The sequence below is a fragment of the Sus scrofa genome, chromosome 16 (genome assembly GCF_054392235.1).
Source record: "Sus scrofa isolate SSC_HxYL_T2T_F1_AM1 chromosome 16, Sscrofa_HxYL_maternal_Yorkshire_Landrace_v2.0, whole genome shotgun sequence".
Classification (NCBI taxonomy): Eukaryota; Metazoa; Chordata; class Mammalia; order Artiodactyla; family Suidae; genus Sus; species Sus scrofa.
Genome location: NC_139398.1, coordinates 62160653 through 62221600, shown reverse-complemented (window position 1 = coordinate 62221600; position 60948 = coordinate 62160653). Strand labels below are relative to the sequence as shown.

General features: G+C 47.0%; 3 long non-coding RNA genes across 4 annotated transcripts; 2 read left to right on the top strand and 1 right to left on the bottom strand.

Annotated features, from left to right (window-relative positions):
- The first annotated feature begins 2646 nt into the window (after positions 1-2646).
- On the top strand, positions 2647-15073 carry LOC146395610 (uncharacterized). The gene is made up of 3 exons (XR_014831629.1): positions 2647-3083; positions 7622-7711; positions 9684-15073. It is a non-coding gene; the product is annotated as an uncharacterized LOC146395610 (long non-coding RNA).
- A 16670-nt stretch (positions 15074-31743) lies between these two features.
- Positions 31744-38298, top strand: LOC146395609 (uncharacterized). Of its 2 annotated transcripts, XR_014831068.1 has the most exons (3): positions 31744-31877; positions 32437-32646; positions 34272-38298. It is a non-coding gene; the product is annotated as an uncharacterized LOC146395609 (long non-coding RNA). The 2 variants fall into 2 exon arrangements; XR_014831067.1 differs by lacking the exon at positions 31744-31877 and having other exon boundaries at positions 32072-32646.
- On the bottom strand, positions 35301-42771 carry LOC146395608 (uncharacterized). Its single transcript, XR_014831069.1, has 2 exons — positions 37176-42771; positions 35301-36795 (listed from the first exon to the last, which is right to left on the bottom strand). It is a non-coding gene; the product is annotated as an uncharacterized LOC146395608 (long non-coding RNA).
- Between the last annotated feature and the right edge of the window lie 18177 nt (positions 42772-60948).

Below are 60948 nucleotides of genomic sequence, written 5' to 3'. Positions count from 1 at the left end.
GATGGCTGATTGATGAGTTCCATGCATTTATTTGTCTGCTTGTCCTAAACTGACCACTTACTTTAGCAGCTGGGCAGTGATCTCATTTGCAGGGCAACCACAGAAGTTTAAAATACTCCCTTTCCAGTGGATGACCAGTGATCCAGTTCTGTTCAATCTCCTGGGAACATTATGGAATATATATTTTCCATGATGAGAAGGAGGCATGTGACGATAAATCAGCCCCATGCCACTACTCTTCTCTGCCTTCTGTCTTTTTTTTTTTTTTTTTTTTTTGGTCTTTTCGCCTTTTCTAGGGCTGCTCCCATGGCATATGGAAGTTCCCCAGGGGTCGAATTGGAGCTGTAGCCACCGGCCTACGCCAGAGCAACAGCAACACGGGATCTGAGCTACATCTGCAACCTACACCACAGCTCACAGCAACGCCGGATTCTTAACCCACTGAGCAAGGGCAGGGACCGAACCTGCAACCTCATGGTTCCTAGTCAGATTCGTTAACCACTGCACCACGATGGGAACTCCTGCCTTCTGTCTTTGAAGGTGTTCAAGTTAGGCTGTGATGTCTGGTGCGACGACAGCCATCTTGCAACTGTGAGGAGAAGGACAAGAGAACTCAAGGGATATTGATCTAGCTCACTAATGCTGTTAAGCTAATATCCCAATCCTGGGCCACTTACTTTCTGACTTCTATGAGAGACAAATGAGAGAGAAATAAATGTTCTTTTCCTTTGTCCTCACCGGCAGCATATGGATCAAATCTGAGCCGCAGCTTTGACCTAGCCACAGCTGTGGCGATACCAGATCCTTAACCCACTGCAGGGATCGAACTTGCACCACCTCAGAGACAATGCTGGATCTTTAACCTGCTATACCACCGTGGAAACTCCAACAAATAAATGTTCTTAGTACAGGAACCACAGTCAGGGTGTTTTCTGTCACTTCAACTGAAAGCTGCTCAGTGGCCGGACCATCAACTTCCATTTCATCACCTTCAACTTTCGATTAAGCTCAAGTTCTTGCCCATCTTTTCATCTGGTCCATCTCTCTGTGACAGGTCCAAGAAGGGAACAAAAAGAGGTCTGCTGCCCAAGGTTTTCCCCTTATCTAACTTTGTATGATCTTCACAAAAACCTTGTCAGGTAAAAGTGACCCTCACCACTGGCAGGCTCCAGCCAAGCTTTCTTTTTTTCTTGTACCTCAAACATGAGTCCTGCTAGTCTCTGACCCATGACTTTTGTTCCTGCTGTAACTTCTTCCAGTCATATGGCCCCACCCGAGTACAAACAGAATGTCCCTCTATGCCTAAGAAACCAGACAAATGTGTTTGGTGGGTACCCGGGCTGTCTTCTCTGCAGTGGCTCTATACCAGCCCACTTTCACGGCTTGGCCCTCTGTCAAGTGTGGTCTGCTGGGCATGGACAGATCTGTTTTATGGGCATATTTTTGGGTCCCCAGCAGGAGACCACCCTGCCACTCTGTGCCAATGAGGACATGATTTGTCAGTTTCCTCAACAGACGTGGATGGAGGAAGCATGAGGGATCAGGCACTACTCCAGGAAATGAAAACGCAGGTATAGAAGTTGATGTCACCGTGAACAAGGTGCCACTCGTCTGTCCACCCAAACATACATTTCACAAACATTTGTTGAGTAGCCACGCTGTGCCCAGTGATGAAGAGATGGCCCTGGGCTTTGCCACATGGTGATGGATCCACGTGAAGGATCTGATACGCTTGGTCCTCACTTACCAGTGCGACCCTCTGTGAAAAAGTCCCCCTTTGACGTGCAGTTTTCTCATCTGTAAAATGAGGATGATTATATGTCACGATTCAACAGTCTTGCACAGAAGGCACCTACAGTAACAGCACTCTCTTGGGTATTCAGAAACTGAGATTTTCCTTCCCTTTTAAGATCTTGGACTGTCTGCTCTGAATTTCTCATTGTAAAGCCAAAGGGTTTTCCAATAATTGGCGCCAGAAGAGAGGGAGCCAAGCAGGTCAGAATTTATGTCTCCTCACTCAGTTTAATGGAAGAGAAGGAAAATAATGCCTGAATCCTGGAACAAGGACGGATTTAAACAAAATTTTTGATGTTCACATAATTAGCACAGAAGAAAAAAGAATCTGGAGTTCCTGCTGTGGTTCAGCAGGTTAAGAACCTGACTAGTATCCATGAGGATGCGGGTTCGATACCTGGCCTTGCTCAATGGGTTAAGGATCCGGCGTTGCTGCAAGCTGTGGTGTAGGTCGCAGATGTGGCTCGGAGCTGGGGTTGCTGTGGCTGTGGAGGAGGCCGGCAGCTACAGGTTCGCTTGGACGTCTAGCCTGGGAACTTCTGTGTGCCGTGGGTGCAGCCAAAACAAAAAAAAGAAAAAAAGATAATCTCTTCTCTTTATAGTTGACCTTTAGACAAGAGAATTTGGCAAAGAGAAAGAAAGATCCCCACGTATGTGAGCTCCAAGAGCGACGTCTTGGTAATCTGCGATGGTCTCTCTGTATCTACCACAGAAAGCACTAAAAAGCCTGCGGACAGAAAGGAGGGTGGGGGTGGTGGAAGCACGTCCCTCCCTTGGGTGCACGTGGCTTCGTGACTCGCTCATCAGTGAGGAGTTCGTGGCTTCTAACTGAGGGCCACCGGGTCAATATTTTCCTCCCAATCCTCTGATTGGATTGGCATCTGCACACAGCAGACAAATGCTTCTCTCTCTCACCACAACCGCTGTGATCAGCCCTCGGCGGGAAGACCTAGTGCGTAGGAGCTGAAAGGGAGGGAGCGCGTGGGTTCTACTCAGAGAAGCCGGAACAATCAGTGCTGTGTGACAGCCTCAGAATAATGGCAATTGAGACAAAAATAACCCTCACTGAAGAAGACGCTTGCCATTTCAAACGTACATCCACAGCCAGCGTTGTATCTGAATCTCCCTGCAGACCTGTGAGACCATGAGCCACATGTATGGAAAGGGAGACTGGAGCGAAGCGGCTTTCCCAGAGTCACATGCTGAAGATCCAATCAAGGGCTGTGATTCCAAACTCTGGGTTCCAGAGAGGGCCATCTTGGGAGGTGGTAAGCTGTCCGTCAGTAGAGGTATGCAAGGAGAAGCTGAGTATCCTCTTAGCAAGGAGATAGGGGAGGCGATGGGGTGAGAGGCAGGATGTGTGGCCTCTGCTGTCCGCTCTCAGGTTCCGGCTTTCTCATTGTAAGATCGTGCGATGATGCACCGCCAGGTGCGGAAGGGCCCTCTGTTCCTCCACCTCCAGGAGGGAACCAGAATGAGCGCTTGCCCTCTGCCATGCCCTGACTGAGGGGTGCCCGGTTCTTCTCATGGGATGAGAAAGAAGGTCCGAAAGCTAGCCCACGTTTTGGCAGATGAGCCCAAAGCCTTTGAATTTGAACGTCTGAGGGGCTTCACACACATGCCAGAGTTTCAGTCCTGCCCATTCTCCCACCCTTGTGCCCAGGGCAAAGGCCCGGAAGAGATGGCTTTCTTGGTAACCATTGGTGAGGCCACCGTTTGGCTCCCAGTCACAGCTGGCCTCCTGCTGGAGTGTCTTCTGGGTGGGGGAGGAGGAGGAGCAGGAATTGGCCAGGCAGGCAAATGTGAGGAGGGTGTAGATGGCAGGGCGCTGAAGTGCAAGTCCAGAGCCATGGAGCAGGCCCCTCCTGCCTTCGGGTACCATGGCCTTTGTGACATCTCAATGAGGGTCTGCTGGAGTCCCAGCCATGACAGGACTGCACTTTCGCTCAGGCCAGGCCTTTGGCCTTACTCAAATCTGGAGGCTTCAGAGGGCTGTGGGAGTGAATGGATGGTGCGGGGCTCAGGGATATGTTCTGGGGCCACCAGCTTCAGAAGACCCTCTGGGTCCCCTGTCCTAAAGTGCAGGTAGGCGTGTGTTCTAAACATGGAGTCTCAGACAGAGTTCCCGGTTTGGCTCGGCGGGTTAAGAATCTGACTAGTATCTATGAGGATGCGAGTTAGATCCCTGGCCTCGCTCAGTGGGTTAAGGATCTGGCTGAAGTGTAGATCACAGACACAGCTGGGATCTAGCGTTGCTGAGGCTGTGGCGTAGGCTGGTGGCTGCAGCTCTGAATCATTTCCTAGCCTGGGAATTTCAACATGCTGCAGATACAGTCTTGAAAAAAAAAAAAAAAGGCATAACACAGAAAAGAAATGCCTCTGACTTGTTGAGCTCCTACCACAGCTAACACTTGCCTTTCTGGATGTGCCTGAGGAGGTGAGAGGAGGGGGCTCCTCTTTTGAAACTTCTCTGGTCAGCTGCTTTTATGTCAGATAGAGAAGTTTTGTGTCCTGGCTCTGCTGCTTGCTTGCTGGGGGGACTCAGCCACAGCACTCTGCCCTCGGAGAGAGCTTCATTTTCCCCATCGGACTCCAGACACGATGTTTTTGCACCTGAGGATTCATGAAAAGGTGCTTAGCAGAGTGAGAGCTTGGTGGAGGGTAATGGTTACCTCTTATTATTATTGCTGCTGTTCTTTTTATGGGAAGCCTCACTCTGCAGGAAAAGACTGGGAATCATCAGGTTGCCATTTTTTTTTTCTTCTCAGCAAAGTAATGGCATTGACTTCCAATGATCACAGCATGTGGGCTTTTCTGGAAGACATAATAATCTGGGGACATCTATTCAGAGAGCCCTTGGTTCTTTTTTTTGATATTTAGCATTTAATGTGGAGAATATGGGGGGATATTATTCCACAGACCATCATACGTAACAAGTTATACTTAAAAATAAAATATCAGGAGTTCGCATTGTGGCTCAGTGGTAATGAACCTGACTACTATCCATGAGGTTGTGGGTTTTGTCCCTAGCTTCACTCAGCAGGTTAAGGATCCAGTGTTGCTGTGAGCTGTGGCATAGGTAGTAGACATGGCTCAGATCTGGCATTGCTGTGGCTGTGAAGTAGGCTGGCAGCTGCAGCTCTGATTGGATCCCTAGCCTGGGAACTTCCATATGCCACAGGTGGGGCCCTTAAAAATATACCAAAATTTAAAAAAAATGCTATTCAATGTTACTCAGAAGTCACACTTTGGAAATGAAAAAGAAATCTTTTATAATAAGTAATAATAGAAACTATAATAATACATGGTAATTTTTGAATATTTAACACACGCCAGGCACTGTGCTAAGCTTTCTAGCAATCAACTCTTTTCATCTTTTCATTCTTTCTTTTTCCCTCCCTCCCTCCCTTGCCTCCTTCCTTGCTTCCTTCCTTCCTTCCTTTCTTTCTCTTTTTCTTTCTTTCTTGCCTTTTAGGGCCACACCCGCAGCACATGGAGGTTCCCAGGCTAGGGGTTGAATTGGAGCTGTAGCCTCCGGCCTACACCACAGCCACAGTAACTCAGGATCTGAGCCGCGTCTGCAACCTACACCACAGCTCATGGCAACACTGGATCCTTAACCCACTGAGCGAGGCCAGGGATCGAACCTGCAACCTCACAGTTTCTAGTCGGATTCGTTTTTGCTATACCACAACAGGAACTCTGTCTTTTCATCTTTCCAACACTATACACATGTTCTTGTTAACTCCATTTTACAGATGAGGAAACAGAGGCACAGCAAGTTTGGGTGATTTTCTCTAGGACACCAAGAGTATAGCATTAGTATTAGCTACGTATGGCCACAGAGCAAATTCTCCCACAGTTCAGCCCTACAACAAACGTTTGTTATCTCACAGTTTCAGTGGGTCAGGAATCCCGCAGTGGATTAGCTGGGTGGTTCTGGGTCAGAGTCTCTCATGAAGCCGTCATCTAGGTGTCTGCTAATGCTGCAGGCATCTGAAAGCTTGATGGCGAGCAGGACCCACTTGCAGGATGGCTCTGTGTGTGTGTGTGTGTGTGAATGTCTGTAAGCACGTGTGTGCATGTGTGTCTGTGTGTATGCAGTGGGCAGCAGGCATGGGCACTAGATTGTGTGGGGCCTAGAAGGCCCAGGTGAGAAGTTTAAGCTTCAAATTGTGGTGGGTGGAGCGGTATAGAATTGAAGCCAAAAGTGCCAAGACTTTGGAAGGAGCTGCAGCGTGGAGCATGGGGTGGAAGGTGGAGGCTGGCCAGGGGCGAGCACACACCATCCAGGAGACCATGGCCAGGGCTGCGCTCTACAGCGGACCTGGAGGAGAGGAGGGGGAAGGGGACAGTTGCTGGATTTGATGACTGTTTGGCCTTGAGGTCTAGGAAGAGGGGAAGGGCCCATGATGATACCTACTTTGTTTGATGTGGGTATAGATGCCATTGTGGAGAAGAGGACCCTAGAGAAGAAGGGGCTGGATAAGGGAGGACGAGGGGCCCAGTTTTGATCTTCTTGAGTGAAGTGTCTGTGGTTCCCCTGTGGGTGCCTAACTATTTGGGTCTAGAGTCTACAGAGAGGTGAGGGCTGGGGAGCAGAATGTGGACGGTGGCCTGGAGCATAGTGAAAAAAGTGTGGGGAGTTCCCCTCGTGGCGCAGCAGAAATGAATCTGACTAGAAACCATGAGGTTTCGGGTTCGATCCCTGGTCTCGCTCAGTGGGTTAAGGATCTGGCGTTGCTGTGAGCTGTGGTGTACGTCGAAGATGTGGCTTGGATCTGGCATTGCTGTGGCTCTGGCGTAGGCCAGCAGCTGTAGCTCCAATTAGCCCCTTAGCCTGGGAACCTCCATATGCTGAGGATGTGGCCCTGAAAAGACAAAAGACAAAAGACAAAAAAAAACAAAAAACAAAAAACGTGGACTTTGAAGCTATAGCTACACTCCAACTATGAATTCTATCCTCTCTGGGCCTCAGAGTCCTCCACGGTAAGTTGGAGATGAATGTTACACTGAACACGCAAGGCACACAGAGTGTTCTGGCATACAGTGGGCACATAATCAATTCTCAGTCTCCTCCGTATACCAGAAAGCCCAGGGATGATAAGAGGGGTGGGCCTCTGAGGAGAAAGCAAGACTAGATGTGGGCTGATCCCTCCTTAGAGCTAGAATTTGGGTACACCAGATCAGCCCCCCTCCACCGCCTTAAAAAAAAAAAAAAAAACCACAAGGCTTGCTCCCACCAATTCCCAACAACTGGCTCTGAGTCATCGCTGCTGTTGCCTTTGTTTTGACGGGTGCCTGATGCAGCCTGGCTCTGCAATGATGCAGATGCTGATGCTGTTGCTACGCAACCGAGCTCCAGCATAAGTCCTGTGAGGCCTCTTTGCTATTCACCCCTCAACCTGCTGACGGTGGCTCTGCCCTGCAACTGGCTATAAAAATGGGGGGAGGTTCACCTGAAGTCCAGCGGTATGTTAGGGCGGTGGGTGTTGACATACACAATGGGGAGGAAAAGGAGCAACGGTAAGGGCTTCCGTTTACTGAGCGCTTGTCCTGTGCCAACCACTGTCTATGGATCAACTCATTTAATATTTAATAGCAGCCCCGAGGGGCATGTTCTAACTATTTGCATTTTACAGGTGAGAAACCCAGGATTTAGAGAGGAAAGTGCCTTATCCAAATTCACCTACATACTAAGTGGTGAGACTGAACCTGAGACCCCTCTGATTCCAGGGCTCATGAGTGGAAGGGGAATTGGCTTTGATTTCTTGCCTGATTTCAGCACTCCCTGCTTCATCTACTGTCCACCATTCATTCTCTGCAGTGCAACCAGCAATCAGATCGTGTGCTCCTGCTACTGCCCACCCATGCTGCCAATGCCCTCAGGACACTCCTTAAATCGAAGAGCATCGAGGTGTGTGGCCCAAAGCTGCCAAGCCCTCTCTGATGGGATGACATCGCTTCCGCTATTCATGCTTCTTCCTCTCTCCTTTTTTTTTTTTTTTTTGTCTTTTTATCTTTTCTAGGGCCTCTCCCGTTGGCATATGGAGGTTCCCAGGCTAGGTGTCTAATCGGAGCTGTAGCCACCGGCATACACCACAGCCACAGCCATGCGGGATGCATCTGCAACCTACACCGTAGCTCATGGCAAGGCCAGATCCTTAACCCACTGAGCAAGGCCAGGGATCAAACCCGCAACCTCATGGTTCCTAAACAGATTCTTTAACCACTGAGCCACAACGGGCACTCCCCTCTCTTCTTTTTGTATGTACTTCCTTTTCTCTAAGCTTCTGGTGCTCTTGGTTGCCTCAGAACAGGTGACATCCCCCACCTTGACCTTGGGAATTCCTCCTCCTCTGAGTTTCAGCTCAGACACGCCTCCTCTCAGCAGCCTTCCTGGAGGCAGAGTGGGGAGGGGGGCTATTGAGCCCCAGGTCAGCCTGCACCCCCCTCTCTTCCTATTCACATGACTCTCTTCTACTTGGAGTTGAGGGTCCACTTCTCACTCACTCTTCATCTGCCTCAACCCCTGGCCCAGGCCCTGGCACACAGGACAGGCCCAAGAAATATTTTCTGAGTGAATGAATAAATGAATGAATGAACGGCTGAAGGGCGGATGTTTGAATCTGTGAAATATCTTCCTGGGGCCTTGGGTTTTCCATTCATTTGGGAGAAAACAGAGCATTTGCCTTCAGTCAGCTCCTCTTCTGGCCCGGACCTTGTGCTGGGGTGTAGGCCCCATCTGAGGGTGAGCACCCCCACCGAACAAGCAGCCTATTTTGCAGGTGAGGAACTGAGGCTCAGAGCTGTGAAGCCACTTGCTCAAGGCAGCCCAGCTTGTAACTAAGAGGATCTAAGTCCGAGTCTCTCTGGTCCCATAGCTCTGCTGTGAAGTCCCAGGTCTCTCTGAAGAGCATTTAAAGTGAAATGAGGCAGAAAGAAGCACGCTGACATTTTCACAGGTCCACCGCATCTGCAGACACCTTCAATTCAGCGACCTGCAGAAAATGAAAAGCCCAAAGAGAGGGAGGATGTGGAGAAGCGCAGAGAACAGTGAAGTTAGGCAGTTACGGAAAAGCACTGGGAGGGAGCGGCAGTTCTATCCCGCTGAGGTCCCACCCCTCCCTGGGACGCTGCTTCCCCTCCACCTTGCTCAGCGGACCCCCAGACCCCCAACCAGAATGCATGGCTCAGTGAGACATCATGGATCCCGGCCCGCTGCCTTGGCCTCCGCGTCCTCAGCAGCCCAGCTGTCGTCCTGGCCTGGTTCCTCAGGAGCAGGGCAGGGCCTCCCGGGGTTAGAAGGGGTCTTGGCCGATCCTGGGCTGCAGCAGCTCCCCTCGGAGAGAGGGGCAGGAGGTGCCTGGAGCCTGGGGAAGGAGAACAGGGAGCTCTGGGACCACCAGGTGAGGTACAGGGAGGGTAGCAGACACCCAGGGTCAGACCACCAGGATGGCTTGTCCCTCTTTAGGGCAGCATCAGAGGCCACGTTCTCTCTCCATGACTTCCACAAGCTCATTTGATCTTCACAAAGGGAGAAATTATTATCCCCGAGTTAGAGAGAACCTGGAGCCTTGTTTTTGTTTTTGTTTTTGTCTTTTTAGGGCCTCACCCGTGTTGTATGGAGGTTCCCAGGCTAGTGGTCAAGTCAGAGCTGTAGTCACTGGCCTATGCCAGAGCCACAGCAATGCCAGATCTGAGCCACGTCTGTGACCTACACCACAGCTCATGGTGACACCGGATGCTTAACCCACTGATCAAGGCCAGGGATTGAAACTCTGTCCTCATTCATTCACCCAGCGGCTTTTATTGAGCACTAGCTGAGCCCTCTCAACTCCACGAGTCTGCCTCTTAGGCACTGAAGACTGTCCCCCATACTCTTCCAGGCTTCCCATCTCAATAAGCAGCCACCCATCCACCCAAGATGAGAGCAGTTCGCTGTCCTTCTCTTCTACAAACAGTCCATTCACGTCTCCTGCTTCTCTGCTTCTGATATGCTCACTCTCTGGTCCTGATGGCTCTTATCTCCAACCAGGATGACTGCATCAGCTCCTCGATTGGCCTCTACTTCCATCCCTCCCCGTCGTAGATCACAAACTCCATCATGTCCAGCCCCCAAGGGAGATCTTCGGTGGCTGCCTGGAACATTTAGAAGGGCACGCCATGCTTACTGGAACTGTGTGTCTGTGATGGCTGGCCCTCTGCCCTCTTCTCATCACACTCATGCCTGTCTCAGGGCCTTTGTCTTGGTGATTTCCCTGTAACACCTCTATATCTGCACAGCTCGCATTCATGCCTCAGCTCATGTCACTGTCACCTTGAAGGCTTTCTTAGCCTAGTCACTGTCTGTCAAAACACCAGATTTTATTTATTGGTAACATTTAATTTATTGTCTTGTGTTTCCCCCTCCTTACTATGATATAAGCTCTATGAGAGCAGGAATTGCTCTGTTTAAAATACATAGAACAACACCTTGCATGGTGCTTGTAGGGCTGAGGCACTGCACAGCTCTAGATGGCACAATTCACATCAAATCTGTGTGAAGTATGCTCTGGAATAGTGCAGTGCACAATTTGTGAAACTGTACATGCCAACCCGAAATTGCACTAGTGAAGACAGAAATATTTCCTGATCTCACAGACTCTGCACTTTTAATTCAACAATTTGAGGCTTTTATGATAATGCATGCCAGACGCTCCCTGACACTCCACATGTAAGATTCACGTTTTCCCTGACAAAAGCCACCATCTTACAGATTAGGAAATTGAGGCTCAGAGAAATGACATGATCTGCTTTAAGGTCACTCATCTGATAAGGGGAAGAACCAGGACATGACCACACTTCAAGCTGGTGGCAAAGTCCAGATTCTTAGCGATGCACGAGACAGATCCCTGTCCTAACAGAGCTTGCCATCTTCTTGGTGGTGAGTGCCTAATCTCTCTCGTGCAGTTAGCATGTGCTAATCATGCAGTTTATGTGCATTTTTCCCCCATGTTTGAAACCTTACAATGGTGAGGACTAGAGACTCAAAGAGGAAAAGCCTCCCCACCCCCGCCGCCAAGGTCACACCCAGTGAGAGGAAGAGCTTGGAATGGAACCCCAAACTATATGATTTTCTGGTTCTTTCTACTTTGTGACACTGACCAGGAGTGATCATAATTAAATATGGCAGCTGCTGTGATTAAGGAATGAACAGGATGCTGAGGAGTGAAGAGGAAAATGTTTAACTCTGCTGAGAGTGAGATAGGAGTCACTGAAAATGGCCTTGAAACAAGCAAAAAGTTTCTAGACAAGCTGGGGCATTGCAGAGAAAGGGCCTGGGGAATTTAACTCCAGGCTTACAGCTGTCAGTAGAGGTGGCACTGGGATCAGAACATAGACCTCCTGGAGTTCCCTGGTGGCCTAGTGGTTAAGGATCTGGCATTATCACTGCTGTAGCATGGGTTCAATACCTGGCCTGGTGGGGAAAAAAAAAAAAAGTAGACTTCCTGACTCCAAGGCCAGCCCTTTGCTTATCCTAGGACCTCTGAGGCTGTTGACATACATCTCCCTTTCCCACTCCCTTCTCTGCTTTCGCCCCCTAAATGGGAATTGCATTGGACACCAGCTGAAGTAGGAAATGTGGGTGATTTCCCAGCAATCTGAACCTAGCTGAGCTCACCCACACTGAAAATTCCTGGTTCCATTTCTTTCTAGGTGCTTCCATCATCTAAACAGAGGTCTATAAAGGTAACTGTTGGGACTTGAGTGAAAGGAGGCATTTAGATGACTTTGCCTCCAAAGGTTTGCATAACTTGTAAAGATTATGCATACCTTGTAAAGATAACTTGCTGCGAGATTGTTGGCATTGATGCTTTCATGGGATTTCCAATCGTCCCCTCCATGGATGCCCCAGTTGGCTTCCTCCATCCCTCTCAGCAAATGGCACCATCTTCCACCTTTGCTTCTACCAGAGAGCTGGGAGTTCAGCCCCAGTCCCTTTCCTTTAGCACAATCCCCACATCCACCTCATCTCCAAGTTCTGTTAATTCTGTCTCCAATAAATCCCAACCCCATGCATGGCCCTCTTCCCTGCAGGTCTTTCTCTCTAAAGTTCTTCTAGAATGTGATGCTGCCGGTGCAAAGCCAGTTGTTAACCCAGGTGGAGCTGCTATAAGGAAGGCTTGGACTTGAGAAGGAGAGAATCGCTAGGTTCTTCGGGGGCTGGGACAAAAGAGGTGGGATTTGATCTGAGCCTGGAAGCCTGGGTGAGGAAGAGGTCACCAGAATTTTATTTTATTTAGTTTTATTTATTTTTGCCTTTTAGTGCTGTGTCCACAGCATATGGAGGTTCCTGGGTTAGGGGTCTAATCAAAGCTACTGCCGCCAGCCTACGCCAGAGCCAGAGCAACTCCAGCTCTGAGCCACATCTGCGACCTACACCACAGTTCATGGCAACGCCGGATCCTTAACCCACTAAGCGAGGCCTGGGACTGAACCTGCAACCTCATGTTTCCTAGTCTGATTCGTTTCTGCTGCACCACAATGGGAACTCCAAAATCACCAGGATTTTAAAGGAGCCACTGACCGAGGGCCCCAGGATGTTCCAGGACTGGACATCATCTATCCAGACCCTGCTGCTCCTGCTCTGGGCAAGCAGAGAAGGCAGAGCCTGGACAAGGGTCTACAAGTTGGAGGAGGGCATGACGGGTGCTATAATTTCCTCCGTAGAGAGTGGGTGGAATTGTACCTGTCCTGCCAGGCCTGGGGGAGGGTTAAAGAGGGTCATGGCCGCCTGCATCCTGCTGGGGGTGAGGAGAAAAGGGTGACCATGGAGTGAGACCTCAGGATGGGGGCGTGTGCCTAGCAGGTCTTTCCCTGCTGTGGAGGGTGGGCCTGGGAGCAATGACTGCTGGGGTCTGAATCCCCCTCTATCACTCACCCCTGGGTGGCCTCGAATGAATTAGTCACCCTGGTGCTTCTTACCATTTCCCCTATCAAAGCACACACACAAAATGCGCAATTTGTTTGTTGCCCTGGAGAAGACAGATGAGTTTGCTCATGGAAACTCCATGCCCATGGAGTCCATACTTTCTCAGCACATCCCTAACTCAACAGGGAGCCTTGGTGGGAAGGACCTCTGGCTACTCATCGGTGCAATGAAGACGCTGACAAAAATAGCTGTTTCCTCCTAGTGTTGTACTGAGGATCAAAGACAAACATCTGCGTAAGTGCTTCCCACCCGAAGAAGACTTCCATTCACCTTGGTCCTCGTCGGTTCCCTCCCCTTTCCCTGCTGCTGAGATCCAGCCATTCCCTGGCCCTGCTCTGCCTCAGCCGGCTTCTGCTGACCTCCAAGAATGTCCTCACATCAAAGGCCCAGCCCCTCCTTCTCAGGGAATGACAGAACATGACTCCTGGCTTATGCATCCAACCCTGGAGAATCCGATGGATTCTGAGCCCGGCTGACTCCAGGTGCTTCACCAAGTCCTATTTCTGGCCATGCCAAGCCTCTGATCATGGTGGGGGTATGATATGCATTCACACACACACACACACACACACACACACACACACACACACACACACACACTCACACACACACACACACACGCACATGCACATACACAGAGAGGAAAGAGAGTAAGAGAGAGAAATTTGCTAAATGGCAGTTTTTGTACATGATCATTTGATTCTCTCAGTAATCTTGTGGGGTCATTACTATAATATACATTATTTTTGTGGCTGTGGAAGCAGGGGCTGTGATAGAGGAAGGAACTTGCCTGATTTTGCATAGCTGCTAAGAGGCAAAGATGGCTTGCATTCAGATCTATGTGCCTTCTGAGTTGAGTGCCCATCCATCTGTCCCACCAATCCTCCATCCATCCATCCAGCCAGCCAGCCAGCCAGCCAGCTATTCATCTAACACTTACCAACATTTACCAAGATCATTTCAGAGCCTATGAGGCCCTGGTTCAGGGGTCCCTGCCTCTCTTTCCTCTCCTCCACTCTGTCCTCTTCCTTGCTTGGGCTAAAGCCCCCTGGTTCCTTTATAGCTGCTCTAAGAAGCCCATTAATTCTGTCTCGGGGCATCACATTGGCTGTTCTATCTGCCAGCAGCATACTTTGCCTGGCTGGGGCCTTCTCAGATTTTAATTTCTGGCTTAAATGTCCCCTCTCAGAAAGGTACCCCAGGACCCTTTCTAAAACAGAGTCTATCATCCAATCAGGTTAATTGCCTTCCTATCCATTGCCACAGCATAATTACATTTAATAAAGTAATATTTAATGATGACAATAATAGCCAACTCTTACTATTATCATAGAGCTCACTATATATCAGGCACCGTTCTATTACTGCATGTAATAGTATTATATAAAATGTCACACAAGGTTAAAAGATTGTTGTAATCCTGGCCACAACTTGATTATTGTTACCTCTGTTTTACAGATGAGGAAACTGAGGCTCAGAGAAGTTATGTTTATTTATGTATCAGATTATTATCTTTTCTCTAGCTGAACTGTAATCTTCATGACGGCAGAGTCATTGACTGGCCCATAATAGGTGTACATTATGTATTTGTGGAAAGAAAGCGTTCTAGGCTTTGTGTGCAGTGTTGGAGAAGAATGAGTCATGATCAGCCTGTGAAAGGTACCCTTGTGTATAACATATTCATGGAGTTTAGAGGAGGGAAGAAACCAGTGATGCCTGGGAAGGTCCTAGAGGGCATCACAGACAAGACAAAATTTAAGTTGGATTTTTAAAAATCAGTTTTCTTGAGGTGTGATTTATATAAAAATAAATTGCATCCATTTAAAGTATAAAGTTCAATGAGTTTTGACAGATATATGACTGCATGCACTTGGGAAAAAGTGTCACAATCAATAGACATAATTATTTCTAGCATCCCTCAAAGATTCTTCCTTGTCCAGTTCATGCCTCTTTCTCCTGCCCACAGTCTCGGCCACTGTTGATCTGATTTGCATTAATATACATTAATTTGCCTTTCCTAGGAGTCCATATAAATGGACTCCTGTGGAATGCATATGATTACTTTCAGCCAGCATACTGATTTTCTTTCTTTCTTTTTTTAAAAGTATGACTTACATAGTAAAATTTACCCTTTTTAGTATATGGCTCTGCAATAGACGTTTTGATAAAAGTATAGAGCTGTGCAGCCATCATCACATCATCACAATCAAGCTATAGAACAGTTCCGTCATTCATCCCTCAAATTCCCCCAGGCCCTTTGTAGTCAACCCTTCTCCCGCTCTCAGCTCTCAGACCCCGGCTCCTATGGATCTCTTTTCTGTTCCTATAGTTTGTGTTTCCATAATGTCATATAAAGGCAATTATGTAGTACGTAGCTTTTTGAAGCTGGCTTCTTTCATCGCGATGAATTTGAGATTTTTCCATGTTGTGGAATCTTGATCATGTACCAAGAGTTAATTTCTTTTTGTTGCTGAGTGGTGTTCCATCGTAAGGACGTTACCTTAGTTTGTTCTTACATTTACCAGTTGACAAATATTTAGGCTAGTATTTGGATTTTATTGGTTGAGGACAAAGCCACTATAAATGTTTGCATGCATATTTCATTTCATTTGGGTGAATACCTACGGATGGATTTGTTGGGTCCTGTGATGAATGTCCTTGTAACTTAATAAAATAATAATAATAAAAAAAAGAAATTGCCAAACTATTTTTCAAAGTGACAGTACCATTTCACATTCCTACCAGCAATATATGAAAGTTCCAATTGCTCCTCATCCTCATCAACATTTGACGTTGTAAGTTTAAAAATATTTTTTATGTTATCTATACTAATAGGTACAGAGTGGTATCTCAGTGTGGCTTCAATGTGCATTTTCCTAACAACTAATGATGTCAAGCATATCCTCATGTGCTTATTTGACAGTTCATTGGTAAAGAGTCTGTTCAAATGTTCCCCTTATTTTTTCTTGGGTTGTGTGTTTTCTTATTATTGTATCTTGAGTGTTCTTTGTACATTCTGGATACAAGTCCTTTAACAGATATGTGATTTGTAAACATCTTTTACCCAATCTGTGATTGTCTTTTCATTTTTTAAACAGTGTCTTTTAAAGAGCAGGACTTTCTATCTTCAAACATTATATTGTTCAATATTATATTGCTTTTCGTTAAAGACCTTACAATAATACACAGCTAATTCTTCCCACTTGTCTTTTGTGTTACTGCTGTCATACATTTTACTTTTTTTTAGGGCTGTACCCGAGGCATGTGGAAGTTCCCAGGCTAGGGGTCAAATTGGAGCTGTAGCTGCTGGCCTCGCCACAGCCACAGCAATGCCAGATCTGAGCCACATCTGCAACCTATATCACAGCTCACGGCAATGCCAGATCCTTCCTTAATCCACTGAGCAAGGCCAGGGATCAAACCCGCATCCTCATGGATCCTAGTTGTGTTCATTAACTGCTGAGCCACAATGGGAACTCCCCATTTTACTTATTTATATGCTATAAACACAACACATTGCTACTCTTATTGGTCTAAATAGTCAGTTATCATGTGATGCAGTTAAATATAGGAAAAAAAGGACTCTCCTCCATTTTTTCTACTTAGAGTGATTTTCCCTCTCTTTTTTCATTACTTTTTTCCTTTCTTTCCTTCCAACTTGTTTCCTTCCTTCTTTTCATTTGTAGCACCAAGTTTCTCTCTGGCATTAGACGAACATCTAAGATTTCTTGTGCTGCAGGTCTGCTGGCAATGAATTCTCTGAGAAAGTCTTCATTTCTCTTTAACTTTTGAAATGGGCATCAAAATTCCACGGGTATAAAATTCCATGTTGCCAGCATTTTTCTTTCATCACTTTGAAGCTGTCACTCTGTTGTCTTCTGGATTGCATAGTTTCTTATCATATTTGTGGTACTTCTTACCTTTGTTCCTTTGTATGCAATGTATCTTTCTCTCCTCTGGTTACCTTCAAGACATTTTTTCAAGTTTTCAACAACTTGAATATAATATGCCCAGTGTCTGTATACATTGAATTCAGGAAGAGTCTTTAATTTTTCAGATATTTGGATTTTGTCGTTATTTTTGTAAATATGAGAACAATGTTCTTTCCAGATTTCTATATCACAAGCTAAAGCTAGAAGTCCAACATTACCCATCTAGTGTATATTTCATTTTATTTTATTATTATTTTTGCCTTTTATGGCCACGCCAGCAGCATATGGAGGTTCCTGAGCTAGGAGTCAAATCAGAGCTGCAGCTGCTGGCCTACACCACAGCCATGGCAACACTGGATGTGAGCCACATCTGTGACCTACATCGCCGCTTGCGGCAACACCAGATCCTTAACCCACTGAGCGAGGCCAGGGATCCAACCCACATCCTGATGGAGACAAAGTTGGGTTCTTAAAGCTGAGCCAAAATGGGAACTCCCACATAGTGTATTTAAAATTTCATATATTGTATTTTTCAGATCTGGATTTCCCTTTTGGTATACACACACACACATGTACACACCACACGTGTTCTGTTTCTCTGCTGATATTTCCTATCTGTTTACTCATTAGCATATTTCTCTGCCCTCACTGAGCACAATTATAATTTTCTTCTAATGATTCTAACATCAGAGTCATCATAGGTTTTACCACTTTTGACTTTCTTTTCCCTTGCAAATGGGTTGCATTTTCCGAGTTCTTCATATGTCGAGTAATTTTGGATTTTATCCCTAACACTTGTGGAAACTCCTGAGTTCTGGAATATTCCTCCCAAGAATGTTGATGTTTTTGTTTTAGTTAGACAGATTCAAACTGTTGTCTCTGGCTCACCTGTGGGGATTGGTAGGTTAATTTCGTCCTTGCTAGGCTGTTTCAAGTCATCCCCAGGCATGCATGGCCCACGGGGTTGGCCAGACACGTGGACAAAGTTTACATGTAGACCCCGGGGGTCTCCTTCTCTAGCACTCTCCTTCCCTAGAATCCTCCCCTCACTCTTTGGTGGGTTCGATTCTCTTGTCCTTCGGGTCAGAAAGGTGGTGGGCTTTCTATCCCCACTCTGAGAGCACAGTGCATCCTCAGACCAAAGCTGCAAAAATGGGAAACTCACCCTTGCCAGTCCTTTCTCTGTTTTGACTCCCCTCTAAAAGGTGTCTGCTTTTGAGCTGCCTCCAGGGCCTTCAGTGTAGTCCCTTTTTGTATTCTTTGCATGGTTGATGGTGGTAATTTCTGGAAGAATTGATGTCTGCTAGGAGTTAACTCAGTATTCAAAGCAGAATTCTGAGCTGGATTTTAAAGGAAAAAATAGAAGTTCTTTATGTAGAGAGAGTGAGAAAGGGCATCTAAGGCAAAAGGATCAGGGTGTAAAAGAATGAAGGTAGAAAACAACACAATGAGCTCAGGTCTCCCTTCTGATCGCATCCCTTTGAATGAACATACAAGCGAAAAGGCTTGCAAACCGGTATAGCTACAGCTTTTGGCATCCCTACAGCCTGCTTTTCCCCCTAGAGACAGGAATTGAGATAATGAGAGTTTTAAATTCTTCTTCCTGAATATAGACCTAACTCTACCACACATAGTCTCCTGTACACACTCCTTCAACTAGCAGCCTGAAGGGTAATGACACTTTTTGGGCCCACTGCTTCAGATGAGGCTGGGAAACAGCTTTCTGGCATCCAGCTCGTGTCAAAAGGAATATATCATTTCCCAGCTCTTAAAAGTTCCTTGTAGAGTTCTGTGACACGAATTGATCCAGAAACAGACTGACAGCCAGCTCAATGTCAATGATTTAAAAATGTGTCCCTCTTAGAACCTCTCTTTCCCATATCTCTTTCCCCATCCCAACACAGGGCACACACTTCAGAAAAGCACCTGTCACAACAATCAACTCTGTGGGCTGGAACTCTGAGACGTGATGAAAAGCCACTACCTTTCATTCCCAGGGAGCTCAAAAATGTGCCATTGCAGAGTGAAAAACAGAAATAAAAAACAATTCATTTAACCTGACCCCTCTATTTCTGACCTTCGTTAAAATAATCATTGAAGACTACATTTTCAGTGGGCTGAAAATGCTATTACTATTTCTGCTCATTTTTTAAATATCAAGGAATGTGTAACCCTAGGTGGTTGTTTTTAGTTGACACACATCTGCCTGCTGTCTTGGGAAAGTGGGAGATCAGAACGGATTCGTGAAAGATGAATGCAATGTTTTATTTATGGAAGAGTAGGATTCACTAGGAGATGAATGTTTCTGGGTATGTGTGTTAAAGAAAGTTCTTTTCCCTCTTTAACCTCTTCCTGTGACAGCTGGTGCTGTGGCTACAGTGACCCGAGCAGGTTAGAAGCCCTCTCCCCTCCCTTTTACCAGGAGTGCAAGATGGAGCCTCCAGTCCTGGGGTGGGGGCACACACACATCTGCCATTAGGTCCAGGGTGGGGCCAAGAATTGGAGGGATTCCTGCCTGATCCAGGCGCATAGGTCCTGTGTGTCCTTGGGGAGGGAACTGGCCAACAACTCCGCAGGCTTTCCAGGACCTCTGCCAGGGCTCTGGGGAGGCAGAGTGGATAAAACCTAGTTTCTGCCTTGGGGGCACCCTTGGGATCTATGCTGGCTTTGTCCAGTGAGAGGAGGGGTTGTCTTCTGTGGCAGGGATCCTACAAACTGGTCTTTCTACCAAGCTCGGCAATAGGTCACCACCAGCCCTGTCTATTCCCCCACCTCTCCTCCCCCCAGAATCTCCACCTGTCATTGCTATGTGGTCCAGGCAAGTCATTGCACTAGCTGAGCCTCATTTTTCTCATCTGTAAGCGATGGTAAAAATATCTCCTTCATAGGGTTGTTGGAAAAATAAATGAAATAATGTAGGTGAAGTTTCTGGCATGTAGCAGACACTCTCTATACACTTAATTGCTGGATGTCGTCATCATTGCTGCCTTTATCTGGGAAAAAATAGAAGTTTTTATTTTAAAGGCACTTTATCTGCCTTTATCTGCCTTCCATCTGGGAATATCTTTACGTTCAGACTCTGACCTCCACCAGAACGCCACCCGAATCTCTTTCTCCTCTGCGTCCCAGTGCCCAGAGCAGGGGTGGGCAAACTCCAGCCTGTCTCTTGTTTCTGTAAATAAATTTTACTGGAACATAGCCACGGCTCGTTGCCTGGGTATTGTCTACCCAACAATGGCAGCACCGGGAATGTAGTTGTGACAGAAACCACATGGCCCACGAACCTTAAATATTCACAAGCTTGTCATTTACACAAAAGGTTTGCTGACCTCTGGTCCACAACAATGTCGAACACCTAATAGATAGATGCTCATAAATAATTGTTTCAAGAATAAATGAAGGAATGAATGAACGAATGCCATCTAACCATATCGTACAGACTGGGTACCATGGCACGGAGCTAGTTCAACTGGAATTTTCCTTTTGTTGGTTTTTTTTTTTTTTTTGGCAAGTAGATTCTCTTCCTTGAGCTAACTGGTATTTAAAGCTGACACCCTGATTATTAACTTCATGGGAATGTGGCTGTGTGGGTGGTGAAGCCCCAAAGAGAAGAAAATAAGAGGAAGAATAAGCAGGGAAGAGCGAGGAGGAGGCGTGAAAAGGAAAGACACAGAATCTGCCCCCTTCACCTTTTGTGTTGCCACTGCCCTTGCTTAGACCCTGGTTAAACTAAGCTTGGACTGGTGCAATAGCCCAGCCCACAGCCTGGCACATGGGGAGCAGATCTTTGTTGGGTGAATGAATGAGGTGGCTGTGGAGCACTGGAAAGAGCATGGGAGTGGAACACAGAGACCAAGTTTACATTCCAGATTTATCCAGCTCAGTGCCCTCCAAGAGATCTGTTTACTTCTCCGATTCAGTGGGAAAAGAGATCCTGGCTCTGTATCCCTCATAGGAGTACAGGGAGCAACAGATGTCTTGGTGGGCACCAGGAGGAAGAAAACTCCTTTATGGAGCAGCAACTAGGTGCTGGGAGCCAAGGAGGACACTTCATATACTCTCATCAACATTCACAATAAACCAGAGGGGTAGGGATGACCAGCCAGTTTTGCAGATGGGACCATGAAGGCAGGGAACTTAAGCTGATGGTCTTTTCATATCTCTTAGAGGTCTATAATCTGGGCTCCTCCTGAGGAAGAGGAGTGAGGAGCAGTGACTTCCTCAGGTCTGAGAAGAGATCATCTTAGCTGGACAATGCACAAGGGCATATAAAAAGATCTTGACAATTTACTGAGAGTGTGCCCAGGCCATCACGATCATTCAATGCAATAAGATAAAGACATCGAATAGAAATACTGCTACCATTTAGTGAGTGTTTATTCTGTGCCAGGCACAGTGGGACTTGTTTTGACATGCTTGATTTTGCTAACCTCACACGATGGTGTGAGGGAAACCATTTCATGCCCATTCTACAGATGAGGAAACTGAGATCCTGAAATTTTTTTTTTTTTTTTTTTTTTTTTTGTCTTTTTGCTATTTCTTTGGGCCGCTTCTGCGGCATATGGAGGTTCCCAGGCTAGGGGTCCAATCGGAGCTGTAGCCACCGGCCTACGCCAGAGCCACAGCAACGCGGGATCCGAGCCGCGTCTGCAACCTACACCACAGCTCACGGCAACCTCGGATCTTTAACCCACTGAGCAAGGGCAGGGACCGAACCCACAACCTCATGGTTCCTAGTCGGATTCGTTAACCACTGCGCCACAACGGGAACTCTGAGATCCTGAAATATTAAAGTGATTTATCCAAGGTCAAGGCCCAGGAAAGGACTGAGACTGGAACTCTCCTCTAGGTGACTCAAACCACTAAGCCATCTCCCGCTCATTCTGCTGCTTTGTCATTGAGAAAGGGTTTGCTTTGTTTCCCTTCTAGAGAATAGGTCTCCACTCAGTGCTTCGAGGGGAGCATGATATGATAGTAATAATACTGTGCAAGAAGGTTTTCAGTGCTGTTGAGTCCCATGCTACAAACAAAGCCCAAGTGGCTTGATTCTTTGGAAGGAGCTGATAATTAGGTTCTTAGCATTACACACCCTGTTTTCCTAGAGGTAGAAAGGAAAAAAAAAAAGATTTCTTAGGTTGAGGAAGGGTGCTTTTTTTTTTTTTTTTTTTGGGTCTTTTTTGTCCTTTTTAGGGTCACTCCCTCAGCATATGGAGGTTCCCAGGCTAGGGGTCCAATCAGAGCTGTAGCCACTGGCCTACGCCAGAGCCACAGCAAGGCGGGATCCGAGCCGTGTCTGCAACTTACACCACAGCTCACGGCAACGCCGGATCTTTAACCCACTGAGCAAGGCCAGGGATCGAACCCAAACCTCATGGTTCCTAGTCGAATTCGTTTCCACTGCACCAGGACAGGAACTCCGAGGGAGAGTTCTTGACTAATTGTCAGAAATGACTATTTTAACTGAACTGGGGGAAATATGAAATGTGAAAACATGCCTCTGGGGCCTGGAGTACGTGCAATGTATGCCAATGACTCTGCATCTGGAAGGATTTTTACTTTTAATGACTCGATAACTGAAGCACAAAAGGGCTGAGGCAGGGCTTCATTTTAGATTGGATTTCACAGCATAGAGCTGATGCTAAAGGCAAGCGGATGATACTGTGTCTGGAGGCACGTTGGGCTGGGGGTGTGGGTGTGGCTTGCCTGGCACATGCTCCCTCTCATTTGAGAAACAGATCTTCATTTTAGGGGTGTAACCTGAAAACCTAGGTTCACTTCTTGGTGGATGTCAAGCCAAAATACACAATCAAGCCAAAGGTCAGAAGAAGGAAGGATATATTACTTGCAGCAAGTAAGGAGAACACTGGAGATCTTTCTCAAAGCAGTTATCTCCCCCAATAGAAAAATTGGGAGAATTTTAAGCTAAGGGTACATGCATATTCATGGAGGAGCTTGTGCAATGGACAGAGTCCAAACTTTAGTTAATGGAAGTCACAAGGGTCAGAAAAGGTCCTTGTCCTCATCCCTTAAATTCCAGTTGATTTGCTTTCTTTTGTTCCCTTAATATCACTGAGATCTGTTCAAGGGCAAACACTATGGCCAGGCTTGTGTCACAAAATAACTGAGGCCCCAAATGGCTTCTCTTATGTTAAGAAAGCATGCTTTGTTCTCTTTCTCCAGTTTCTTCCTATCCTATCTGGTTACAGGGGCACACGGTTCCCCCACTTGCAGTTTGGGGGCATTAAAAGTAGAACTTGGGCAGAGCCAATCAGCCTTTTGAGCTCTTTTGCTGTTCCAGTGATCTGGGCAAGTGACCTGCCTCAAGAAGCCTCAGCTTCCTAATCTATACAATGGGCACAGAGCTTATACCTGTGTAATGGGATTGCTGTGAGTGTTAAAAAGATAAAACCCTTCAGAGCCCGGCACAGAGTAAATGCTCAGAAATGTTAACTAGCCTCGTGATCAGTACTGCTTGTCATAGTTTGTGCAATTGTAGGTAGAGTCGTTAAACTATGAAGGTGAACACATGCAAGTTTATCACTGATCCCTCTGAGGATTCCACCTGTCAGTGCTTCCTCGCTTGGGGGCTGGGCACACGCCTCAGTTTCCTTGTTTCATCCTCTAGTCTTGATGCCGCACCTTCTTCCGAGCATCTCTATTCCCAGGCTTTCACTAGTTGGATAGAAGGGCCAGTGGCTCTTTCAGCATCCCTTTTCTTGGTGGCTGTCTCAGGGCAGGGCACTCCCCACTTTGGGAGACAAAGTCAGTGCAGCCCAGGCAGCCCAGGGTGCTAAGGGATGTCTGCGGAGACAAAGGTGGTTGACCAGATGTCCTTACAAGCAAAGACTGTATTGAGCTTCTGCTCTGAGCAACAGGCCCAGAGCTGGAAAACCCTCCTTGGGACTTAGCTGGCCTTTCCCCGACCCATCTAGGGCACCTGGGGTTCTCTGATGCTGTCCTCTTGGCTGGGCCCAGCTCCTTCATGTGTAGTTGCTGTTTCAGACATCTTTAGGGTGACCAACTGTCCTGGCTTGCCTGGGACAGGAGGGTTTCTGGGGCTCGAGGGACCTCAATTCTCTTGGCCCTCTTTCTGGTGAGATGCTGACTCTCCTCCCAGATCCCTTCATGCTGTATGTGTGAGGGTCCTCTATCGCCTTCACTTCTTCCCCTTTGTGACCCTGTTCCCTACTCCTCACCTGGGCCTCAGGAAGCCCCATTTCTAAAGGGGTTCAGGGAGCTCCAGTTGTGGCTCAGTGGTAGTGAACCTGAATAGTATCCATGAGGTTGTGGGTTCGATCCCTGGCCTGGAACAGTGGGTTAAGGATCTGGAGTTGCCATGTAGTATAGGTTGCAGATGTGGCTTGGCCCTGGCGTTGCTGCAGCTGGGGTGTAGGCCAGCAGCTGTAGTAGCTCTGATTTGACCCCTAGCCTGAGAACTTCCATGTGCCATGGGTAAGGCCCTAAAAGACAAAACTCATAATAATAATTAATAATAATAATAAAATAAAGAGGGACAGGACCAGAGCCTCTCCTGATATTAGCTCATATCTCCTGAACCTCACTCTGCTCCAGTCCCTTGCATCCTTATCCTCATCCCACCTTGTGAAGAGCAGACTGTCATTGTCATCCTGTAGACGCAAGAAGATACAGAGCTCTAGGAGGTCCACCACCCAGCCAAGGTCGCACAGCAGGTGACTCATGAATTTGGAACCCAAGCGTGTCCTGCTTGCAGTACACATCTATCTGCTTACCTCCGGCTGAGAAGGAATCTTGGGGGCAACAGGAAAAGCTGCTGTGAATCAAGATGCAAGGACCTGTGGCCATGGTGGTTCCTTAGCATTTTCCATTCACTTCTGTTTAGTGTGGCTCCATCATATGTTGAATGAGTCACACTTAATTATTCCCTGATTGTTGTGCCTGACACAATACTGAATATTTCACCTACATCATTTTATTTATGCTTTTTCCCCCCTTTTTGTTTCTGTACTTGTGGCATCTGGCATATTTGATCCCAGGCTAGGGGTCAAATCAGGGCTGTGGCTGTCAGTCTACACCGCAGCTGCAGCAACGCTGGATCTGAGCCACATCAACTACCTACACTGCAGCTTATAGCAATGCTGGATCCTTAACCTATTGAGTGAGGCCAGGGATCAAACCCACATCCTCATGGATACTGAGCCACAACAGGCTCAGGTGTGCTGCTGCTGAACCTGCTGAGCCACCACAGGAACTCTTACTTATGTTTTTTAAAAATCCCCACCACAACCCCAGAAGGGGGCTGTCGAAAGTCAATCCAGGAGTTCCCGTTGTGTTGCAGTGAAAACAAATCCGGCTAGGAACCATGAGGTTGCGGATTCAAACTCTGGCCTTGCTCAATGCGTTAAGGATCCAGCATTGCCGTGAGCTGTGGTGTAGGTCGAAGACATGGCTCGGATCCTGGATCCTGTGTTGCTGTGGTGGCTGTGGCTGTGGCCGGCAGCTGTAGCTCTGATTAGACCCATAGCCTGGGAACCTCCATGTGCCACAGGAGTGGCCCTAAAAAGACAAAAAAAAAGGAGTTCCCGTCGTGGCACAGTGGTTAACGAATCTGACTAGGAACCATGAGGTTACGGGTTCGATCCCTGGCCTTGCTCAGTGGGTTAAGGATCCGGTGCTGCCGTGAGCTGTAGTGTGGGTCACAGACGCAGACGTGGCTGTGGTGTAGGCCGGCGGCTCCAGCTCCGATTCGACCCCTAGCCTGGGAACCTCCATGTGCCATGGCTGTGGCTCTAGAAAAGGCAAAAAGACAAAAAAAAAAAAAAAAAAAAAAAAAGAAAAAAAAGTCAATCTATAGATACAGAAGCAGGCGTCACAAGGCTAAGTGACGGTGCACATGGCACAGCTGGCAGCGGCCAGTGCTGGACTCTGGGCCCAGAGAGTAAAATCTACCTCGATCGGGCATCCAGGGCCGGCAACTATTCCCTTTTAAGTTCTCAAGCAAATTATGAACTTCTCAAGCAGCACACGCTTCTTAGGTTTCTTCATCATCTCCCAGGCTGCTTAGGCCCGGTGCTAAGTGTGAAGTCTGTGCTCGAAATGATCCTTTGCATTGATACTTCCACATGATTGCAAACAAAAACAACGTGTGCCAGGCTCATTTTCTTAGGGGAGGGATTAGTTCCAGGCTTATAAAAGTCCAGAGGGAACAGAAAGGAAGTGGTGGTTGAGGCCTTGGTCTGTGCTGGGCACGTTTGATCATTGTCTCAGATAACAGTCCTGGAACTGCTGGGAGATTGGGGGAGGGGGGCCTTGGGCGTGATTATGGCCTTTTCCTCGATGAGGATACTGAGGCCCAGGAAAGTTAACCCTCATTTCCACAGCTTCACAGGTTGCAAAGGGACCCCTTCTCTGCTCCCTTCCCCCTCTCCAGCTGCAAGGCTGCCTTGCCCAGAGCGCTCCGCTCAGTGCCAGGTGAGTCAGTTAACAAGGTAACTGTCAGTCTCTGTCCTGGGTCAGGGCGGGGGCTGCGTATGGCTGTGTCCTGTGACAAAGTCCTCAACTCCTGCTGGGACACAAAGCATCATGGCTCAGCCTGGCAGAAGCTCTGCTCTTTAAGGCTTTGGGGAAAGCTTGATCGATTGTGGCTTTTTCCTCGAGAAATCAATATTTTTGGTGAAGCAAAACCCTGGGAAAGAAGCTCACTGAGCACTGGGGCTCGGCAGAAAAATTAGAAATTCTCCTTGAGTTTGGTTGTGGAAAGGCGATAGAGAAAATCTTTAGCCTGATGAATCCACAGCCAGGGGATGCATTGGGAATTTATGAGATCAAGCTTGTGGAAAAATGTAAATTCCATGACTGCTCTCCCAGAGGCCAGGAGCAGTGCTGGCTGCAGAGTCGTGACTTGTCCTTGACAGGGGGATTTGAGGATTACATTATTCAGGAAATGGAAACGGCTCAGAGGATGAAAACGCCGGAGGCCTACAAGATAAGGTGATTCAAGATATTTTGAAAACTTCTGGGGAGAGGAAATGGGACTCACACGCCAGGGGGGAGCAGGGCTTCCTGCACTTGCACTTGACCCTGGGAGGTCAAGTAGAAAGGAGGGTCCACAATGGGGATCTTAGTGGGAGAGTTCCAGGCCCTCTGGGGTATAGCTGCTCAGGATGGGCAGAGGAAGCTACCCTTTTTATATTTGCTGTGAGTCCAGTCTCCGGAGTTTGAAATTGACCCCACTTGGGTTTAAAGACCTGTGACTTCCTGAGTTCACCCAATAAACTTATTAAGCGCCTCCCAGGAGTCAGGCTTTCTTCCAGCTGCAGGGGATGGGATGGACAGTGAAGGGGATCGACTCCCCGTTCTCCCTCATGCCAGGGGGAAATAGTTTGATGTGTGAAAATTGTTAGGACATAAAAGGCCAGGAGGTGATGACAAAGGCTGGATGCTCAGAGGTGTCACTTGGCTTCTTGCTTCTCCTTGGGGTGGGGCACTGGTGCACCTTGGCATCCACTTTCTGTGCACTTAAGATGGGATGGACGATCTGGAGTCCCCTGTTGGGCTGGATGAGCCAGGACAGGCTTGGGAGTGATGAGATAAAGTTGGGGAATGTCAGAGAATGTCCCATCGGGGAAGGCAGTCCCAGGAACCAGCCAGCCATCTGAATAAGGGCCAAATTCAAGGGGACTGCTCTTGACGGTGGCTCAGACAGAGAGGTGGAACTAGAAAAAAGGGATTGTGTCTGAAGACAGTGGGCAGGCCTGGAGCATGCAAAGGATGAGTTCAGAGAGTTTCCTGGGCATCTTAAAGCTTCAGATCTATTTTGTAGGTGTACAGGGTCTTTTTCATGGTGTATGATGGAATCATTCCTTTTTTTTCCTCCTGGACAATTTTTATTAAATGCATAAAACTTAAAAAAAATGCATGAATACATTTTCACCAAAAGATTAAAATAATCTAGAAAAATTCAGATCAAAATGAGAACTTTCTCCACACCTCCGCCCCATTCCACTTTCCTCCCCCAAAGCATGCACTGGAAGCAGTCTCACAACCATCTTCAAGACTCTTTTCAAAAAAAAAAAAAAAAAATGGAGTTCCCACTGTGGCATAGCAGAAACAAATCTGACTAGAAACCAGGAGGTTCAATCCCTGGCCTCGCTCAGTGGGTTAAGGATCCGGCATTGCCGTGAGCTGCGGTGTGGGTCGCAGAGGCGGCTCAGATCCTGCGTTGCTGTGGCTGTGGCGTAGGGCGGTAGCTGTAGCTCCGATTCAACCCCTAGCCTGGGAAACTCCATATCTCCATATGCCGACAGTGTGGCCCTAAACAGCAAAAAAAGATTCTTTTCTATGCCTTTACGTTTGAACAGGTACAACTGTATTTGCATCTTACATCAGAAATGGAATTATAGTATGCATATTGTTCCATGACTTACCATTTTGCACTTTACAATATATATTGGAAATCTTTCTATATTGGTAAGTATTTCTCATTATAGTTTAATGATTTTATTCCATAAATTTTTTACTTTCATTCCCCCCCTTTTTTCAACTGAGAATAAAACCTTGTTTACTGAGATGGTCACATGTTATCACAAAATAAATTATTTAATGTATATAGGTTCACTTATATATTTTATATTTTGTTCTATTAAATAGCTCTTTCTGAGCCACTAGACTCACTGTTTTATATATGATAGCTTTATAGTATGGTTTTTTAATATGGTATGGCAAGTTGTGTATCATTGCTCATTTTGAAATTTTCCTAGCAATTTTTTTTCATTTTTATGTCAAGTCCACTCATTAAGGTTCATTTAAATCATTCTCAAATTATGATTGCGATTACCTTGAATTCCCACTCATATTTGCCATGAATCTTTATTCAGGATTTTTCATGGTTGTTAACGTTCATTTCATAATGTTTGATAATTTTCTTCATTTAGGTCTTGTACCGTTCTTATTAGGCTTATTCCTAGCTTTTGTATGCATGTTTGTTTTTTCTTATGAATGAAAATGTCAATTCTATTTTATAATGGATGATTCCATTGTAAAGTAAATTATTATTTTTTAATGTTTTATTTAACTATTTTCCCCTTTGCTGATGTCTTTTATTAGCTGTTATTTTCTTAGCTGGTTTTCTAGGGAGGTAGTACTACTGCCTACGAACAATGACAATTTTCTTTGTTTGAAATTTTATTCCTTTATTTTTTCTTACCTGATTACATTGACAGGACACTGAGTAAAACGTGATAGAGGAGGGTGATATGCAGGGCATCCTAATCTTGTTCAAGCTAAGAGGGAATTCTTGTATATTTCACCAGCACACCTGATGTTTGCTAAATACCAACTCCTAAGGCTTTATTTTTTTTTAAATTTTTTGTCTTTTATCCTTTTAGGGCCACACCCAGACATAGAGGTTCCCAGGCTAGGCGTCTAATCGGAGCTGTAGCCACTGGCCAACACCACAGCCACAGCAAAGCAGGATCAGAGCCGCGTCTGCAACCTACACCACAGCTCACGGCAATGCCTGATCCTTAACCCACTGAGCGAGGCCAGGGATCGAACACAAAACCTCATGAGTCCTAGTCTGATTTGTTTCTGCTGCACCACGATGGGAACTCCCCAACTCTTAAGTTATGACTTTATTTCAGCAGAAATAGCTGCTCAATGTTATCATGTGCTTTTGAAACATATACTGAAAAATCATATATTATTTTATTATCTTATCTGATAAACTGGTGGAATATATTTTTTTTTCTCATTGAAGAGTAAAATAGTCTTTCATTACGGCTTTAATATACCAGTGTATTTGCTTTGCTAATAATTTTTCATCATGTTTATATTTATGTTTTTGAGTGAATAATGGCCTACTATTTCCTTTTTCGTTTTGATGTCAGGGTTTTGCTCAGAGCCTAAGGAACAATGATTTCCACCTTAGTCTATGTCCTAGAATACTTTATATATCATAGATAACATCTACTTTTGAAAATCTGGTGGAACTCACCATAAATCACTTGAGTTTATTTCTTGTTTAAGAAGCATTTCTTTGGTTACCTTTTTAATTTTTTAATTATTAAAAAATTATGCACCCAGAGCATATGGATGTTCCTGGCCCAGGGGTTGAATCTGAGCCACAGCTGCTATCCACACCACAGCTGCAGCAATGTTGGATCCTTAACTCACTGTGCTTGGCTGGGGATTGAACCTGAGACCATGCTGAATCCTTAACCTATTGTGCCTCAGTGGGAACTCCCCTTTGGTTACCTTTTAAATTTCTTCTGTGTTTATTGATCTATTTACATTTTCTACCTTCTTGAATTCATTTTAATTTCTATTTTCCTAAGAAGTTATTCATCTAGATGCTTATATTCATTGAGATCAAGTGGTACCTAATATTTCTAAATGCATTTTACTATCACCCTTACCTATAGTTCCTTCTCTCATTTCCAAAGTTATTTTTTGGAGTTCCCATCGTGGCACAGCGGAAATGAATCTGACTAGGAACCATGAGGTTGCGGGTTCAATCCCTGGCCTTGCTCAGTGGGTTAAGGATCCAGCGTTGTCCTGAACTGTGCTGTAAGTCGAAGATGTGGCTCCGATCCTGCATTACTGTGGCTGTGGCACAGGCCAGCAGCTGTAGCTCTGATTCACCCTAGCCTGGGAATTTCCATATGCCATGCGTGTGGCTATAAAAAGAAAAAAAAAGTTATTTTTTTAATATTTTCTCTTTGATTTTCCTGATAAGGGTATCCAGAAATTTGTCGGTTATATGGGCTTTTTCAAAGGATCATCCTTGGTTTTATTGATCAAATCTACTGATTTTGTTTTGTTTGTATTCTATTTTATCAATTTCTCTTGTCATCCTTCTTAATTAGTTCAGAGAATGAGTTATTTTGTCCTTTTCTGCCTTTTTTTAGAAGCATGCTAAGTCCTTTTCTTGTCAATCTTTGTGGTTTTCTAATAAATGCATTTAAGGACATAGATTTTTCTCTAAGTGGGTGGACTGGCCAGAGATGCTAATGATGCTGCTAACCTTCAAGCTCGCCTGAATGACCATGCTAGGAGCCCACTCATTGGTCCAGATCAGATCAGCCTTGTTTATATCACACAATTCTTGCTCCAGCAACTCTGAAGGGATTTTCAAATTGATAAGTAGCTCATCCTGGCACCTTCTCTTATTGGTTTAGCTTAAAATGAACTTTAATCACATTCACTTGCTCTCTTCTTTCCACTGTCCATATATGTGTGTGGCAGATATAGTCTCTTTCCTCCAAGTATTCACAATCCAGTGGCAGAAAGGGATAGGAATAGGTATTTTCTCCCTCCCTCCCTCCCTTCCTTCCTCTCTCTCTCTTTCTTTCTTTCTCTCTCCCTCTCCCTCCCTCTTTCTCCCCCTCTCTCTCTCTTTCTTCTTTTTTAAGGCATACGGAAGTTCTGAGGCTTGGGGTCAAATCAGAGCTGCAGCTGCCTGCCCATGCCACAGCCACAGCAACACCAAATCTGAGTTACATCTGTTACCTATGCTGCAGCTTGTGGCAATATAGGATCCTTAACCCCGTGAGCGAGACCAGGATTGAACCTGCATTCTCAAAACTGTGTAGGGTTTTTAACCTGCTGAGCCACAACAGGAATGCCTGAGTATGTAATTTCAATCAGTGAAGTAAGTGCTACTAGTCTAAATATCTTAAAGGCTGAGAAGAGGGATGGATTTACTTTTGCATGGAGGTGGACAGGACCAGAAATCGGGGAAGATCTCACAGGACAGATGGCACAGGCTGGTGTTGGATGTTCCATCAGGACTTTATGTGGCTCCTAAGGAAGTCTACTGTCCCAGGCAGAGGAATCAACTAAGCTAAACTAAACAAAATAAATCAACTAAAATAGAGTAAGAAGGAACCAAGAGTGTTTGTTTGGTTAACAGTGTAGGGCTCAGTCTGACGGGCTCCATTCTGGGGGATGATGCTGGAGGCGCAATGCTGGACCCACCACAGGGGACCCTGAGGCTGATGCTAAGGAGCTTGGACTTTGTCCTGTGCTAAGGAGATGTGAGACAATGTGGCTGGACCATGCCTGCATAGACACTGTGGCCTCCGTGAAACTGGGGATGGAGGCTGAGGAGACCAGGACAGAGGAGGCTCAAGTCATCCAGCTGGAAGATGGCATGAGAGTGAATTCCAGTGAATTCCTGGGGCCTGAGCTGCTTCCAGGTTTGTATCAACACACCTGGGGCTGGAAAGTGAAGAAAATCTCTGACATCCCTTCCCTTCTCCCCCAGGTGCCTGGCTCTTAAATCTGGGTGGCACTGACCACACAGGAGCAGTGCTTCCTGGAGAAGAGGCAGGCACATCCCGGGCTGAGCAGGGCTCTGAGAAGGGTTCACCTTGCCTCTCCCCTTATGGGTCTGTAACCCGAGGCAGGCTGTTCATCTTTCTCCACCTCCATTTCCTCACCCCTCAAAGAGGTGGTTGGGCGGGTTTAATGGGATGGAGCCTGTGAAGTCCTATTGTTCTGGGTGTTCTTCAAACAGAAGCCTCTATTTTCCAATTCCTGGACGGGGCACTGAAGTACATTTGATTAGTTTTGTTTTTTCCCTGAGAAAAGAAAAGACGTAGTGGTTTGATGTAATGAAATGGTTTGTATATTTTATCTGAGAGGAAAGAAAAATAAACCCCGCTACAAAAAGAGCTTCTGCCCAGCAGAGCGGCCTCTTAGACGCCGCCGCTGCAGCCTGACATCCTCTCTTTGTTTGCCACCTCCCCCTCACAGCCTAATGACATTCCGGAAGGTGGCAAAGGAGAGCTTCACGTTGCCATGGGAACCGGGTGCCAGCAAGAACTGGAGAATTCGAGCTCTTGAAGACTGTGGATTTATTCCTCCCTTCCTCCCCCCAACCTTTGCTGGTGGCAGAGATTGGGGGTGGGGTGACTGAGATGCTGCTTTAGGTCCCGCCTCGGGGCTCCTTTGGAGGCAAAGAAGGTACCGGGAGGCAGGAGCTATTGTCTGGGAGGACCCGGGGCGGGGGGGGGGGGGGCCCTTCTGGAGCAATCTTTCCCCCTTTTCCTCTGAATCACATCCAAACCCAGATACAAGCAGGCGGTGGGGGAGGAGCGGGGAGAGGGGCAGGAACGGAGAGAGAGGCCGATGCTCCAACACACGCGCACCCAGCCCACTGCTCAGGCTGCGCCCGTTCTGGGCTCTCAGCTCTCTGCGGGGACTTGGTCAGGGGCTAGTCTGAGATGCCACCATCCCCCTCATCTCCACTTATTCTGTCACCACCCGAGCCTCTTCACGGATGACAAAGCCCTTCCAAGTGCATAACTCAGCGGCTCATCACAGATGCATCCCACAAAGGGAGGTGTGGGTCTTGTGCCCATTGCACAGATACCCAGGCAGCGGCTCAGAGGGGGAACCCATAGTCCCTGGGGTCCCTCACTCAGGACCCATCAGTTCCCAGGGAAGAGGGAGGGCTCCCAGGGGAGACTGGGGAAGGGCATGGAGGGTGGTGAGTGGTTAACATGGAGGCCTCCATCGCCGAGCGGTTTAGGAAGAGTGAAGTCACCTCAAGTATCAGACCAAGGGGCCCCAGTGGGAATGAAGTAAAGCCCAGAATCTTTCTCCATCTGAAATGGGCAGCTCTGATTTGCTCTCAGGCTGCCAGTCATGTGCCAGAAAGTCTCCACACCTCACCTGGAACACCCTTACAAAGGCACCTGGGGGGAAGGGACTGCTACCCCTACTTCACTGGGGTCTGTGTCCGTGTCCCCACCCCACACATACTCACACACATACTCACTCACTCACTCACACAGTCCAACCTTGCTTTGTGTTGGGTTTGGCCTGGTCCCACTGGTGCTGGGCACTGAGCCGTCTCCGTCACTCCCGAGGCTGATGTGTGCTCGCACCCTTCCTACACAGCCTCCTTCTCCCTACGCCTCTGGCCCTGACTCCCAGCCCCTCGACAAACTCTTCCTTCCGAAGAAGCTGTCAGTCAGCAAGGCCTCCCTGAAACCTAGCAGGGTCCTGTGGGGTTCCTGGGGCCCAGAGTCTATGTCCCCCATGTTGGAGAAAAGTGACCTTGGCTTAGATCGTCAGTGTCGGAAGGTGAGACACAGGAACCTGGGGGAGAACTCGACAAGGCTCTTTACTTCTGCAGAAGGGTGCGAGTGCTCAAAAAGTGCCCGCAAAGAAGAAAGACACCCCCCCCCCATTTATCCCTAATGCAGGTGCAGGTGGTATATCTGTCCCCTTCCCATTGGTCAGGTCAAGGCGCACCTTCTTCTCTGTTGGCTAATTTGAAACAAATTGTTACTGGGAAAGAAGGGAAAGGGGTGGGTGGGAGGAGGGCGGCTCAGACAAAGCAGGAACCAAGGGAGTAACCAGGATGTCCTTTGATAGGAAAGGCAGACGTTAATTCTCACCCCATTGTTTTTTAGGAAACAGGCCTCATGCAGCCTCCTTGACCTTCCCAGAGTTCAAACAGTTGCTAATCAGGGAAGGGAGGGGATGCAGAGACTAGGGGGGAGCAGTCAAGAGACCATAGTGCAGGATCCTGGTCCCCGCTCAAGGAATATAGATAACAATACCTTTGAGTTCTTCTGCAGCACTAAACCTCCCAACAAATGGAAGATGTGCATGAAGCGTTCTTCATCCTGGAAAGAAAGATCACCAGAACCAGTCCTGGGACCACATAACACCAGTTTTGAAGAACAATGCAAGCTTGCATCACCTTTGATCCTTATCTGTGGCCCTATTCGTCACTCCCAAACTATAAAAGCACCTCCTAGTCTCTCCCAAGGGGGGAACAGTCTTTAAGGCATTAGCCTGCTGTGACCCTTCTTTGCCTAGCAAACCAATAAAGTTATTTTTTCTCCTTCACACAAAACTCTATCTCTGTATTTCTATTTGGCACCTGTGGACAGAGGCCAAGTTTGAGCAATATCCCCAGGGGAGCACACTGGTGGCCTGGGACTCTCCCCACAGTGCTCAGCCAAGCCCTTAGACAGAACCGGGGTCCAGTCCTGCACGCATGTTCCTGCAAATCCCCACACATCCCAACACCTCAGGATCTCATCTCCACCCACTGCTCCCAGGATCTCATCCACCCACCCACCTTCTATATCTACTGCCCAGTGCAGAGGCCCCTCACCCAGACTGCTGCCCCTCTCCTGATGGGCTGCCTGCCCTACTCTCCCCTCATCCATCTTTTCATCCTCTGCACCCCCCTCCCCCGCCCCGACTCCACCTAAGGGACTTTTGAAGCCAGTGGCAGAGGTTCAATTTCTGGATCACAACCCAATAGTTACTGGGAAATCCATTTAGCACAAGAGATCAGCATTTTATTATTATTATTTTTTTGTCTTTTGTCTTTTTAGGGCCGCACCCGTGGCATATGGAGGTTCCCAGGTTAGGGGTCTAATGGGAGCTATAGCCGCTGGCCTGCGCCACAGCCACAGCAACGCCAGATCCGAGCTGCATCTGCCACCTACACCACAGCTTATGGCAACGCTGGAGCCTTAACCCATTGAGCGAGGTCAGGGATTGAACCTGAAACCTCATGGTTCCTGGTTGGATTTGTTTCCGCTGCGCCATGACGGGAACTACAAGATCGGCATTTTAAAATAGTTCGGACCATAGAGGACAAGATGGCGGAGGAGTAGGGGGACACGCTCGCCCTCTCCCACAAACACAACAAAAAAAGCACATCTACAGAAGAAATGACTCGCACAGAACAACAACCAATCGCTGGCAGAGGAACCTAAACTCCAATAACGGCAAGAAGTTCGTGACATTATTGGGCAGAACGGGAGAAAAGAGGAGAGTGAGAGAAGGTGAATCCGAGCGGGATGGGCGCTCCTGAAAGGGAACTGCGGAGGAGAAAGGGATCCCGCACCCTGGAAAGTCTCCTACCGGGGGAAAGATCAAACGAACCGGAGGAATCTCCAGATGCAGAGAAGAGTGTAGCAGTAAGTCGGAGTACGGAAAAAAGATCAAGAACCCAACGGACCATCTGAACTACGGGCACAGTCACCAAAAATTGAGACGCCTGGGTGGGGGCTGGGCACCGAATCCTCGGCTCCAGAGGTTAGTCCCCGGGAAAGGGCAGGGGGACGCCTGGGTGGGGGCTGGGCACCGAGACCTCAGCTCTGAAGGTTGGTCCCCGAGAGGGGGCCGGGGGACGCCTGGGTTGGGGCTGGGCACCGAGACCTCGCCTCCGAAGGTTAGTCCCCAAGAAAGGGCCGGGGGACGCCTGGTGGGGGGGGCTGGGCACCGAGACCTCGGCTCCAGAGATTAGTCCCCGGGCTAGGGGGGCGGGGAAGAGCGGAAACTGCTTGGGAGGTCTCTAAACCATTTGACGGGGCAGAGACTGCCTGGGAGACTAGAAAACAAAGCTGTCGCAGAGGAAGGGAGCAATACTCTAGGGGCGGGGAAGTGGAAAGCCGCCGCAGAGGGAACCTGGGAGAAGAGCCTGGTCTGCGCCCGTGCTGGGGAGGGGAGAGAAGAAGGGGTGGGTCCCCATAGAATACCCCCCACGCCACAGCAAGCTTACAGGCCCGCTAGCTAGCAGAAAGCTGTGCTTCCCAGTGCATTCCCTCCCCCCACCCCCGCCACCCCCTATGCTCTCGCTGAACCTGGGGCTGCCTGCCATCCAGGAGGGCTGGCCTCAACAATTGCCTGAAGCCTACCACCGCAGGGGCTCTCCCTGCACAGGCCTGCTTGCCCTTTGGAGGGGCTACACTTCCACAGAGCAGCACCAAACACCACCAGCCCCCTAGAAAAGGCCTGCAGCCCAGAAAAGCTAGAACAAGCCTAGCCAGGCCGTGAATAGATCGACCTAATTCTCCGACGGTTTTTCTGAGACGGGCTCCCCCGGGGAGGAGCCTCTTGAGTCTCCAAGGGCCTTGCTACACGCCCAAGACCCCAGGGGGTGCTAAGACCTAGTGGACCAGCTGCATAGGACTGCCAGCTCCAGGCAGGACCCCCTGCAGCCCAGAAAAGCTGCAACAAGCCTGGCCGAATTGGGAAAAGATCTCAGACGGTCTTTCTGAGTCGGGCTGTCCTGGGGAGGAGCCTCTTGAGTCTCCAAGGGCCCTGCTACCCGCCCAAGACCCCAAGGGGTGCTGAGACCTAGTGGACCAGCTGCATAGGACTGCCAGCTCCAGGCAGGACCCCCTGCAGCCCAGAAAAGCTGCAACAAGCCTGGCCGAATCGGGAAAAGATCTCAGACGGTCTTTCTGAGTCGGGCTGTCCTGGGGAGGAGCCTCTTGAGTCTCCAAGGGCCCTGCTACCCGCCCAAGACCCCAGGGGGTGCTGAGACCTAGTGGACCAGCTGCATAGGACTGCCAGCTCCAGGCAGGACCCCCTGCAGCCCAGAAAAGCTGCAACAAGCCTGGCCGACTTGGGAAAAGATCTCAGACGGTCTTTCTGAGTCGGGCTGTCCTGGGGAGGAGCCTCTTGAGCCTCCAAGGGCCCTGCTACCCGCCCAAGACCCCAGGGGGTGCTGAGACCTAGTGGACCAGCTGCATAGGACTGCCAGCTCCAGGCAGGACCCCCTGCAGCCCAGAAAAGCTGCAACAAGCCTGGCCGACTTGGGAAAAGATCTCAGACGGTCTTTCTGAGTCGGGCTGCCCTGGGGAGGAGCCTCTTGAGCCTCCAAGGGCCCTGCTACCCGCCCAAGACCCCAAGGGGTGCTGAGACCTAGTGGACCAGCTGCATAGGACTGCCAGCTCCAGGCAGGACCCCCTGCAGCCCAGAAAAGCTGCAACAAGACTGGCCGACTTGGGAAAAGATCTCAGACGGTCTTTCTGAGTCGGGCTGTCCTGGGGAGGAGCCTCTTGAGCCTCCAAGGGCCCTGCTACCCGCCCAAGACCCCAGGGGGTGCTGAGACCTAGTGGACCAGCTGCATAGGACTGCCAGCTCCAGGCAGGACCCCCTGCAGCCCAGAAAAGCTGCAACAAGCCTGGCCGACTTGGGAAAAGATCTCAGACGGTCTTTCTGAGTCGGGCTGTTCTGGGGAGGAGCCTCTTGAGTCTCCAAAGGCCCTGCTACCCGCCCAAGACCCCAAGGGGTGCTGAGACCTAGTGGACCAGCTGCATAGGACTGCCAGCTCCAGGCAGGACCCCCTGCAGCCCAGAAAAGCTACAACAAGCCTGGCGGAATCGGGAAAAGATCTCAGACGGTCTTTCTGAGTCGGGCTGCCCTGGGGAGGAACCTCTTGAGTCTCCAAGGGCCCTGCTACCCGCCCAAGACCCCAGGGGGTGCTGAGAACCAAGTGAAATCTGCTACCATCGTGGGGTGGACCTCCCAGTCCTGTCTGCCCTCAGGAAGTCCTCCTTTGCTTCAAAGAAACACTGTTAGTCCCATCAACACTCCAGAAAAGCCACACTGCCTCAAAAAAAGATTGACCAACAACGACAGCCCTCAGGAAATATTCCAGGGCAGTGACAAGGCAAACACTACCCGATAACGGAGAGTACAACTCCCTCAGGAGAAAGAAGACAACAAGCAAGATGAAGAAGCTGAGAAACCACCCCCAGTCAAACCAACAGGAGAACTCACCTAAAACAGTCAACAATGAAACTGATCTCTGCAGTCTGACAGACCTGGAGTTCAAAAGAGAAATAGTGAAAATACTGAAGGAATTAAGAGAAGATATGAACAGCAATGCAGATACCCTCAGAAAGGAGCTAGAAAATATAAGGAGGAGCCAAGAAAAACTAGAACATTCATTTGCAGAGATGCAAACTGAACTAGGGGCAGTAAAAACCAGAATGAATAATGCAGAAGAACGAATCAGTGATATGGAAGATAGAATAATGGAAATCACTCAATCTGGTCAACAGACAGAAAACCGAATCAAAAAACTGGAAAGCAATATAAGAGACCTATGGGATAATATAAAACGGGCCAATCTACGCATAATAGGAATTCCAGAAGGAGTAGAAAAAGATAAAGGAATGGAAAATATATTTGAAGAAATTATCGCTGGAAACTTCCCAAATCTAAAGGATACTGGATTCAAGATACAAGAAGCACAGAGGGCCCCAAACAAACTGAACCCAAACAGACCCACACCAAGACACATCATAATAAAAATGGCAAAAGTTAGTGATAAAGAGAGGATCCTAAAGGCAGCAAGAGAAAAACAGAATGTTACCTACAAGGGAACCCCCATAAGAATATCAGCTGATTTCTCTACAGAAACACTACAGGCCAGGAGGGAATGGCAAGAGATATTTAAAGTGCTCAAAGGAAAAAATATGCAACCTAGAATACTTTATCCAGCAAGAATATCATTTAAAATAGAAGGGGAAATAAAAATTTTTCCCAACAAACAAAAACTTAAAGAATACAGCAACACAAAACCCAGGTTAAAGGAAATATTGAAAGGGCTTCTCTAAACCAAAAAGAAAGGAAGGAAAGGGAAGAAAAAAGAAAAGAAAAAAAAAAAAAAAAAAAAAAAAAAAAAAAAAAGAAGAAGAAGAAGAAGAGGAAGAACTAGGACTGAGGAAGATACAATCAGAGAGCAGTCACTCAAATAAGCCAGCATACAGATTTAATCATGAACATGCTTCAAACAAAATAAAATTAAAAAGAAAAAAATAAAAGAGTCATCAAAACCATAAAATGTGGGCAAGGGATGTTAGGAGGTAAATAATCCTTTTTGTTTGTATGTATGTCTCTCTTCTTAATTTTAATATAATAATGAAGTGTTTGAACTTACAGGACCATCAGGCTAAAACACACAATTATGGGAAGGGGTTAGCATACTTAAAAAACAGGGCAACCACAAGCCAAAACCAAATATTGCATTTGCAAAAAATGAAAAAAAAAAATACACTCAAGCAGATAATAACAGGAGACCATCCAACCAAAAAAAAAAAAAAAAAAAAAAGAAGAATGGAGAACCATAGAATCAACTGGAACACGAGGATCAAATGGCAATAAATAATCATCTATCAATTATCACCTTAAATGTCAATGGACTGAATGCCCCAATCAAAAGACACAGAATGGCTGAGTGGATAAAACGGCAAAAACCTTCAATATGCTGCCTACAAGAAACTCACCTTAGGACAAAAGATACATATAGATTGAAAGTGAAAGGCTGGGGAAAAGTATTTCATGCCAATAGACATGACAGAAAAGCAGGAGTTGCAACGCTCATATCAGACAAAATAGACTTTAAAACAAAAGACATAAAGAAAGACAAAGAAGGACACTATTTAATGATTAAGGGATCCATCCAAGGAGAGGATGTTACTATCATCAACATATATGCCCCAAACATAGGAGCACCCAGATACATACAACAAATATTAACAGACATAAAGGGAGATATTGATGAGAATACAATCATAGTAGGAGACCTAAATACCCCCCTCACATCAATGGACAGATCCTCTAGACAGAAAACCAATAAAGCAACAGAGATCCTAAAGGAAACAATAGAAAAGTTAGACTTAATTGATATCTTCAGGACACTACATCCAAAAAAATCAGAATACACATTCTTCTCAAATGCTCATGGAACATTCTCAAGAATCGACCACATATTGGGACATAAAGCGAATCTCAATAAATTTAGGAGCATAGAAATTATCTCAAGTATCTTCTCTGACCACAATGCCATGAAATTAGAAATCAACCATGGGAAAAGGAAAGAGAAAAAACCTACTCCATGGAGACTAAACAACATGCTACTAAAAAACCAATGGGTCAATGAGGAAATCAAGAAGGAAATTAAAAACTATCTTGAAACAAATGATAATGAAGACACAACCTCTCAAAATCTATGGGATGCTGCGAAAGCAGTGCTCAGAGGGAAATTTATAGCAATCCAGGCCTTTCTCAAAAAAGAAGAAAGATCCCAAATTGACAACTTAACCCTCCACCTAAATGAATTAGAAAAAGAAGAACAAAGAAGTCCTAAAGTCAGCAGAAGGAAGGAAATTGTAAAGATCAAAGAAGAAATCAATAAAATAGAGACTCAAAAAACAATAGAGAAAATTAATAAAACCAAGAGCTGGTTCTTTGAAAAGGTGAACAAAATTGATAAACCCCTGGCCAGACTCACTAAAAAGAGGAGAGAAAGAACCCAAATCACCAAAATTATAAATGAAAAAGGAGAAATCACAACGGATACAGCAGAAATTCAAAAAACCATAAGAGAATACTATGAACAACTATATGGCAATAAGTTTGACAATCTGGAAGAAATGGACAATTTTCTAGAATCTTACAGCCTGCCAAAACTGAATCAAGCAGAAACAGACCAACTGAACAGACCAATCACTAGAAATGAAATTGAAGAGGTCATAAAATCACTCCCTACAAATAAAAGCCCAGGACCAGATGGCTTCACAGGTGAATTCTATCAAACATATAAAGAGGAATTGGTGCCCATCCTCCTGAAACTCTTTCAAAAGGTTGAAGAAGAAGGAATACTCCCAAAGACATTCTATGAGGCCACCATCACCCTCATTCCAAAACCAGGCAGAGATACCACCAAAAAAGAAAACTATCGCCCAATATCATTGATGAATATAGATGCAAAACTTCTCAACAAAATCTTAGCCAACCGAATCCAACAACATATCAAAAAAATTATACACCATGACCAGGTTGGGTTCATCCCAGGTTCACAAGGATGGTTCAACATACGCAAATCAATCAACATCATACACCACATTAACAAGAAAAAAGTCAAAAATCATATGATCATCTCAATAGATGCAGAAAAAGCATTTGACAAAGTTCAACATCCATTCATGATCAAGACCCTCGCCAAAGTGGGTATAGAGGGAACATTCCTGAATATAATCAAAGCCATTTATGATAAACCCACAGCAAATATAATCCTCAATGGGGAAAAACTGAAAGCCTTCTCACTCAAATCTGGAACAAGACAGGGATGCCCACTCTCACCACTGCTCTTCAACATAGTTTTGGAAGTCTTAGCCACAGCAATTAGACAAACAAAAGAAATCAAAGGCATCCATATAGGAAGAGAAGAGATCAAACTGTCACTGTATGCAGATGACATGATTCTATACCTAGAAAACCCTAAGGACTCAACCCCAAAACTCCTTGAACTGATTAATAAATTCAGCAAAGTGGCAGGATATAAGATTAACATTCAGAAGTCAGTTGCATTTCTGTATACCAGCAATGAAGCATTAGAAAAGGAATACAAAAATACGATACCTTTTAAAATTGTACCTCACAAAATCAAATACCTCGGAATACACCTAACCAAAGAGGTAAAGGACCTATATGCCGAGAACTATAAAACCTTAATCAAAGAAATCAAAGAAGATGTAAAAAAATGGAAAGATATTCCATGTTCCTGGATTGGAAAAATCAATATTGTGAAAATGGCCATCCTACCCAAAGCAATCTACAGATTCAATGCAATCCCTATCAAATTACCCATGACATTTTTCACAGAACTAGAACAAACAATCCAAACATTTATATGGAACCACAAAAGACCCAGAATCGCCAAAGCAATCCTGAGAAACAAAAACCAAGCAGGAGGCATAACTCTCCCAGACTTCAAGAAATACTACAAAGCCACAGTCATCAAAACAGTGTGGTACTGGTATCAAAACAGACAGACAGACCAATGGAACAGAATAGAGAATCTGGAAATTAACCCTGACACCTATGGTCAATTAATCTTTGACAAGGGAGGCAAGAACATCAAATGGGAAAAGGAAAGTCTATTCAGCAAGCATTGCTGGGAAACCTGGACAGCTGCATGCAAAGCAATGAAACTAGAACACACCCTCACACCATGCACAAAAATAAACTCCAAATGGCTGAAAGACTTAAATATACGACAGGACACCATCAAACTCCTAGAAGAAAACATAGGCAAAACACTCTCTGACATCAACATCATGAATATTTTCTCAGGTCAGTCTCCCAAAGCAATAGAAACTAGAGCAAAAATAAACCCATGGGACCTCATCAAACTGAAAAGCTTTTGCACAGCAAAGGAAACCCAAAAGAAAACAAAAAGACAACTTACAGAATGGGAGAAAATAGTTTCAAATGATGCAACTGACAAGGGCTTAATCTCTAGAATATACAAGCAACTTATACAACTCAACAGCAAAAAAACCAATCAATCAATGGAAAAATGGGCAAAAGACCTGAATAGACATTTCTCCAAGGAAGATATACAGATGGCCAACAAACACATGAAAAAATGCTCAACATCGCTGATTATAAGAGAAATGCAAATCAAAACTACCATGAGATACCACCTCACACCAGTCAGAATGGCCATCATTCATAAATCCACAAATAACAAGTGCTGGAGGGGCTGTGGAGAAAAGGGAACCCTCCTGCACTGCTGGTGGGAATGTAAACTGGTACAGCCACTATGGAGAACAGTTTGGAGATACCTTAGAAATCTATACATAGAACTTCCATATGACCCTGCAATCCCACTCTTGGGCATCTATCCGGACAAAGCTCTACTTAAAAGAGACACATGCACCCGCATGTTCATTGCAGCACTATTCACAATAGCCAGGACATGGAAACAATCCAAATGTCCATCGACAGATGATTGGATTCGGAAGATGTGGTATATATACACGATGGAATACTACTCAGCCATAAAAAAGGATGACATCATGCCATTTGCAGCAACATGGATGGAACTAGAGAATCTCATACTGAGTGAAATGAGCCAGAAAGACAAAGACAAATACCATATGACATCACTTATAACTGGAATCTAATATCCAGCACAAATGAACATCTCCTCAGAAAAGAAAATCAATCATGGACTTGGGAGAAGAGACTTGTGGTTGCCTGATGGGAGGGGGAGGGAGTGGGAGGGATTGGGAGCTTGGGCTTATCAGTCACAACGTAGAATAGATTTACAAGGAGATCCCGCTGAATAGCATTGAGAACTATGTCTAGATACTCATGTTGCAACAGAAGAAATGGCGGGGGAAAAACTGTAATTGTAATGTATACATGTAAGGATAACCTGACCCCCTTGCTGTACAGTGGGAAAATAAAATTAAAAAAAAAAAAAAAAAAAAAAAAAAAAAAAAAAAAATAAAATAGTTCGGACCAGAAGAGAGAATGTAAGATTTTTTAAAATTATAAAGGCCACTTATCATTCATTGAGACTGTTTTTCCTGTGATATTCAGACATGAACACGAGTGACCTGGATTGTAGTGTAAAATGTGATCTCTTCCTGCAGAGAGTGGTCTGAGAAGTTTGAAAGTGGGTGCATTAAATGTAAATTTCCAAGCTTTCATGCTGCCGCTCTTGCAACCTGGTCCAGCGGCACCCTTTGGCATTACCTCTGCCTCTGGCGCTGGTGGCCGGCACACCAGTTTTCAGTCACAGAACATACAGGGCCTCTGCTTCTCACCATCATCATCTGAGCTGTATTCCTGCCTGGGATACTTCTTTTTCCACCCATAGTCACACACGCTCTCTGCCTCCCCCCACTTCCTCCCATAAATCCCATTTTGGGGTCAGGCCCTTGAGACAGAAAACTAACTCAGGTCGTCAGTGGAGGAGCATGGGCTTGATGTGGTCTTTGATGTGGCCATTGATTAACGTGTGTGGCTTAAGGGCTCCAGGGAGTAACATCCCCACAGGCCTTGTTTACCATAGGGAGTGCACCTATGCCCAGATGGACCTTGATCCCTAATCCCCTGTGACTCAGTTTACAGGAAGAAAAGGACAAAGAAACTATGAGACTTACGGAACATTTCCACCCCTAAGACCCTATCGGACAAGGACTGATAGAGGTAACCGAGCAAGGCCAATGGGAGAAAACCGCATCTCTCTGGACCCCATGTTGGTACCCACCCCCCAACTTTAAGGAATAAAAGCCCCTATAGGACAATAGAGAAAGGGGGCTCTTCTCCCTCTTCCCAGCAGCCCTGGGAGCTATCTGCTTTCCTGTAATAAAGACTTTGCTTGCTTGCTGCCTGTGTGTTCACGGAGTTCATTCTTCGACGGCCATGAACAAGAATCCGGATTCCGGTGTCATCTTTCCGATATCATCCTCTCTACAGTTTTGCTTCCCTTCTGTTCTTGTCCCCAAAGGCATTGCTCCCCCGGACTTGTTCATATCCTGGTGCTCTATGTCACTGTGAGCAGCAGTTGTTGTCTTCCTGTCCTTTCCTCTCACCAGACAGGATATGCCATCCAGAAACATGGAAGGAGGGCTTACCAGGCACCGGGCACTTTGCTGTGCTCTGTGGAAAGGAACATAACGTCTTTGCTGCCAAAGGAAATCTTGGTCACTCCATTTTGCTCGGGTTTCGGCTGAAACGCCCTCCTGCGACCCCCTCCTCTTTCCCTCTTCTCCCAGCAACAGTTGGTTTCAATTAGCCAACGGGGAAGATGGTGCATCCTGACCTGACCAGTGGGAGGGGGCAGCTACATCACCTGCCTTCGGGGTGCATAGGGAGGGTCTTTTCTTCTTGGTGTGTGCTTTTTGGAGTTCCCGCGCCCTTCTGCCGAAGTAAAGAGCCTTGTCGAGCTCTTCCCTTGTCCACACGTGTCTCACTTTCCGACACCGATGACCCGAGCCAGAGCCATTTTATTTCCCTAACAGCACTGAGCTAATAGTTAACAAAACAGACCCTCCGCCTTTGTGAAATTTAGGATTGCAGCTGCAAATGTGGTGTCTGTACACTGGCACCAATTAAATCTTGAAGACAGAGTTTTGAGGAAGAGAAAGGACAGCTTTATTGCTTTGCCAGGCAAAGGAGGTCTCAGCAGGCCAATGCCTCAAAACTATGTCCTGTCCTGAGAGGGCATAGCAAGGTGTTTTATAGGCTCGGCTCAGAAGACAGGGTTATTGATAAAGGTGTCTATATTATTCTTCATCCATAAGTCATTTCAGAGTTGTCAGATCCAGTGTCCGTGGGTCCGGTGATGGTTTCTGGTTGTCTTGACCTTCTCTCTGGAATGAAGACTGCTTATAGCGAAGGGGTGTCGGGGTGTTTCAATTACGAAAGAAAACACTAGATGCAACATAACTCTAACTGGAAAGTAAACATTGGTACTAAGTGGGCCAAGGCAGGGCATAACATCATGGAGACTGTTTTAACTAGTTTTTAGCTGTAACAATATTTCCGAATCATTAACTCTTGAGTCAGCCTTTTGAGACTGAGGGGAGGCCTGGGAGGCTGAAGAAAAGGACTTTTGCTTCAAAACACAAAGATTTCGGGCCTGGTACACGGTTTCAGGATCAAGTGGCAGAGGCAGAAAATAAGCAAGTAAGCAAGCCAAAAATATGGTTCAATGTTGTGGTGAATGTTATGAAGGAAAAAGAGGGGTGGCTACTTTATTTTTTAAGATTTTATTTCTTTAATTGAAGTATAGTTGATTTACAATGTGTTAGTTACAAGTGTAAAACAAAGTGATTCATATATATATATGTATTCATATACATATATTCTTTTTCAAATTCTTTTCCATTATAAGTTATTACAAAATACTGAGTATAGTTCCCTGTACTCTACAGTAGGTCTCTGTTGGTTATCTAGTTTACATATAGGAGTGTGTATCTATTAATCCTAAACTCCTAATGTATCCCTTCGTGGTAGTGGCACCAATTTACATTCCCACCAACAGAATAGGAGGGTTCCTTTTCTGAGGGGTGGCTACTTTAAATCGTCATCAAACAAACCCCCAAATCACAGGGGCTTAAGAAATTGAAATGCATGTCTCTATCAGATCAGATCCAGTCACTTTTAGAAACAGTGGCTCTGTTCCATACAGTCATTGAGAGACCCAGGCTGATGGATGGTGCTTCCCAGTCTGTCTCCATGACCCCATGGAAAGTTGGAAGCAGAGGAGTGACCAGCTCTGACCTTCAGGAGATCATGAAGTCCTCAAGGGCAGAAGCTTGTGCAGAACTGTCCCTGAATCTCCCTGCACCAACCGGAAGCCTCAGTTTGGATAGGTGCTCAGGGAGTGTCTGTCGAACAGAACTGGATTCAGAATTTACTTGTGGGGAGGGATGCAGCAGGTGGTAGGAAGTTAGAGGCTGGCGATTTATAAGCTGAGTGGTTAAAGCGATCCAGAAACTAATGCCATATGTGTATATGCTCATGTGTGATAACTGCTTTATGATTCTGGCTGGAAACCCAGGCCAATTCTGCCAATTCTGATTGAAGCCAAAAGGAAACAGCTACAGGATGAAAAGAAATTCACTCTGCAAATTTACTTTTAGTATCTCTTTTGCCGAGGCGTCCCCAGAGGAGGACAAGGGGATTTGGGTTTAGGGCAGATGAACATTTTGCTTCCATTTCTGACATGTCCCAGACCCGGCTCCTCACCAGCCCTATCCTACAAGCACAGAGTCAGGAGGAAAGAAAGATTTTTCACAGCTAGGGCAGAGGAACCCATGGGTGGAGGATGGATGTTTCGTATTCTTTTTTTCTTTTCTTTTTTCTTTTTTTTTGTCTTTTTGGGGCTGCACCCATGGTATATGGAGGGTCCCAGGGGTTGAATCGAAGCTGTAGCTACGCCACAGCCACAGCCACACCAAATCTGAGCCTTGTCTGCAACCTATACCACAGCTCATGGCAATGCTGGCTCCTTAACCCACTGAGCGAGGCCAAGGATCGAACCTGTGTCCTCATGGGTCCTAATTGTGTTCATTACAGCTGAGCCACAGTAGGAACTCCAGATGTTTCATATTCTTTCAAGATGATGAAAAATCAGGAAGGCTATCTGTGAAAGATCTGAGACTGACTTCCTACCCAGGAAACCCTTATTGTAGTCAGACAGGCAGTTGACGCTGGTGACCCTGGGGACTCTTCAATGTCCAATCAAAAGACTTCATTCTCCACCATAGAACAATAGTTCCCCTTTCGGAGGGCCTCATATATGCCAGAAGCTAAGTGCACACTGACTGGCTCAGTCTCAACACAGCATTGCTGTTATAATCTCTCTTTCCCTGGGGAGAAAACTGAACCTCAGAGAGGTACCGTGACTTGCTGGAGGTCACATACCAGGGATTCAAACCCAGATCTGGCGGCCTCTGTAGTGCAGCTTCTCCTGTGATCACCCGTTTCCTCTGCCTTGGGCTTTGGTTCCAGGAGTCTGTCAAATGTGGCAGCTGGGAGCACCCCCATTTCATCAGACTTTCCATTTCATCATACTTCCTGTTGTATCCTGGTCCTTCTGCTTCCAGTGGACCAGCTACTTCATCCCTTTAAGCCTCAATTTCCTCATCTATCAAGTTGGCATAATAATAATAGTTACTCTGAAGTACTGTGATAAGAATTCATTTAAGGAGTTCCTGTCGTGGCTCAGTGGTTAACGAATCGGACTAGGAACCATGAGGTTGTGGGTTCGATCCCAGGCCTTGCTCAGCGGGTTAAGGATTCGGCGTTGCCATGAGCTGCCAACACGGCTCGGATCCTGCATTGCTGTGGCTCTGGTGTAGGCTGGCAGCAACAGCTCCAATTGGACCCCTAGCCTGGGAACCTCCATGTGCTATGGAAGTGGCCCAAGAAATGGCAAAAAGACAGGGAAAAAAAAAAATTCATTTAACTTAGTGCAGTACCCAGCACATAGTCAGTGTTAAGAAATAGTTGGCTATTACTGCTAGCTCATGCACACGCTTACCTCTGGTTTCCAACTCAAATGCCACCTCCTCTGAGAAGTGTTTTCTGACCATTCTTATCTATAAATGGCCTCCCCAGTCCTTCTGGAAAATCAGACTATATTCCTCTTGATGATGATGATGATGATGATGATGATGATGATGATTATCATTATTATCATTATTGGATTATGCCCGTATCATGTGGAATTTCCTTGGCCAGGAATCAAGCCTGTTCCACAGTAGTGACAAGGCCTAATCCTTAACCCACTGAGCCACCAGGGAACTCCTTCAGATTGTATTCCTGATAGTGCTTATCACATATCTCACTCACCCATGGATTACTAATCTTGTGTACCTCTACCTCTCCCGTCCCTCCACCCTCACGCTAGGATACAAGGTCCTAGGGCACATCTTCCTCATTCAGCCCTCTCTCCCTGGGCCCAGCCCTGTGGTTGGCACATGGTAGGAGCCTAATAAGTTTGTGTTGATATTGAATGGATGCTAAGCTTTGTGGCCCTGGCCATGTCATTGTCCTCCTCTAAACCTGCATCTTTTCACTTGTAAAAGAAAGATTTGGTGTCACTCAGGGAACTGCCCTCCAAGATTGATGGCCTTGAATCTCAGCCACCCCTTGCTCGCATGTAATGCATGCTCAGCCAGTGTGCCAGTGGCAAAACTTATGATAAAATCTACTCTTCGATTTACAAAGGCAGGTCTTGTTACCGAACCACATTGCCTCCCTGTGGTTCAGTAAGAGTCAAGAAGAAGAGGTAGAAGACAGCAGCTGCCATGCAGTGAGCACTTCCTGGATACTCCAGGCTGAAAGGTTAACTCATTTATAACAGCCCCTTAAGAGAAAGACCTGTAGTCACACTTCACACATGAGAAAAAGGAAGTAATTTTCCAAGTGGATGCCACCAATCAGGGGCAGGGCTGTCGATGTGTGCAGCAGCTACGTGCAGAGGTCTAGGTGCCTAGGTTCAACTCCTGGCTCTTTGCCTTGCTGGCTGTACTAGTTGCTCACTGACTTAGTTTTCTTCTCTGCAAAATGGGGGGAATAATAGCACCAATGTTATGGGGTTGCTGTCAACACTCAGTGTGTTCAGTTATGTAAAGTGCTTAGCCGAGCCCCAGGCCATCAATAGTTGTGTCAGCTGCCATCATTATCTCTTTAACCAGATTCCTTCGTCCTCAGGCGGCTATAGCAAAAATACCCTAGACTAGGGGGCTTAAAACACACATTTATTTCTCATTGTTCTGGAGGCTGGTAAGTTCAAGACCAAGATGCTAGCAGGTTTGGTGTTTGGTGAGATGGGTGACCTCGTAGATGGTTCGTAGATGGGTGACCTTGCGGGTAGAAGGGGCCGGTGAGCTCCCTGGGGTCCTTTTTATAAGGGCATTCATTCATTCATTAGGGTTCCACCCTCATGACCCAAGCATGTCCTGTAGACCCCACCTCCTAATACCATCGTATTGGGCATTAGGATTTAGCACCAGGACTGCTCTTTTTTTTTTTTTTTTTGCCTTTTCGAGGGCCGCTTCCCGCGGCATATGGAGGTTCCTAGGCTAGGGATCGAATCAGAGCTGTAGCCACCGGCCTACGCCAGAGCCACAGCAACATGGGATCGGAGCCGCGTCTGCAACCTACACCACAGCTCACGGGAACGAACCACTGAGCAAGGCCAGGGATCGAACCCGCAACCTCATGGTTCCTAGGCGGATTCGTTAACCACTGCGCCACGATGGGAACTCCAAGGACTTTTCACTTAACCCGTGATTCTCAAAGTGAGAACCAGGGCCAGCAGCATCAGCATCACCACCTGGGAGCTCATTAGAAATGCAGATTCTCGGGCCCTGCCCTGATCTTGGAGGGTGAGGCCCAACAACTGTTGAACAACCCTCCGGGTGAATCAGCTGCAGGTTTAAGCGTGGGGACCTCCTCCTCCTCACTGCCTCCCTGCGAAGAAGAATTAAGTCCTAAGGTCATATTTTATTGCTGATTATAAGACACAGCACTGAGACACAAAGAATATTGTCATTGAAATTACAATGCAGTCCTTTCTTATCACAGTGATTATAAGTCATTAGCTCAGAGAGGTTAAAATGTGAGAAGAAGATTGCATCTTGGCATCCATGGAATTTAGCATTAGGAAGTATCAGAAGGAGGGAAACAACGACTATGACGTCGTCCTCACCTCTCCCCATCCAGTGCTTCAAAGCCCTGACCACACATCACGCTGACCTGGTTGACATTAGAGCTTAAATAGCTGACATCAGGACAGTACCCTGGCCAATCTCACCCAAATGTCTGGGGCTGGGACCATCAGGAGGGCTGAAGACCCCCCAGGAAATTGCAGCATGAAGCTAGAGCTGAGATTCACCACTTCAAGTCAAATGGCTACCCTCCCCGACTGTACGCAGAGATGAAACCAAGTTTCCTGTTTCTAAACAAATAAAACCCTAGAAGCCCCATCAGCTTTCCTCTCTTGAGTTTTACCTCTAACTGACAATGGCATAGAGGGGGCCAGTTTCCATTTCCTGACTTTCTGCCGGAGTTTGAAGTTCTCTCCAAAAACTGGCCCCTCCTCCAGTGTCTTAAAGGTCACAGGTCTCACTTATGCTCTTCTAGATCCTGACCTGGGGAGCTTTTCTGGATGAGGGGTACAAACCCTTCTCCTTGGAGAGCTGGGCAGGGTAGGCTGGGCCCCAACAAGAGTCCAAGAGCCAGGACTGAGAATTGAGAAGGGGTGGAGGGAATAAAAGAGGGGAATGTTTACGGTGCATTTATTATGAGCCAGCGGCTCTGCTGCCTGTGCGTGACTTCATTCATGACCCTTCTATGAGGTAGGTTTTATTCTCTTTTTTTTTTACAGAAGAAGAAACTGAGAGTCAGAGAGATGATGGGACTTGTCCAAGGTCACAGCCAAGTAGTGAAGCCCGGATTTGGATCCAAGATTGTCTGAACTTCTTTACACAGATGCTTCCTTCTTCCCTGGGTCATGAGCCTTAAGTTTCAGGACTTGGGAGTTGATTGCAAAACTTCCGACTTTCTGGTGAATTTCTGCTATTTGAAGTGAAAAAGAAGGAGAGGCTATATTTGTGTGCTTCTCTGGGCTGGTACTTAGTATCAGTCATCTCTAGGCTGGTACTTTATATCTGTCATCTCATGCAGTCTTCACCACAATCCTGCCAACTAGATGGTGTTGTGCCCATTGTACAGATGAGGAAACTGAGGCTCAGAAATCAGGGCAGGTTTTACACCTGGAGCCCCACCCACTTTCACACCTGGAGCCCCAGCTGGGAGGAATGGGGATCCTGATGATACCATTGGTGGGACCCCGAGTGCTCTGAGAGCAGGGGCGAGTCTGGTCAGTCCCTTCACCCCTAGACCTCAAGAGGAGGCTTGCTGCAGAGCGGAGGCTCAGAAAGATTAGAAATCATACTGTCATCTGGTAAAGTATTCTGTAATCTGAGGCGTACCAGACGAGTGCTGGCTGTTGTTATTTTTTATTTGAATAATAATACAGTTGGCTGGGGCAAATTTGAAAATGGGTGGCCTGAAGGTTTTGCTGCCTTGCCTGAAACTCAGAAAATTTCATGTAATAATACTGGTTTCCAGTTTCTTTAGAAAACTGGCAAACTCAGGCAACACTAAAATCACTTTCATATATGGCAGCAATCAGGTGGAGCCTAGGAGAAGCTGCCTCCCTTGGAGGGGGCCTAGGCTCCTCAGTTTACCAGGAGCCCTAGCAAGCCCTCTTGTCACCCAGCAAGCTTCAATATTCACTTCTCAGTTGGGTCCCTGAGGAACATGGACTATGTGACTCTTGCTTTAGCGCTTAAATTGCAGTAACAACAATGATGCACTTTGAAACTGGCATATTAAGTGGGCATAGCTGGCAAAAACCAGCAGCGGCTTGGAAGGTCAAGGCCACATCGACTGGTAACTGGTCAGGAAAAAACATTGATATAAATAATCAGCACCTTTTTTCAACCAGCTCTGCATCAACCCCCATAGGCTGGACCATTCACGAACTTAGGTTCCCAGGAACAGCACTCCATGGGCTGTCAGAGAAATGTGAACACCGAGCAAAGGTGAGCGGGAGGTCTGGGGCCAGGGGAAACGGCCTCCATCATTTGTTCACTTCTGTTTACGGTCCAAGTGATTTTATGCAGAGCCTTGCAAGGAAGATTTAAAAGACTTGAGCAATGTTCCTGCACCATAAAACGCCTTTCTTGTCCCTGTGGCAAGAGGAAAGCGGCCATAAAAATGCTGTTCTGACCAGGAACAATTCAGTTCCTAAGTAAACATCCCTTCTTTTTATCAGAGGTGATGGTTAAAAAAATAAAAAGGGGATTCTCTTCAAAGAGCTGTGAACATGCTTTGCATTCATCTCTTCTTACAACAACTCTTTGAGGTAGGAGCTCTGAACCCCATTTTGCAGAGGGGGAACTTGAGGCTCAGAGAGGGGAAGTCACTTGCCCAAGATCACACAGCAGGGAGGCAGCATAGCAGGACGGGGATGGAAATATACCCTTTCTTGGGAGGGCTGGAGCCTCTGCCCTGCTGCCTGACACTTAGGACTGGGCTCTCCCAGACTCGCTCCTCCGTGATTCAGTCAAGTAGTGATGTGGGATGGGGCAGGGGTCATGAGCTCCCATTCATGCCATTAGTCTCTCAGAATTAATTCCATATCCCTGACCTTCCTTTCTGAGGTCCATTGTTCAGCATCTCCCCATCCACCACTAGCCTGACAATTAGTCTACCCCTCCGACTCACAGCACTGCCAGGAGGGAATGGTGGGGGTGTTGGGGGAGGGGTCACCATTTGCCTGCTTGTGCCTCTACTTCCTGGTGTCAGAAAAATGGGATCACTGAGTTTCCTAAAAATAATTCCGAATTTGGAGGTTTCCCTGACTCCTCTTCTAATCCATTCCTTGTCAGGTTATGTGGACATTTTTTTTTTTTTTTTTTTTTTTTTGTCTTTTTGCCTTTTCTAGGACTGCTCCCATGGCATATGGAGATTCCCAGGCTAGGGGTTTAATTGGAGTTGTAGCCACCGATTCCCAGGCTAGGGGTCTAATCGGAGCTCTAGCCACCGGCCTACGCCTGAGCCATAGCAATGCAGAATCCAAGCCGCATCTGTGACCTACACCACAGCTCACGGCAATGCTGGATCCTTGACCCACTGAGCGAGGCCAGGGATCGAACCTGCAATCTCATGGTTCCTAGTTGGATTCGTTAACCACTGCTCCACATGGGAACTCCTGTGGACATGTTTTTCTTTACAGTCTTTTTCACTCTTCTCTCCTCACCTGCATCCTCGGTGACCTGCCCAGTTGTGGTCTAATGATTTCTCACCTGGGACCATTTATAAGCATCCACACCCAGCCCATCCTCCACCCAACAGTTTCACAGGGATCATGTCATCCCAAATCACAAAGTTTTCAAAGCTCCTGGAAGTCAGTGGTTACAGTCAAATGCCTTTAGGTGACCTTCAAGATTGGTGATCTCGTGGCTCCCACTTCCAGTCTCCCCCACCTCACTCCTACATGAGTTCCAGCCTCCAGTCTATTTGGACTAGGTGCTGTTTTTTTGTTTTTGTTTTTGTTTTTCTCTTTAGGGCTGCACCCACCACATACGGAGGTTCCCAGGCCGAGGGCTGAACCGGAGCTGTAGCTGCTGGCCTATGCAATAGCAACGTCGGATCTGAGCTGCATCTGCGACGTACACCACAACTCATGGCAATGCCGGATCCTTAACCCACTGAGCAAGGCCAGGGAATGAACCTGTGTCCTCATGGATGCTATTCGGATTCGTTTCCACTGAGCCACGATGAGAATTCCCATGTGCTATTTTCTTTTTCTTTTTTTTAACTAGTTCTGAATGGTTCTGCTTCTAAGTTTGGCTTGCATTGTTCCCTCTGCTTAAATCTCCTTTCCCAGCCCATCTTGGCCTAACCAGACCGTGTTTATTCTTTGTAAGATGTAAAAAATATTCTAATATTTTTAAAAGAAGAGATTTTGAGGTCGGCTTCAAAATTTCTTTTAAAAGATCTGCCCCCCTCGTCCGTGGAAGGATGCACTGGAAGGGAGAGAGGTGCAGAACTTGAATATCAGCTTTGCAACCTGGCTCTGGAAATCACTTCCTCCATTGGTGACGTTAGCATAATAATTTCTAGCTTCTGGGGTTGGGGAAGGATAAGGTGGCTCTGTTAAAGGTTTAGGACATGATCGCCCCTCAGTAGAAGGTAGTTTCCTTCTCCCTAGGGTGCTTAAACTTCTGAACATACTATAAGCTGCTCAATAGTCAGGGTGGGGTGTGGGCACCTTGATCAGAAATTTCTTGGTAGTAAGTGACAGCAACTCAACCCAAACTGATGCATAGCAAAAAAAAAAAAAAAAAGAAATGTATTGAGTCATGCAAATGAAAAGTCTGGAGGTAGAGGTAACTTCAGGCATAGCTGGATCCAGGAGATTAAATGATGTCACCAAGTTGTTTTCTTTTTCCTACTTTTCCTTTCTCTCTATCTCTTTCCATTGTTTCTCTTCTGTTTTGGCTTTTTGGGTTCCTCTTTAGATTCTTTCCATGAGGGGATCCCACATGGCCTCTGCTCACATTCTAATAGCTTAGCAATCTTGATAGGAAAGGAGAGCCTGTTTTCAAAAGTTCCAGCCAACTGTCCCAGGCCTGACTTTTGCTGCACCGACTGGGTCACACATCCTGATTCAATCACTATCAAGGTCCACTCTTGAAGCAGAGGGTGTGGTCAGTCCCACTAGAACCGTAAAGACTTAAGATGAAGAAGAGCTGGTTCCCCAAACAAAACCAGGACACTGGAGCTGGATAGATAGATGTGGGGGCGGGGATGCTGGGCAAGCAGAGATGGAAGCAGCATCAACGTGCGGTTGCTTACGCTCATAGACGATGGCTCAGGACTGTCCTGGTGTGCTCTTTCTCCCTCTGACTCTGTGATAGGGAAAGGCCCATATTCCAATCTCAAGTCCTCATGATCCCCTGGACTGCGCCTTCTCCTAGTTTGTCTGGACAGCCACACAGCTGCTCCATTGCCCCCTGCCCCCCGCCACCCCATGGATCATTCCTACCTCCGGGAGCCGAGCAACTCAGTCCTGAGTTCTAATTCTGTTGGTTACTCATTCATGGTGCAACCTTGAGCAAATCGCTGGACCTCTCAGAAACACTACTTTCTTTGTACACATGTGGAGAGCGCCAATAAGAAAACAACCAGCTATGCGACACTGTGGAAGGAAGTAATAAACAGAGCGGTTGACATTTACTAAACGCTCACCCAGGGCCTGGCACTTGTAAAGTGCTTTCCATGTACCATCTCACTGAATGAATCCCTTCCACGATCCGATGATAAGTCTTCCCTTGTATAGATAAGAAAGCTGAGCCCAAAGAAGCCAGGCACCTGGATCCAGGCTGTACGACTAGTAGATGCTAAGGCTAGATTTCGAACCCCAGCTGTGTCTCTAAGAGGACATTCTTAATCCCTGTATCCATTTGTTCAATAAACACGTAGTAAGCTGCTGTATATGTCAGACACTGAGATGCTAGGAAAAATACTCACAAACCCATGCCACCATAGAATCTATGTTCTGGTGAGGGGAGATAGCATTAATAGGTGAGTTTATTCATATGTGTCCATATGTGTAGGTTGTGAGAGCATCACTGGAGGAGTCATGTGGCAAGAACCTGAGAGTGGCCTTAGGAGCTGAAAGCAAATCCTAGGCAGCATCCAGCAAGAAGGAAGGAGGAGAAGGAGGGGATGGAGGTGGAGGAGGAGGAGATGGAGGTGGAGGAGATGGAGGAAGAGATGGAGGAGGAGAAGGAGGAGCATAGAGAGCATATGGATTTCTTGAGAGGAGTAGTTTTGGGTAAAGGGAGCAGCAGACTGAGAAAGCAATAGGGGTAACTGGGTTTTTCAGAAGCAGGTGGAACCACCCCTCTCAGCCCACACTTGCCCTCACTGCTGCGTCAGACCCCATGCCACCCTTCTCAGGCTCAGTGGGCACTTACCCCCATATCCAGCTGGCATGAAGGCTGCAGGCATGTTTAGAGCCAGCCTGGCAGCAACGCTGTGAGCTGGTGGGTGTGGGGTGGGAGGGAGCGGGGAGGACGAGTATAGGTAGGCAGGGTGAGGGTCACATATTATTTCCTTGCTCTAAGCTTCACCATCACCCCACTTCCAGGCAGTGCATAGACACCTGTTTGTGGACATTACGCTCAGAGGACGTGGGGCTATTCTGATACTCATGGTGGGTTCCCAGGTGACTCTCACAGCCAGGATCCTTCCCCTCCAAGCCAGGGACACCAGGCCTTTTTGCGCAATTAAGATGTTCAAGAGGAGTTCTTGTCTTGGAGCAGCGGAAACGAAACTGACCAGGATCCATGAGGACGTGGGTTCTATCCATGGCCTCACTCAGAGGGTTAAGGATCTGGCGTTGCCGTGAGCTGTGGTATAGGTCACAGATGTGGCTAAGATCCTGTGTCACTGTGGCTGTGGTGTAGGCTGGCAGCTGCAGCGGGGATTCGACCCCTAAACTGGGGACCTCCATACGCCGTGGGTGCGGCCCTAAAAAAGCAAAAATAATGTTCGAAAAGACATGGCATTTGCCTTGTGGGCAGTCTCAGCACTTCCTCCTCTTTCTGGCTCAGTTCCCTTCAGCCTCTGCTTCTTCCTCTGTCCAGTGTCTTCCTCAGTCAAGAGGAGCGCAGCTAGGGTGAGCACCCCCTCTTTGGAGTCTGTGGGTCCCATCTGGCAAGGAAGCCCCGTGGGCGCTGGAGGGATTATTGTAGCTGCCTTTTACCCCAGGCCCCACAGCAGGCAGAGTCTGTTACTACAGGCAGCCTGGGCTTTGTTTCTGAGGTGGAAATGAGCAAAAGGAGAATTCCTAAGTCTGAAAGAAATTAGAGACTCTCATAGAATCACAGTTTTCCTTGGCCTTGGCTGGGTCCCTTCTGGAATTTTGCCCAGCATGGCTTAATTATGCCAACGCCATTCAGCTGCAGCCTGCAGAGAGGATGGGGGCGGCCAGTCTGCCCACAGAGGAAATGACAGGTGTCCGGGGTGGGGGGGCAGGATTACCTATTCCAGGGAGGTTTCTAAAGAGCAGTTTGTTAATTCAGAAACCCAGCCTCCTCTATTGAAATTTCCATGGGAACGTACCGCCTGCACAATAAAGCTCAAACTCTTTGGCATGGCCCTTTCGAAGCCCTCTGTGAGTGGGCTCTGGGTCCGCTTTCTGCCTCTCCTCACCCCACCCTCTCATTCTGTGGTCAAGCAACCTCCATGGTAATGTTGTCTATGCTATTCCCATCACCTAGCAATCTGCCCAAGGATTTCCACTCAACCTTTAAGTCTCACCTTAAATGTCATTTTCTCTGTGAGGCTTTCCTGGCCTCCAAATGATGAGGCCATATTCTACGTGTTCCTACTGCATGGGATAGTATGACTCACATGACTTGCAGTCACTGGAAATCTTTCAGTTGCAGGTATCAGAAGGCCAATTCTCACTGGCAGTGACACAATGAGTTCCACCTTCAGGCATGGCTTGATCCAGGTACGAATGCAAGATCAAACTGAGAAATTGCTTCATCATTGTGTTGGGCTCATTCTTACATAGCCACCAGTTAACTTTCAACTTATATTTCACCAGATAAGCAATGACTTTAGGAAAGGAAAATTCTTTTTCCCAAAAGTTCCAGAAAAGGATCCCAGAACTGGGGCTTGCTGGCCCAGCTTGATCAGGTGCCTGCATTGACTCAACTTCTATGACTTCAACTGACCAGGCCAAGATCACATGCCTACCCTGGGGGATGTGGACAGGCCTCCTGAGCCACATGGTCTGAGCATGGGAAAGGGACTGCTTCTACAAAGGGAAATCGAAGGCTGAGCCTCAAGGGAGGAAGGGTAATGCTAGACAGAACAGTAACAGCAATAGCAACCATAACACTCCAGTATCCACCAGAGTCCATTTCCCCCCACCAGGCTCTGAACACCTTAGGGCAGTGCCAGGCAAATTAATAACAAAGGGCAGAGATTCATGTTCATAGAGAAAAGGGCACTGCTTAAAGTGTCTCTAAACCTAGGCATCCCTAGGAACTTGTGTTTACTGTGACTGAGCTGTGTGACTTCAGGCAAGTTACACAGCTTCTCTGAGTCTGTTTCTTCAACTGTTAAAATGATGATATGCAGCTAACAGGCAGGGTTGTCAGGGAAAGAAAAACAAGGTAATGCGTACTGAAATTCTTTATAAATGCTAAGGCAATATTCTCATTCTTTTCTCTTCCGGGACATCGGGTACACTCACCAGCCGTTTGACTTTCTGGAAGAGAGAACCAAACATAACCTAATTTACAAATGCTCAAATGGGGGAGTTCCCACTGTGGTTCGTTGGGTTAAGAATACAACATATTGTCCCTGAGGATGCAGGTTCAACCTCTGGTCTTGCTCAGTGGGTCAAGGATCTGGCTGTGCCGCAAGCTGCAGCATAGGTTGCAAATGCAATTTGGATCTGGCATTGCTGTGGCTGTGGTGTAGGCCTGCAGCTGCAGCTCTGATTCGACCCCTAGCCTGGGAATTTCCACTGCGGCAGTAAAAAGAAAAAAAAAGCTCAATCATTAATAAATCTCCATTTTGGTTTGTACACTAAGGTCGTGAGCATTGGCAGGATCTTTTAAATTTCACTCATTCACATGAATATTTAGGAGTGTATTCATTCTGATGTTGATTATCTGTGCAGGCTGCTGTCACAGGCATTGCGGATGCAGACTTGAGTCAAAGCGGCACTGCGTTAGTCCCCGTGATGATACTTATAGCCTGTTTGAGGGATAAACAAGTAAATACTGGAAGATAGTAACTCCGGATGATGACACTTGCTAGATGAGGAAAAGAAAAGAGAACCTGCGGCTGACTGGCCAGGGGCGTGAGGCGGGTGGCGGATGGGGACCACTTCAGCTAGACCGTCAGAGGAGGCCTCTGAGAAGGACATTTGAGCTGAGGGCCAAGAAGAGGGAGGCCAGCGGAGAGGACTCGGAGCCGGGTGTTATACACTGAGAGTATGGCAAGTGTCAGCCCTGAGACAGTGCAGGTTTGGGATGTTCAAAGAATAGAGAGATGAAGGGGACTTGGGGGAGGCAGATAGGTCCAGGGGTGGGGGTCACAGGTGAGAGCTGGGTCACGTGGCCCTGGTGGGAGGAGGCTTTGGCTTCTGGTGTAGAGGGATGGCAGCTATGGATAGCTATGAGCTATCCTTAGGATGGATGATCAGATTTAGGTGTTGATGTGTTATTAATTTTTTTTGAAGTCTCGTCACTTTGTTTCATCTGTCCCTAACAGACCCAGCTGGATTATTGTTCCTGGGAGTTCCTATTGTGGCTCAGCTGACATAATGTCCATGAGGATGCTGGTTCGATCCCTGGCCTCACTCAGCGGGTTAAGGATCTGGAGTTGCCACAAACTGACATAGGTCACAGATGCTGCTCGGAACTGGGGTTGCTGTGGCTGTGGTGTAGTCTGGCAGCTGCAGCTCTGATTTGACTCCTAGCCTGGGAACTTCCATATGCCACAGGTACAGATGCAAAAAGAAAGAAAGATGATCGCTCCTGTTTTACTGACTAGGAAACCAGAGAAGGAAGGAGGTGCCAAGGACACGGGAGGGGTGGGAAGAGCCCCACCCCCTCAGCTCTTGTTCTTCACAGGGGCCTCCTTGTTACAAAACGCTCTTCATACCTGTCACCTCATCTCATCTTCATGCATCCTGGAAGAACTGGTGGAGAAGCAGATCAGCCCCTTGAACTCCCAGGCACACCAGATTGTCAGATGCCACCAAGCCTTTGCTCCCATTGACTGTGCACCGTGGTTCGGACACATCCCAGCATCACTGGTGGAGAAAGAGGCCACTTCAAGGGCTCCCAGCTCCTCCTGCCTGTATTTGTTTCCTGGCTGAATTTGCAGCAGTTCCAAGAGTGAGCTCTGGCACTTTAAAGGAATTACTAGAGCCCTCTGCTCTGCGGGGGCTCCCGCTGGGGGGTGGCCTTTCAGGGCTGAGGCTGAGAAGACAGCTTCCCGCAGTGCCCAGAGGGAAACATCTTGTATGATTTCTAAAGGGAAGCTGTGGAAAGCCACAGCTGGAAGAAATACATCCCTATGCTGGCATTAATATAATAGGGACAAGAGACACCCCTTTTCTACATGGGACAATAGTCACTGTGGGGGAAGCAAGTGGAATGTCAGGTGTAGCTGGTTCTAGGCTGTCATGGATGGAGCCAAAGCAAATTCTGTGAAGAGGAGGGTTTTTGTTCTGCTGAGCCTGTGAGGGATATAGGGTTCGAGTTTAGGGAGTAGGATTTTTTTTTTTTTTTTTTTTTTTATCTTTTTGCCATTTCTAGGGCCACTCCCATGCATATGGAGGTTCCCAGGCTAGGGGTCTAATAGGAGCTGTAGCGGGTCTAATCGGCCTATGCCACAGCCACAGCAACATGGGATCCGAGCCACATCTGTGGCCTACACCACAGCTCATGGCAATGCTGGATCCTTAACCCACTGAGCAAGGCCAAGGATCTAACCTGTAACCTCATGGTTCCTAGTCGGATTTGTTAAACACTGAAACAAGACGGGAACTCCAGGGAGTAGGATTGAGGA